This window comes from Gopherus evgoodei, unplaced genomic scaffold (genome assembly GCF_007399415.2).
Source record: "Gopherus evgoodei ecotype Sinaloan lineage unplaced genomic scaffold, rGopEvg1_v1.p scaffold_36_arrow_ctg1, whole genome shotgun sequence".
Lineage (NCBI taxonomy): Eukaryota > Metazoa > Chordata > Testudines > Testudinidae > Gopherus > Gopherus evgoodei.
The window spans coordinates 2,122,850-2,194,771 of NW_022060038.1; the positions used below are offsets into that span (position 1 = coordinate 2,122,850).

The 71,922-nt window shown below is 43.7% G+C and overlaps 4 protein-coding genes and 1 pseudogene across 4 annotated transcripts; all 5 read left to right on the plus strand.

Annotated features, from left to right (window-relative positions):
- The first annotated feature begins 5,905 nt into the window (after positions 1 to 5,905).
- On the plus strand, positions 5,906 to 6,877 carry LOC115641917 (putative olfactory receptor 52P1). Its single transcript, XM_030545272.1, has one exon. It carries the CDS (start codon positions 5,906 to 5,908, stop codon positions 6,875 to 6,877), a length of 972 nt encoding a protein of 323 aa, XP_030401132.1.
- A 1,723-nt stretch (positions 6,878 to 8,600) lies between these two features.
- On the plus strand, positions 8,601 to 25,788 carry LOC115641918 (olfactory receptor 52N4-like). Its single transcript, XM_030545273.1, has 3 exons — positions 8,601 to 8,639; positions 9,922 to 10,005; positions 24,823 to 25,788. Exons 1-3 carry the CDS (start codon positions 8,601 to 8,603, stop codon positions 25,786 to 25,788), a joined length of 1,089 nt encoding a protein of 362 aa, XP_030401133.1.
- A 7,405-nt stretch (positions 25,789 to 33,193) lies between these two features.
- LOC115642005 (putative olfactory receptor 52P1) lies at positions 33,194 to 34,132 on the plus strand. The gene has a single exon (XM_030545332.1). The coding sequence runs from the start codon at positions 33,194 to 33,196 to the stop codon at positions 34,130 to 34,132; it is 939 nt and encodes a 312-aa protein (XP_030401192.1).
- Positions 34,133 to 51,659: 17,527 nt separating this feature from the next.
- LOC115641919 (putative olfactory receptor 52P1) lies at positions 51,660 to 52,610 on the plus strand. Its single transcript, XM_030545274.1, has one exon. The coding sequence runs from the start codon at positions 51,660 to 51,662 to the stop codon at positions 52,608 to 52,610; it is 951 nt and encodes a 316-aa protein (XP_030401134.1).
- Positions 52,611 to 64,432: 11,822 nt separating this feature from the next.
- Positions 64,433 to 65,381, plus strand: LOC115641920 (annotated as a pseudogene).
- Positions 65,382 to 71,922: the final 6,541 nt, after the last annotated feature.

The following is a 71,922-nucleotide window of genomic DNA, read 5'->3' on the forward strand; positions in this document are numbered from 1 at the left end:
TACTAGTTTCTCAAAGCAATCAGCTGGGCACATATCCTGTCAACTACCCCACTGTGATGGGTTCCCTCAAGGGGACCCCCTTGGGACTGACACTTGATATGCTGAGATACAACTGAGCCTAACCTCTCTGCCAGCCTGGGCAGCCTTTGCCTCTGTCTTGCTGAGCCAGACCTTCCAGGTCTCCTCTAGCACAGACACAGAGATAGGGGGGAAGGCTCAGTTAAAAGGGACTTGCATCAGTACCCTACTACGCAGCCCCAAGGGAATCTGAAGCCCAGATAAATTCATCTTACACTGTATAAAGTTTTATACAGTATAAGTTCATATTGTTCGCCCTCTTTCTCGAAGTAGAGAGAAATATACACAGACTGTTTGCCCCCCTATGTAACAATTACTTGCCCTGGGTTTATTAATAAACAAAGAGATTTTATTAAGTATAAAAGATAGGATTTAAGTAATCATAAGTGGTAACAGACAGAACAAAGTAAGTTACTAAGCAAAATAAACAAACATGCAAAGCTAAGCTTAATACACTAAAACTGGTAAGCAGTGGTATTCTCATTGACTCCCTCTTTGTCCTGCTTCACACCCTTATAAGGACTTGCCCCAAAGGTGGGAATCTTTATCTCTTTGTTTAAACTTTCCCCCCAGCTTGTGAAAAAATATAAAATCCAAGATGGATTCCAGCATCAGGTGACACAGACACATGCCTGCACAGGGATCACCAATGTCTCTCCTCCTCACGGGGATCCCACAGACTTACAGGAAAATAAATCCTTACATAGCCAATTGTTTCTTGCATACGAATCATCAAGTTCCTTAATGGCCCTCACTTAGCATAATTACAATAGGACCTTAGATTTATACTTCATATTTCTAACTTCAATATAAGAATGATTAATGCATACAAATAGGAAGAACACATTCAGCAGATAACTTTTTCAATGATACCTTAGATGAGGTATTCTGCCTAAAATATATTCCAGTTATGTCATATTCATATTCATAAGCATATTTCAATAAAGAATATGGAGTGCAACACAACAGGCACACCAACCTAACATACCACCACACTGAAATAACCCCAGGGCATCAGATCCGGGAAACTCCCTGGCTGTTCCCTTGTAAAATGTGGGATATCATGTGAGATGAACTCCAGGTCATTTTGGCCCTGGGACGGGTAAAGGAATCACACAGTGAGTGGAGAAATCCGACTATGTTAGTTCTAACCCAGGATAGCACAACCAGTTTCTGCATCAATTTCTGAAAAGTCAACACAGTATTGAAATTTGATGCCTTATCTGTTGCAGAGAATAGATGAAATATTAGAATAGTTGTGAGCTTCCATACAGATATCCACTTTAGATTTCACAAAGGGATACCAGCAAATAGCTTTGATACCAGAAGCCTGGAAGAAGAAAACTTTTCCACACCCTTCGGTTTGCATCAGTTAAGGACCACTTCACTGGGCCTTTGCAGAGTGGCACTGACTTTTCAGAGGCTAATGCATTGTGTATTACAACTGCCTGGGCAGTATGCAAATTGAAAATGGTTTTTGGCCCTGTATATGGTGGCAGCATTCCCACACATAGTGCAGATGGCAGTACACTACACACAAAACAGAAACCTATTGTCAATTGTTAGGTTGAACAGTCTGCAGGACTCAGTTTGCCCTGACACTCTGAGCTCCTGTTATCAGTGAATATTTTCTTCTGTCCCGCGGGAGGCTCTCAAGCTGTAGTTCTTCAGGGTCTATTTTCTGCTATTCCCGCTGCTCGTGGAGCTGAGGGAATTGTCTGGGAGTCCTGCCAACCTGAGAGTCTGCAGGGACTGTACAGGGAAATCATAAAGGTTCCAGTCCAGCACACTGGGTGTGATTCATACACTGATTCTCAGGGCTCCGCATTCCTGCCATAGTAAGGAGATTTCTTCTCTCTGCTGAGTGGATTTTGATGAGGTGCCTGTTTCTGCATTAAAGTTAGTGCCAAGGGCTCAGGAAGGGGTCCAAAATTTAAGTTAAGAACCATCTAGGCAGGAATTCATCAAAGTGGTGACTTGAACTCTTTAGTGTTCAGTAGTAAAAAGCTAAACAGTTCAAGAGATTTACAATGGGAAATAGAAACTTATTGGAGATAGTTTAGACAAATATTTGTTTTTCAGATCAGTTCCTTGTCTCTTACTGAGTCCTTCTATCTCTAAGTAGCTTCCTTTTTTGGGCTGTGTGGTTTTTCCTCTGGTTCATTCATGTTTTCCAATTCAGGAACTTCACTGCCTTTTAGAAAGTTCACCCAAAACCTCCTCATTGGGTACCAGGGGGTTCACAAGAAGAATGAGTCACACACTGGCCAGATCCTATTGTCACATTCTGCCTTCAGTGGGTCACTCCAAATTGACACTGACCTCCCTGACAGCAAAATTAGGGCCCATGTGTTTTGGAATTCCCATCTTTCATGATTTTCACAGCTGGTAGCCAAAAGATAACCATTAAGGGTGAAATCTTGGTCCTTATTCAGATCAACAGTAAACTCCCAACATGACCAGGAGTTCACCCTAAATCCACTTGTAGGGACTTAAATAAATGTCCTGATTTATACCGACCATGAGCCTCCAGTGATTTTACCTAGAGTCATTCCATGGCCTCTAAGGCCGGGTGAGCTCATTTGGACCAATGATGAACTGACAGGAGAGTTGCTGAAATCTCACACTCACAGGCTTAGAGGTTCAGAACAATCAGGATAACATGTTTTTTTCTGAGGGGACAGAAGGATCAGCTCTCTCTGTGCCCCTGCATCTCTGGAAAGGACGAGAATCACCAAAAGGCAGTAAAAATAACCAGGTGGAGTTGGAAATTCCACTAGGGAGATAACAGCATGCACAATGTGTCTGCTTGCGTATGTGGAAATCTAGCCTTATGTACAGACTAAAGAGGCATATTGAGGCCTCCTGGAGTGGGGTAAGTGTGTTAGACTATTATGTAATTTCTACCATACTGTAGCAGAATGTATCTCACACCTTCTCCCGTCTGGATCATCCCTTCTCCTGTGAGCAACCCCTCAACAGCCTCGAGGTAATGTCAGCAATTGCCAACCAGAAGCATCCTCAGGAAGGGGTGTCTGGGTTTCTAGTGGGCTGCAATATGTTAAAGCTTCATGTCATTTTGAGAAAGAGTTACTCACACTGGCTACTTTTAGTCTCCATGTCCTTTGTCCTTCCCGCCGGGTCTGTCCCTCTCTCCTTCACCGCACAGCCTGAATTTTTGCTGATCTCCCCCTTTTCCCTGGCACAGATAGACTCTGAGTTTAACCTAGTCTGTGGAGATTATGTCATGAGCTGTCACTGTAGGGTCTGACACCTGCTTTTGGTCCTGGGTGAGGGGTATCACTGTGTGGTAGTAGTGTGGGTTCTGGGGTTGGGGGAAAGATAGACAGCGTTCGATATTGTGGGGCAAGCGGAGGGGTATACAGAGAGGTGGGAAGCGTTGGGGGTTAGGGGACAGGCAGGGAGGTATATGGACAGGTGGACAGCACCTGTTCGTGTGGGGACTGGGAACAGTGAGTACATAAACAGGAGAACAAACGCTAGGTGCTGTGAGAGCAGGGAGCGGCATGTACATGGTGATGCAGGCAGAGCTGTTGAAATTGAATTTTCCTTTGTGATTGTTGGTTCAAGGTCAGTGCTGGGACCTTTTCTGGCCTTGAATGCGTGTTGGTGGGTATCAGGGTCTCTCTTCCCTTGCAAGCCACAGAGCTACAGCTTAGGCGTCACAACCTTTACTCTGTTTTGTTTCCAATTGTTGTTGTTGTTACGTAACTTCAGGCATTTCACTGGTGAAAAGAACCATTGATCTTTGCTTCTCTGATGGTTCAATCTCCCATTATACTCTGATCCCCTGTCCATACTCTCCTTCCCCATCCCAGGGTGCCCTGATTCCAACAGTACGCTGGACGCTAGTGTCTGCTTCATGCTCCCCAGTCATTCCTGGCTCCCACACTCTCCAAGCCACCCCACACAGCTCTTCCTCTGCAGGGTGTGAGGTGCCTCTCATCACATCTGCTCCCTTAGCTGGGGAGTAATCAGTGACTGTGTCTCACCAGTGAGAATCTCAAACACTGCCTGAGGGTTCGGGGACTGCTACACAAGAACAACTTACAAGCAGAGAAATTTATGCATTATATATATATATATATATGATCTTGGTTTAAAAATTCTTCCCATGGTTAATTACTATCAGAATTAGAAAAGTGTATTCCTCATTTCCAGTCAGAATGTGTCTAACTTCAACTTCCAGCCATTGTATTGTGTGAGAACTTTCTCTGTTAGACTGAAGAGCTCACATTAAATATTTGTTCCCCATGTAGGTACTTAGAGATTGTGACCAAGTCTCCTATTAACACTAGAAGGTTGGTTTTAATTCTTCACTTATTCTGGTGGCTTGTCTCTCAACCCTCTGTCTCGAATTGTGGATTCCAAGAATGGATATAGAATGTCAGCAGCAGATTCACTAGCTCCAAATACAGAGGTAAAATAACATCTCTGTTCCTACTTGAGATTCCCCCAGTAATCATCCCTGGATCGCATTAGCTATTTTGGCCACATAATAATACTGGGAGTCTCATGTTTAGCTAATTATCCCTTCGTACTCCCAAATCATGTTCAGAGTCATTACGATTCCACAATAGAGATCAGCATCATCTGTCAGACAAAGCTGGGTGCCTGCAAGAAAGTGTCACACCAAAAGAAAAAGGGGAAGTAACAGAGGTGCATGTCTGTAGCCCTAAATACAAAGACCTTTGTGCTCTTCATATCCATTCTCTTGAGTATAAAGTCATAGCCCAGCAGGATATTGTCAGTGTCCATTGGGAAAATTGACTCCTTTTGAATATATGAACTGTACTGTAGATCAGACCTGTGGCCCATCCAGTCCAGTGTCCTCTGTCTGAGAATGACAGCCCCAGGTGCTGCAGTAGGAGGCATAAGAAACCCAGCAGTATGTTGATGGGGAGATGCCTTAACCATTCTGAGTGTGTCATCCTAATGCCTAACAGCTAAAGATTGGCTGGTTCCCTGAAATACATTGGCATATAGGCTTTCCAAAATATTTATTTCTCTGAAAGTACTGTAAATGGATAGTCTTGTGTTGTCAGTCAGGGAGAACACATTCTTTATCTCCTCTCTACCAGTCATCCCCCTGAAAACTCTCTACCAGTCATCCCCCTGAAAACTCTCTACCAGTCAGTAATTTACAGACTTTTCTCATATCCCTCTAATAGATCTCCTTTGTAAGGTAACAGTCCCAGTCTTTTCGACCTCTCTCCTTGATCATTCTCATTGCCCTTCCCTGAACCCCTCCAGCTCTGCAATATCCTGTGTGAGAAGGGTGCACCGTACCACCCAGAGGAGTCTAGAGGAGGGTGAAACATAAACTGACTGATCTCATGGCGTACTTTCTGTATGATTCCCCATCACACTCTTCTTGGACCCAATGTTTTTCTTAGTTCCTGCTTGCACTGTGAGTACGGTTTCACAAAGCTGTGTACTATGTCTTATACTGAATTTATACAATTAAATTAGAATCTTGAAAAGTGTTCAAGGACCTCAAGATTTTCCCTCTAAAAAGCATACATGCTGCAGTTATTTACACTGAAGTTCATCTGCCATCATGCCACCCATTCATCTGGCTTGGATACCTCCCTCTGATGACTTCTCTTTTCTTGAATAGGATCTAAATAATCTGGTGGCATCTGCAAATGTCCCCACCTCACTGCTCACCCCCATTCTAGATTATTAACTATAAAATATTTACCATACTATTTTTATCATGTATGTAACCCCCCCTCCCTCTGCTTCTCTCCCTTCAGGAGGCACTTTGAGTATTTCTGAGCCCGATCAACGCCCCAACCACCTCATGGCAGCTTTCAACCTCACCCCCTCTGATCCTTCACCATTTATCCTAATGGGCAACCCTGGACTGGAAGCTGCTCACATCTGGATTTCCATCCCTTTCTCTATGATCTACATTATCAGTCTGCTTGGAAATATCATGGTTCTGTTTGTTGTAGGCAAAGAGCAGACTCTGCACAAGCCGATGTACCTGCTGCTCTGCATGCTGGCACTCACAGATATCGGCATGTCTACCTCCGTCATTCCAAAGGCACTGTGTATATTTTGGTTTAATTTGAAAGGCATTACTGTGGGTGGCTGCCTCACCCAGATGTTCTTCATTCACATGGTTACTGTAATGCAGTCAGCCATTCTTGTTACAATGGCCTTTGATCGCTATGTTGCCATATGTAATCCTCTGAGATACTCCACCATCCTCACCAATGCACGAATAGCTAAGCTAGGGCTCTTGAGTTTGATAAGAGCTGTTCTCTTCATTCTGCCCCTGCCCCTGCTCCTGAGAAGGCAGTCATTCTATGCCAACCACATTATCCCCCATACGAACTGTGAGAACATGCCTGTGACAAAGATGTTGCATGGGGACTTCACAGTCAACAGGACATATGGCTTGGTGATAGCGCTTGCAGTCATCTGGTTAGACCTGATGCTTATTGCCCTGTCATATGGCCTGATCATCAGGGATGTTCTCAGAATCTCCTCCAAGGAAGCCCACCAGAAAGCCCTCAGCACCTGCACAGCCCACATCTGTGTGATGCTGATGTCTTACATGACCTGCATCTCCTCCTACCTGACACAGAGGTTTGGTCAAGGAATTGCTTCCCATGTACATGTCACCTTCGCTAACTTCTATCTCCTTGTCCCTCCCTTGCTCAACCCTATCATTTATGGGGCCAAAACCAAAGAGTTTCGTGACAAAATGGGCAAATACATCTGCAGAAGTTTATTGCCAGGGGCCACTGACTTTACAGCTGTGTGATAAGAGGGGGAAGGATATCTCCTCATTAATCAAGGATGCTCTGTCCCAGTTTGGCTGAGCTCAACATTGTGGAAGTTCAGAGTCTGAGAAGCTCCTCACACCTAACATCTTATCTGTCCATCACTATGCACTGTTCTCTCTGTTGCTGAGTTCTCTCTCTCTGGCCATCACCTGACCACTTTCATTTTCACCCGCCAGCCCCATTTTCATACACTCAGCCCATCAATCAGCCTTTCTGTGACTACCAGGCGATATTCACTTTTCTGATGTAGGGTGTGCTTGCGTTAGTCCCTCTCTGAACAGAGTTCTTGATCAGTTCAACAAACTGAAGCTACACTGATGAACCAGACTGTTAGAAACACAAAGACAAAGAAAGAAGCTACAATGCTGAATTTTTTAATCATACATAAAGCTATCCAGTGAGCAAAATTTAGCATGAGAATTGAGGACATTCTTCTAGAACTTGTTGGTGAGAGGTGTGAAACTGTGTTTTTGAACTGGACTGATGTGTTAAACTTGATAATGTTTTTGAGTCAAATTACCTACCACTTTGTGCAGCCAATTTTTGATTAGCTTTCAGCTGGACCTTTCAAAATACACACTAGCCATTCCCATTTTCAAAGACATGAAGAGTAGATGTCAAAATTTCATGTTGGAGCTTGTGAAAAAGGTGAAACATGGATTATCACCAAACATCTAGGTGACTGAATTGCTTACGGAACTAAGTCCTTCTGCTGCACTCAGCCCTGCATAAGTTAGAATGGCTAATATTTCACTTTTGCTATTGGTTTGTGAACACCTCGCGTATTTGGAGCAGCAGTGGAGAGTTTTGCCTACAATTCGCTGGCCTCATACTCAGGACAACCAAGTTGAGCAGTTTGGGGCTGAAGTTGTCAAACACATGTTTTTGTCAAGTTCATCTGAGAAAACAGTCTTTCAACTGCAGCGTTACTAAAAGGTAGGGACAGCAATGAAAGAGCAAACAAGCCAAGTTCAATAAAGTCTTTGTCCCCAGTGGCATCCATGTGTTTGACAACTTCAGCCTAAAACTGCTTAACCTGGTTGTTCTGAATATGAGGCCAGGCAAATGCAGAGCTATCATTTCTTTTCAAGACAAACTATGGACATTGACTACGCACACTGAATGCTGTTAGAAATAAATACCATAATCATTTTATTGTTGTTTTTGTACTACATACATTGTGGGCTCCTTTTGGGCTAATGTAATGTTTGAAACATTTATCAGTCCTCAACCAGGGTACAAGTACCAGTAGGGGGCTTTTGACTTTGATTATCGTCTCATAGCATTGTGGCTAGTGTGGACAAACTCCTGCTATGCCTTGTAGGTGTTTTTTTTTAAATAAATATTAAATCTGTACTAGGAATCTAATGAAAGTTTTCATTTGTTACTTATGTGTACACCAATCTATTAATAAAAAACCCAAACCCTTTCTTGAAAGAAGTGGATTGGGCTATTATCAGGTTAGTTTTTAAGTGATATTGGGCTAAGAATGCAGGAGAAATCTGGCAACCCCAGACCAGAGAGTCCAGAAAAACAGCCCAGAAGGCACAGTTGCACCGGAGGCAGAGCAGCAGCACTGAAGAAGAAGGCAGAGGTGGGGAGTGGTAGCAGACGAGAGTCAGGAGTTGGGTCAGCATGGGAGTCAGAGTAAAACTAGAGCAGGGAGTTGTGGGGCCAGAGCCAGGACAGTGGATGCCAGCCATGGCACAAGTAACACGGCAGCCAGTTGTGATGAGCAAGGTGAGGAAGCCACATGCAGAGGCCCCAGCAGTGGGAGATGATGCTCTGCAGGAAGGTTTTGAACACTGGACTCAGAAGCGGGGACATGAATCTGATGGGAGGGCAGATGCTGGGGAGAAGGGTCCTGCCACCTAGAGCCTGAGGGCCCGTACCACTGCCAGAGCAGGTGTCTTAAGAACATAAGAACATAAGAACGGCTGTACTAGGTCAGACCAAAGGTCCATCTAGCCCAGTATCTGTCTACCAACAATGGCCAATGCCAGGTGCCCCAGAGGGAGTGAATCTAACAGGCAATGATCAAGTGATCTCTCTCCAGCCATCCATCTCCATCCTCTGATGAACAGAGGCTAGGGACACCATTCTTTACCCTTCCTGGCTAATAGCCATTTATGGACTTAGCCACCATGAATTTATCCAGTTCCCTTTGAAACATTGTTATAGTCCCAGCCTTCACAACCTCCTCAGGTAAGGAGTAAGACCCCACTGAGATCTATGGCACTCTCCCAACACAGCCACTCTCAGTCCACATGGGAACCTAAATAAATTGCCTGACTTACTCCAGCCACAAGCCGCCAGTGATTTCAACTGGAGTCCTCCTGTGGCCTTTAAGGATGGGTGAGTTCATTTGGACCAAAAATAACAACTAACAAGAGTCTTGCTGAAATCTCACACTCACAGACTTATAGGTTCAGAACAATCAGGGTAATGATTTTGTGTGTAGGGAGAGGGGTCTTCTCTTTATGTGCCCTAGCATCTTCGTTTCTGAATAGGATGAGAATCATGAAAATAAAAGCAAGTTTCTGGCTTAAGGAAACCAGGTGAAGGTCCCAGAACGCACAGTGTGTGGTCGTGGTGGGGAGGATGTGCGGGGGGACATGCTGTATCTAGATCTCTGTGGCATGGGGTCCTGAAAATAGTCGAAATAGGGAACCAACATCCTGCCTAATGCACAGAGCAGCAAGGTGTGTTAAGGCCTCCTGGGGCAGAGGGGTGTCTCGGACAATAATGTAATGTGGACCATACTGTAGCAGATTGTCTCTGACACTGTCCCCCATATGGACCATCCCTGCTGCTGTGAGCACCCCCTCTACAGCCTCCTGGTAATGTCAGCAATTGCCAAGATGGAAAAACAGCCTCAGGAATGAGTGTCTGTGTTTCGAACAGGCTGCAATACAATAAAGCTTTGGGTCTTTTGAGGAAGAGTTATAAGTGCTGGTTCTTTTTAATCTCCATGTCCTCTCTCCCTCTCACCGGGTCAGTCTCTCTCTCTTTCCCTTCACAGGCTGAGCCCCTGCTGTTGGGGTTCCCTTCACCCCTGAGCAGGCAGTTCAGACAGATCTTCCACTTTTGCCCGTGCAGGCAGATGGTGAGTTTAACCGAGCCTGATGAGGTGTTTCTGTGAGCTGTCGCTGTGGGGTCTAGCACCTGGTGTTTGTCCTGGGTTAGTGGTATCACTGTGTGGCAGTAGTGTGAGTTGTGGGGATGGGGGACATAAATGGACAGGCAGGGAGCGTTCAGTGTTGTGGGATAGGTGGGGGGGTGTACAAGGGCAGGTGGGGAGCACTGGGGGTTGTGGGGCAGGCAGGGGCTGTACACAGATAGGCAAGCAAAAGGGGGATGGAAGCAGGGTGTACACAGACAGGCAGGAAGTAATTGGGGTTGTGGGGTAGTCAGAGGGCGTTCCTGTATAGGTGAGCAAATGCTGGGGGTTGTGGGAGTGGGGTGGGCTGTGGGGCAGGCAGAGGTTACATGGCCAGGCGGACAGTACTGCTTCATGTGGGGAAGGGGAGTGTATGTCCATGGGGAGGCAGAAAGCTCTGGTTCGTGTGGGCACTGGGAGCAGGGAGTACATGGACAGGTGAGCAAACGCTGAGTGTTGTGGGGGTGAGGAGCTACATTTTCATGGTCAGGCAGCCAGCACTGTTGAAACTGAATTTTCCTTTGTGATTGCTGGTCCAAGGCCAGCACCGAGACCTTTCTTGGCCTTGAATGCATGTGGGTGGGTCTCAGGGTCTCTCTTCCCTCACAAGCCACAAAGCTACAGCCTGGGTGTCACAACCTTTACACAGTTTTGTTTCCATTGTTGTTGCTACATAACTTCAGGCATCTCACTGGTGAAAAGAACCATCATCTTTTCTTCTCTGATGGTTCAATCTCCTATTATACTCTGACCTCCTGTCCCTACTCTCCTTCCCAATCCCAGGGTGCCCTGATTCCAACAGCATGCTGGGCGCTGGTCTCTGCTTCATGGTCCCCATCATCCCTGACTCCCACAACCTCCGAGCTGCTCTAGGCCCACCACAACTCTTCCTCTGCAGGGGGTGAGGTGCCTCCCATCACACCTGCTTCCTTGGCTGGGGAGTAATCAGTGACTGTGTCTCACCAGTGAGATGCTCACAAACGAGTGGCAAATACCACGCACCTGTGCTGCTTTTCTTATTGCACTCATAGATGTGGCATGAAGCTCGAGGGACTGCTACACAGGAACAACTAGCAAGCCGAGAAGTTTTCACATTATATCCTGAGAGATGGAAACTCTGGGACATGTGAGGGCCGAGATAAATACAGCTGCCATGTGCAGGAGCCACTGGCAGATGCCTGAAACAGTGGGCCACTGGGACCTAGATGCTAAACCCAGGATGCTCTGGGACCATTTCTAAGCAAGCTCCGTTAGCCATTTACAGCGATGCTTGTACATTCATTCCTCAGTACAGAGATTTTATGGACTAAGGTTATACTTTCCAAGGCGCCTCAATCACATGAGAATTTCTCCACATAGGGCAAAATTTACCATGGTCATGAATAGAAAAAAAGCCTTCAGTAAGCTCAGACTTGAGCATGCAGGCAAAATGCCTCCAGCTGCGTCCTGAGAACATGTTTGTAGATTCCAAAACCTGAAGGGACCATTGTGATCATGTAATCTGAGTTCCCACATAGCACAGGCCAGGGACTTGCCTGGAAATAATTTGGGTTTGAACTAGAGAAGGTCTTTTAGAGCAGCGGTTCTCTCCCAGGGTACAGGTACCCCTAGGAGTGCAGAGAGGCTTTCCAGGGGGTATGTCAACCCCTCTAGATAGTTGCATAATTTTACAACAGGCTGAAAAGTAGTAGAGAAGTCAGTACAAATAAAAATTTCATACAGACTTGTTTATACTGCTTTATATACTATACACCAAAATGTAAGTAAAATATTTATATTCCAATTTATTTACTTTAAAAGTACATGGTAAAAATTAGAATAATTTTTCAGTAATAGTGTGCTGTGTCTCTGGGGTATTTTTATGTCTGATTTTGTAAGTGAGTTGTTTTTAAGTGACGTGAAACTTGAGGTGTGCAAAACAAATGAGATTCCTAGAAGGGATCCAGTAGTCTGGAAATGCTGAGACCCATTATTGGAGAGAGACATCCAATCTTGGTTTTAAAATGTTACCTTTGGTTAATTACTCTCAGCATTTGATAAGTGTTACCTCATTTCCAGTCAGAATGTGGCTAACTTCAGCTTCCAGCCATTGGATTTTGTTAGACCTTCCTTTGCTAGACTGAAGAGCTCACATTGAATATTTGTTCCCCATGTAGGTACTGAGAGACTGTGACCAAGTCTCCCCTTCATACTATAAGGCAGGTTTTAATTCTTTACTTATTCTGGTGGCTCGTCTCTCCACCCTTCTTGAATTGTGGATAGCAAAAATGGATACAGGATTCCAGTAGCAGGTGCACTAGCACCAAATACAGAGGTAAAATAACCTCTCTGCTCCTACTTAAGATTCCCCCAGTTAGCATCCCAGGATTGCATAAGCTATATTGGCCAAATGGTAAAAGTGGGAGTCTCATTGGTTAGTTAATTATCGCTTCACACCTCCAAATCTTGTTCAGAGTCATGGCACTTCCTATGATTGAGGGCAGTATCGTTATCTCTCAGGCAAAGCTGGATGCCTGCAAGAAAGTGTCTCATCAAAAGAAAAAGAGGAAGTGACAGAGGTCCAGGCCTGTAGCCTTAAATAGCAAAACCCTTGTGCTCTTCATGCCCCTTCTGATGAGCACAAAGTCATAGCCCAGCAGGATTATGTCTGTTTCCATGAGGGAAACTTGGCTCCTTTCCAATATAGGAATTGCATCATGATACATGGTACATGAGGGGATGAGCTGACCATAATGAGAGTATCCCCATAATGCCCAACAGCTAGAGACTGGCTTGTGCCCTGAAACAAATTGGCGTATGACAGTGTTTCCCAAACTTGGGACACCTCTTTGTAGGGAAAGCCCCTGGTAGGCCAGGCTGGTTTGTTCACCTGCTCCGTCCACAGGTCTGGCTGATCGCGGCTCCCACTGGCTGCAGTTCGCTGCTCCAGGCCAATGGGAGCTTCAGGAAGCAGAGGCCAGTACATCCCTTGGCCCGTGCTGCTTGCAGCAGTGCCCATTGGCCTGGAGAAAGGAACTGCGGCCGCTGGGAGCCATGATTGCCCGGACCTGCGGACGCGGCAGATAAACAAACCAGCCCGGCCCACCAGGGTCTCTTCCTGCACAAGCAGCATCCCAAGTTTGGGAAATACTGTCCTATGGGCTTTCCAAAATATTTTTTTGCTGTAACTATGGTAACTACTTAGTCTCACTATCCATATAAATATCCAAACATTTCCTGATTCTTGTTTAGCTCATGGTCTCAGCTACCTTTTGTGGCAATGGGTTTTGCAGTTTAATTAGGCATCAAGTGAGGAAAGAATTCTTTTTTTAACTGTTTTGAATTTGCCACTCTTCAGTTTAATTGAATGTCCTCTTGATCTTGTGTTATCAGACAGGCAGAACACATTCTTGATCTACGCTTTAGCAGTCAACCCTCTGAAACCTCTCTATCAGTCAGTAATTTAAAAAATTTTCTCATGTCCCCTCTTATTCATCTCCTTTGTAAGGTAACAATCACAGTCTCACCAATCTCTCTCTCTATGAGAGTTTCCCCAGGCAACTGATCATTCTCGTTGGCCTTCCATGAACCCCTCTCATTCTGCAGTACCCTGTGTGAGAAGGGTGCCCGGTACTGCACAGAGGAGTCCAGATGAGGGTGAAACATTGACTTACTGATCTCATTGTATTTTCTGTATGATTCCTCATCCCACTCCTCCTGGATCCCAATATTTCCTTTGTGTCCTCTGTGTTTGCACTGTGTGTAGGACTTCCCAAAGCTGTGTACCCTGATGCTCAGATACCTATACTGAATTCATATAGTTAAATTAGAACCTCCTAAGATGTTTGAGGAATACACATTTTCTCCTCCAATTCACTCCAGTTATTAACATCCAAGTTTATCTGTCATTATGCCACCCATTCACCTGGCTTGGTTAGCTTCTTCTGAGGGCTTCTCTGGATTTGAGTATGATCTAAATAATCTGGTGGCATCTGTAAATGTTCCCACCTCACTGCTCACCCCCCTTTCTAGATTGTTAGTAGCTCTAAAATTGCTATTTCTGATAATCTGTGTAAACCCCTTTGCTTTGCTTCTTTCCCTTCACGGGCACCTTGAACATTTCTGAGCTCGATCGAAGCATCAACTACCTCATGGAAACTTTCAACTTCACCACCTATGACCCTTCAACATTTATCCTAATGGGAATCCCTGGCCTAGAAGAGGCACATCTCTGGATTTCCATCCCTTTCTCTATGTTCTACATTATTGGCCCGTTGGGAAATTTCATGGTTCTGTTTGTTGCAGGCAAAGAGCAGACCCTGCACAAGCCAATGTATCTGCTGCTCTGCATGCTGGCACTCTCATACATCGACATATCTACCTCCGTCATGCCAAAGGCACTGTGTATATTTTGGTTCAATTTGAAAGGCATTACTGTGAGTGGTTGCCTCACCCAGATGTTCTTCCTTCATGCGGTTTCAGGTATGTACTCAGGTGTCCTCGTGATAAAAGCTTTTGATCGCTACGTTGGCATATATAACCCTCAGAGATACGCCACAATTCTCACCAACGTATGAATAGCTAAGTTAGGGCTTGTGGGTTTGATACGAACTGTTCTCTTTATTCTGCCAATGCTCCTACTTGTGTACAGGCTGCCATTCTGTGCCAACCGCATTATCCTTCACACATATTGAGAGCATATGGCTGTGGCAAAGATGTCATGTGGGGACTTCACAGTCAACAGGATGTATGGGTTGGTGGTAGCATTTGTGGTCATTGGGTTAGACCTGACACTCATTGCCCTGTCCTACAGTCTGATCATCAGGGCTGCCCTCAGAATATCCTCCAAGAAAGTCCATCAGAAAGCCCTGAACACCTGCACATCCCACATCTGTGCGATGCTGTTGTCTTCTATAGCCTGCCTCTTCGCCTACCTTACACAGAGATTTGGTCAGGGAATTGCTTCCCATGTGCATATCACCTTCACTAACTTCTTTCTTCTTGTCCCCCCCATGCTCAACCCTATCATTTATGGAGTCAAAACCAAAGAGCTTCGTGATAAAGTGGGCAAATACGTCTGCAGACGGTGATAGCCATGGAGCACGACTTAAGGCTGTGTGAAAAGAGGGGGAAAGAAATTCTCCTCAGTAATGAAGAGGGCTCTGTCCCATTTTCACTGAGCTCAGCATTGTGGAAGTTCAGATTTTGAGAAGCTTCTCACACCTAATGTCTTATCACTCCATCATGAAGCACTGCTCTCTCCTGCAGAGTTCCCTCTCTCTGACCATCACCTGATCTCTTTCAGTGTCACCCATCACCCCTGTGTTAGGATACAGATATTCAGGCCTGTCTGCAAAGGCCTACACTTTAACAATTCAGGTGTATTCTTATCACTTAACTAGTTACAGAGGTATAAAAAGAAGAATCAAAGATCACTGTCTGTGGAATGGCCTTCTCTTACTGTGACAGGCTAAGGCCTTCAGCTAAGATGTAGTTAGGCAGCCATAAGCTGGGAAGTGTATGGTCACATCCTCACATTCCAAACTAGTCACATTGAAATAAGGTGCTATTGGGCTGTTAGGAATACAATCCTGTCCTGATATTCCATCACCTCCAGAGAAAGGGAAAAGCCTAGAAGATGTAAAAGGAAACTTAGTTTGATAGCATCCTGTCTGGCAAGAACTCACTTATCAATAGACACAGCTGGAGAACCTTTATATCTGTATAGATGTAGTTGTGAAATCCTCACTTCTGTATTGTTTTGTATATTTATTTGCATAGTCTCTGTCTGGTTCTGTAATTTTCTGTCTACTGTATAATTAATTTTGTTGAGTGTAAACCAGTTAAGGTGGTGGGATATAATTGGTTAAATAACCATGTTACAATATGTTAGGATTGGTAAGTTAAATTTCAGTAAAATGATTGATTAAGGAATAGCTAAGCAAAACTCAGGTTTTGCTATATAATTTGAAATCATTCAGGAAGTGAGGGAGGGAATGGGAACAGGGACTGGGGATGGGGGAATTGGGATCATGTTTTGCTAAAGGAGGAAATGGGAACAGGGGATGGGAACAGGAACAGGGACAAAGGCAAGGCTCTGCGGTGTCAGAGCTGGAAAGGGGGACACTAAGGAAGGAAACTGAAATTATGCTTGATTGCACTTTTGGACTTTGGGTATTGCTGCTCTCTGTTCATGCGAGAAGGACCAGGGAAGTAAGAGGGTGAACGAATAAGCCCTCTAATACCCTGAATCCCAAACATCCTATCACTCGGCCTTTTTGTGACTACTAGACCACCAGAAAATACTGCACTTTTCTGACAGAAGGTGGGTTTCCATTAGTTCCTGTGTGAACAGGGTTCTTAGTCAGTTTGACAAACTGAAGCTACACTTTTGCATAGTTAAAGATGAAGAAAGAAACTACAGTGCTGAACAGCGATCCAATGAACAAAATTTACCTGATTTTTCCACTTTTCATTCTTCTGTAATCCTGGAGAATAAACCAAATGCTTCAGTAGGAAAGTGCAAAGATAGTAAAGTTGCTGCAGGAATTGAGGCTAGAGGTTGTTGGTTAGAGATGTGAAACTGTGTGTTTTTAAGAACTGGACTGATGTGTTAAACTATGATCTCAACTTTGATTCACGTTACTTACCACTTTGCAAGGCCAATTTTAGACTTTCTTTCAGCCGGACCTTTCAAAACACACCCTAACCATTCCCATTGTTGAAGCTATCAAGAGTAGGTGTCAAAATTTCATGTTGGAGTTTGTGAAACGGGTGAAACAGAGATTATCACCAAACATCCAGGTGGCTGAATCACTTCCATCACCAAGTTCTTCCGCTGCACACAGCCCGGCACGAGCTAGATTGGTTAATATCTCATATTTGCCATTGGATTGTGAACATCTTGGACAATTGGAGCTGAAGTGGAGAGTTTTGCCGATGATTCACTGGCCTCATACTCAGGACAACCAAGTTGAGCAGTTTTGGGTTAAAGTTGTCAGACACATGGATGTCGCTGGGGACAAAGATTTTAGTGAACTTGGCTTGTTCGCTCTTTCGTCGCTGTCCCTACGTTTTTGCAACACTGCAGTTCAAAGACTATTTCTCAGATGAACTTAATAAAAACAAAACTGCACAATAAGATGCAAGAGGAACTTTTAGAAAACGTTCTTCATGTTAGGGTGTATATGCAACGACACAAGTTCTCTTGTGAGCAGTTTGCACCAAGAAAAGAAACGATTGCACTGGTCTCTGCTGATGTAGGACCAGCACCAGAAGCATTCTACTTCCAACAAAGACAGTGAGGATGAAATGTTGCATTTCAGTAACATGGCAATTCCACACAACATATGGAGATTGACTACCATTATTGAATGCCATTAGAATAACTACCATATTAATTTTACTATTGTTTTTGTACTACATCCATTTTGGTTTTCTTTTGGGTTATTTTATCACTGTCACTCTGTGTTTCTGTTTGAAACATTTACCATTCCTCAATCAGGCTACTAAAACCAGTAGGGGGGATTGAATTTGATTTTCCTCTCATAGCTTTGTTCCTAAGGTGGACAAACTCTTGTTATGCCTTGTAGCTTTTTTTTTTAATAATAAAATTCTAATTTGTACTAGGTATCTAATGAAAATTTTCATTTGCTACTCCATGTATACACCAATGTATTGTTAAAAAAAAAGCTTTGTTACGCCCTGTCATAACCTATTCCCAGATTTGGACCTTAGCGTCCAAAATATGGGGGTTAGCATGAAAACCTACAAGCTTAGTTACCGCTTGGACCTGGTAAAGCTGCCACCACCCAAAAAATTAGAGTGTTTTGGGGCACTCTGGTCCCCCCAAAAACCTTCCCTGGGGACCCCAAGACCCAAATTCCTTGAGTCTCACAACAAAGGGGAATAAACCATTTCCCTTCCCTTCTCCCCTCCAGGTGTTCCCTCCCTGGGTTCCTGGAGAGATACACAGAAGCAAGCTCCGTGAATCTAAACAGAGGGATTCCACCCTCTCTATTTCCAGTCCTGGAAAACACAAGCACTTCCCTCTTCACCCAGAGGGTATGCAAAGTCAGGCTAGTAAATCTAACACACAGAGATTTTCCCCCCTGACTCCTTCCTCCCACCAATTCCCTGGTGAGTACAGACTCAATTCCCTGGAGTTCCCCCCCAAAGAAAAACTCCAACAGGTCTTAAAAAGAAAGCTTTATATAAAAAGAAATAAAAAGTACATAAAAATGGTCTCTCTGTATTAAGGTGACAAATACAGGGTCAATTGCTTAAAAGAAATATGAATAAACAGCCTTATCCACAAAGAATACAATTTAACACATTCCAGCAACTACACACATGTAAATACAAAAAAACAAACCTATGAATCACTATCTTATTTTTTGTACTTACAACTGGGAAACAGAAGATTAGAAAACAGGAGATAGAAATCCTCTCATAGCCGAGAGAGAGACAGGCAGAACACAAGAACAAAGGACTCACACACAAACTTCCCTCCACCCAGATTTGAAAAAGTCTTGTTTCCTGATTGATCCTCTGGTCAGGTGTTTCAGGTTACTCCTTTCCAGGTAAAAGAACATTAACCCTTAGCTATCTGTTTATGACATGCCCCCTCAGTCACATCAGCACCCAGCCAGAATGGGGTGGAAAGTCAGGGTTGGCGGTGGCCAATGGCATCCCATCCCCTCTGCATCAGGCACCCACATCAATGTGGCCATGGCCAGATACCACAAGGCCCCCTGGGACTAAGTGTCTGCTGAGCCAGCAGGCCTCAGTTAGTTGGGTCACATCCAGCCCTGAGCAACAGCCTCATTGTGATGTCCACATGCACGCCCTACTCAGGAACTGTGAAAGAGTGTGAACACTTTGAGGAGACATAAGAGATCCTAATGGATCATCAAAGGCCTGCTGACCCCTGTGCTGGGCAATGACCCAGGGCAGGTCAGTTTCTGAGGGGACACATTCCCCACCTCAGTGAGACTGAGGAACTCCCTTGGTGGATACCCAGACAAACTCCCTATTTTAATGTATATTCAAACTTTATTGTATATTCCTATTTTAATAGCAGCAAAGAGTCCTGTGGTACCTTACAGACTAACAGACGTATAGGAGCATGAGCTTTCATGGGTGAATACCCACTTCGTCGGATGCATGTAGTGGAAATTTCCAGGGGCAGGCATATATATGCAAGCAAGAATTAGGCTAGAGATAACGAGGTTAGTTCAACCAGGGAGGATGAGGCCCTGTTCTAGCAGTTGAGGGGTAAAAACCAAGGGAGGAGAAACTGCTTTTGTAGTTGGCTAGCCATTCACAGTCTTTGTTTAATCCTGAGCTAATGGTGTCATCCAATGAAGGGAGTATTCACTCACAAAAGCTCATGCTTCAATACATCTGTTGGTCTATAAGGTGCCACAGGACTCCTTGCTGCTTTTACAGATCCAGACTAACCCGGCTACCCCTCTGATCCTATTTTAATGTATCTTCCAAATTTATTACTAACTCTTGAATACAACAATTGAAACAATTGTAGAAAAATCTAGGTTGCTTTCTGCCACTTTTTTTGCTGTTCACCAAGCTTGGAGTAAATCATCTAACTTTTGGAGACATCCTGCTAGGGCAAAGCCCCGTGAATTTATACTGTTACCCCACTACAACTAGCAAACTAGAAACTGACTTTAACCAGAAGTGAAATTGACACTTTCCCATCACTTTCATGGTATTGCCAAACCAGAGATTTAAAAATCAGGAATCAGGCTCACCAAAGTTCATGAGATTATGTAAAAATAATAGATTTGGTGATCTTTTTATTCGCCATCTGCTTTTTAAGCTTTGAGAGTGCTCTGCGGTCATATTTTGAAGCTTCCTCCACAGCAATGAGGGCTAGAAACTTCATTTTCTTTAAGACTTCCAAAACTTCTGGCCAGTGACAAATGTCCTGTATAAAATGGGGAGTTGACAGGAGTCCGCCCTCCCCACCTCCAAATGTCGCCTCTGGTCTAGACATCAGAGAAGTCACATGGAAGAGTCCCAGAGGACTGTGAGAAGTAACTGTGGGTCCTGCATTTGGAGGTGAAGGGACCTAGGTGAGCTGTGTTTTGTCTGGTTGTGTCACTGAGGGGCGTGTGGCAGGATCTCAAGAAAAGAGCTACGATTTCGGTAACCCATACAGAGCACGTTTTTACTGTTGTGTATGTATGCTTAAGTATCACTCAGTAAATGGTGTGTGTTTTCTGGATAGGGTCTCCTAGTCTCTAAATCAAAGCCCCTTGATGCAGAACCCCACTCTTACCAGCAGGGTAACACCATGAAGTCACAAGACCTCATCAGACTCTCCCTAGCACTGGCCAAAACAGCCATTAATCAACCCAGGAGGATGACATTCCACAGGAAGTTTCCCTGAAAAAAGGGAGGGGGAGTGTGTCTGTTTCTGTTCCTTAGCTGTCTTATACACCTGGGCAGTGTTCCTCTGGCCAGTTTCACTGACTCCTTGAACACTTTTTTAGTATAGACGGATTGATCTAGCAGTCATAAATATACAGCTTAGGGTAGCATAAAATCCCTCCTGAGCAGCTGTACTGAATCCTTACCTATAAGGGATTAAGAAGCTCAAATAACCTAGTTGGCACCAACAAGGAAAGAAGATATTTTTAAATCTCTCTCTGTGTGTGTGCGCGCGCGCTCTCTCTTTGTTGTTCCCTCTCTGGATGGAGAGAGAGGGACCAGGCAGGAAAAAACCATCTCCTGAAAACATACCTAAAATGAGCATCTAAGCTTACAAATATTGTAAGTAAGGGCAAGGAAATGTGTTAGATTATCTTTTGTTTTAGCTAGTGAGTTTTCCCTAGGCCAAGAGGGAATTTTATTCCTGTTTTTTGTAACTTTGAAGCTGAGCCTAGAGGGAAATCCTCTGTGTTTTAAATCTTTTTATTACCCTGTAAAATTACCTTCCATCCTGATTTTGCGGATGTGATTCTTTTTCTTGTTCTTTATGAACCTGATTGATTTTCAGAGTCCTACAGACAAAGAGTCTGGTTGGTACTCACATTATTTTCAAGCCTCCCCAGGAAAGGTGGTGAAGGGACCTGGGGCAATATTTTGGGGAACTATGGACTCCAAGTGACCCTTTTTCTCAATTTTTGTGTAAATCACTTGGTGGTGGCAGCAATACTGTCCAAGGACAAGGAAAGGAACCCTGACAGTCCCCATCCTGCTCCCGAGCTTAAACCTTTCACTCACATGCTACTTTCTGTTTCCCCGTTTTGTCCCTATCAAGGCTGTTTCCTCACTTGGACACTTTGAGTACAGAAGGTGGGGGTCTGCAAAAGACCTTAAAAGCACTTGCCACCTCTGACTTGCATTAAAACTCCCCAAGGTTACAGATTCCCTGGCCTTGGACTGTTATTGCTGCCACCACCCAAAATGCAAAAAACCTCCTTGAGAACCCAGGAAGTCACATTTGGGAATTCCTTCCTGTGAGATCTTGAAAAAAAAAGTGCTCTTGAGACCTACTGAGAAATATGGAACTTTATTTCCTCTCAGTCATTTGGTTTAGCAATATTAGACACGTGCACACAGAACCTCCACCTCAGATCATGTTCTTAAAGGAGTGATTTTTATTAAACAAAGAGAAAACAGATCTGGTAAAACATTGCTTGGTTGCTAGGTGTTATAGCACAATTACAAAAAAAAATTGAAGTACAGAGAGTTGCTTCCTTGGGATTCAGCTCGAAAATTTACAGTACAAGGGGGAAGTTACATGTGCTCAGCACAGAAAATCCAACAAACTCAAAATAAAGAAATAACCTGATAGCAATCCAAATGTAGCAGTTGTTTGATTCCTTTACCACTGTGTTCTCCCCCGAGCAGGGTATAACAAAGTAATACACCACAGTGAGTGGAGAAGTCCCATTGTACTAATTCTGACACAGGATAGCACAACCCCTTTTCTGCATCAATTTTTGAAAGATCAACACAATGTTGAAATTTGATGATTACTGGATGCAGAGAGGAGATGAAATATCAGAACAATTTAAGCCTCCAGATATATAGTGTGAAAAAGTTCCTCCTCTACCTTAGTGGGTCCTGCGCTTATTGGCGGATTTGTTCACCTCAGTGATCTTCCCTTCTTGTGGAACCCACAATGTGGGTCAACTCCTCCTGTGTCTGATCAGGAGTTGGGAGGTTTGGGGGGAACCCGGGCCCGCCCTCTACTCTGGGTTCCAGCCAAGGCCCCGTGGATTGCAGCTGTCTATAGTGCCTCCTGTACCAGCTGCATGACAGCTACAACTCCCTGGGCTACTTCCTCATGGCCTCCTCCAAACACCTTCTTTATCCTCATCACAGGACCTTTCTCCTGGTGTCTGATAATACTTGTCCTCTTCAATCCTCCAGCAGTACACTCTCTCACTCTCAGCTCCTTGTGCCTCTTGCTCCCAGCTCCTCACATGCACTTCCTCTCCTATAGCTCCTCCCTGCCTGACTGGAGTGAGCTCCTTTTTAAACCCAGGTGCCCTGATTAGCCTGCCTTGATTGGATACAGGTGTTCTAATTAAAGTAGCTATCTCTACTGCCCTCTAGAAAGCTCTTAACTGGTCCCAGGTGCCTTGATTAACCTGGAGCAACTGCCATTTGTTTACCAGGGTCCTAGGGATTTGTTTAGCCTGGGGCTAACATACCTGTTTCTCAGTACTTTACTGTAGCCATCTAACCTTGCCCCATCACAATAGCCATTTGAAACCTTACAAAGGTATATTGGCAAATCCCTTGATGTCAGGATCCTGGGAGAAGAAAGCCTTTGCCACACCCTATGGCTTTGATTAATTAAGCATCACTTAATTTGTCCTTCACAGAGTGGCATTGACTTTGCAGAGGCTAATGCAGTATATATTACAACTGCATGGGCAGTACGCAGTAGTACGCTGCTACGATCAATTGAAAATGGTTTTTGGTTCGGTATCTTGTGACAGTATAGCCACATATAATGTGGATGGCAGTACATTAAACACTGGGAAAAAAACAACAAAAAAAATTGTCAATTGCTAGGCTGAACAACAGCATGCAAGTCTCAGTTTGCCCTGACAATCTGAGCCCCTGGTATCAGCAAATCATTTCTCCAGTCCCGGGGGAGTTTCTCAAACAGAAGTTCTCCTGAGTCTATTTACTGCTCATCCCACAGCTCACAGAGCTAAGGGAGTTTTCCAGGAGTCCTGGCCAACCTGAGAGTCTGCAGTGAATGTACAGGGGAATCATAAAGATCGCTGCCCAACAGGTCGAATAGATTTCTTCCCTCTGCTGAGTGGGATTACGGTGAGTTTCCTGTTTCTGCACTAATGTTAGTGCTAAGGGCTGAGGGAGGGTTCCAAGATGCAAGTCGAGAACCATCTGGGCAGGAATTCACCAGCACAGTGATGTGAACTGTTTAGTATTGTTAGAGACATCAAAGGATTTACCTGAGAACATTGAAACTACAAATATATTGGGAATAGTTTAGACAAATATTTGTTTTTAAGAACATCCATTGTCTCTTACTGTGTCCCTCTATCTGTCTCAGTAGTTTCTTTTTTTGGGTCGTCTGATTTTTCTCTGATTCACTCATTTTCTCCAATTCAGCAACTTCACTGACCTATTAGGAAATGCAGCCAAGACCTCTGCAGTGGGTATCTGTGCTACCAGAGGGTTCACAACCAGAATGGGCAGCACATTGGCCAGATTCTGGTCTCTCATTTGACCATCGCTGGGTCACTCCAGATTGACACTGGCCTCTCTGAGAGCCAAATCAGGGCCCGTGTGTTTTGGAATCCCCACCTTTCATGCCTGGTCTCAGAACACCTCATAAACTGGAGTTTCCTTCATGGCAATGTCAGCAATTGCCAGCATGGAAAAGCAGCCTCAGGAAGAGGAATCTGGGTTTCTAAGAGGCTGCAATACGTTAAAGCTTTGTGTCGCTTCGAGGAGGAGTTACTCACTCTGGCTCCTTTTGTCTTCACGTCCTCTGTCCGTAATGTTGAGTCTGTCTTTCTCTCCTTCCCTGCACAGGCTGAGCTGCTGCTGGGTTCCCTTCACCCCCGGAAAGGCAGTTCAGGCTGATCTCCCCCTTTTCCCTAGTGCAGGCAGACACTAAGTTTAACCTCTTCTGAGGAGATATTTCTGTGAGCTGTTACTGTGGGGTCTGGCACCTGAGTGAGGGGTATCGCTGTATGGCAAGGATGGAAGTTGCAGGGACCTGCCCTGGCAAGCCACAGAACTGCAACCAGGGTGTCACAACCTGGACATTCTATAACAGATTTAAAAGTAGCCATACTTGAACAAAAAAACTTCAGAAACAGACTTCAAAGAGAAACTGCATTTCTTTCATTTGCAAATTTAACACCATTAATTCGGGCTTGATAAGGGACTGGGAGTGGCTGGCTCATTACAGAAGCAACATTACAGAAGCAGCTTTTCCTCTCCTGGAACTGACACCTCCTCATCAATTACTGGGAGTGAACTACATCCACCCTGATCGAATTGGCCCAGTCAATACTGGTTCTCCCTTCTCTTCATGTGCCTGCATCTGTAACTTTTACTCCACGCATCTGAAGAAGTGCGATTTTTACTCATGAAAGCTTATGCCCAAATTAATCTGTTAGTCTTTAAAGTGCCACCAGATTCCTTGCTGTTTTTGTGGATACAGATTAACATGGCTACCCCCTGATTTTTATCAAATATAACTATTTGTTATTACTGTTATAAAGTGTGTAACCCCCTTGCTGTGCTTCTCTCTCTTCACAGGATCCTGATCCACTCATCGACCATCTCATGGTAGATTTCAGCCTCACCCCTTCTGATCCTTCAACATTAATCCTAAATGGCATTCCTGGGCTAGAAGCTTCCCACATCTGGATTTCCATCCCTTTCTCTATGTTCTTTGCAATTGGCCTGTTGGGAAATTTCATGCTTCTGTTTGTTGTAAGCAAAGAGCAGACCCTGCACAAGCCGATGTACCTGCTACTCTGGATGATGGCCCTCACAGACATTGCCACATCTACCGCTGTCGTGCCAAAGGAACTGTGTGTATTTTGGTTCAATTTGAAAGGCATTACTGTGGGTGGCTGCCTCACCCAGATGGTCTTCCTTCATGCAGTTTCTATTATGCAGTCAGTCATCCTCGTGGCAATGGCCTTTGATCGCTATGTTGCCATATGTAACCCTCTGAGATATACCACCATCCTCACCAATGCACGAATAGCTAAGCTAGGGCTCTTGAGTTTGATAAGAGCTGTTCTCTTCATTCTTCCCCTGCCCCTGCTCCTGAGAAGGCAGCCATTCTGTGCCAACCTCATTATCCCCCATACGTACTGTGAGCACATGGCTGTGGTGAAGATATCATGTGGGAAAGTCACAGTCAACAGGATGTACAGCTTGTTGATAACATTTGTAGTTTTAGGGTTAGACCTGATGCTCATTGCCCTGTCCTATGGTTTGATCCTCAGGGCTGTCCTCAGAATCTCCTCCAAGAAAGCCCATGAGAAAGCCTTCAACACCTGCACAGCCCTCATCTGTGTGATGATGATGTCTTATCCTCCCTTCTTCTTTTCCACTCTGACACATACGTTTGGTCAGGGCATCGCTCCCCACATTCATATTATCTTGGCCAACCTCTATTTCCTCCTCCCCAAGATGCTCAACCGTATTATTTATGGGGTCAAAAACAAAAAACTTCATGAGAAGGTGGTTAAATGCACTTCCAGAATGTGATCTCTGGGGCCACTGACTTTAAACCTTCCTGACTAGGGGAGGGAAGATATCTCCTTGTTAATCATGGGTGCTCTCTCCTACTTTGGCTGAACTCAGCATTCTGGAAGTTCAGAGTCTGAGAAATTCCTCACACCTAATGTCTTATCACTCCATCACCAAGCTCTGCTCTCTCCTTAGCTGAGTTCCCTCTCTCTGGCCATCACCTGACCTCTTTCAGCATCACCCATCAGCCCCCAACTCCCAGACACCCTACTGATATGCCTTTCCATGACTTCCAGACTATCAAAAGATACTGCAGCTTTCTGGCACAAGGTTGCTTTGTATTAATCCCTGTGTGAACAGAGTTCTTGATCAGTTTGACAAACTAAAGTTGCGCTTTTACATAGCCAAAGACTGAGAAAGAATCAACACTGCTGAACTTCTTTTTCATAGGTGCAGCGATCCGGTGAGTAAAATTTACCTGATTTTGCTAGGTTCAGTAATTCAGGTATCTTGGAGGATAAACCAAGTGTTATGGTTGGAAAATAATAATACAGGAAATCTGCTGCAGATATTAAGGACATTCTTCTAGAGCTTACTGGTGAGAGTTGTGAAACCATGTATTTTTGAGAACGGGACTGTTATATTATACTGTAATCAAAACCATTGAGTCGTTTTCCAGTTGGAACTCTCAAAACAGACACTAACAGTTCACATTGATGAAGATGTCAAAATAGATGTAGAGATTTTATGTTGGAGTTTTTGAAACAGATGAAACAGAGATTGCCACCAAATGTCAAGGTGATCGGATGGCTTGCAGTACTAAATCCTTCTACTGCACTCAGCTCGACATGACCTAGATTGGCTGATATTTCATTTTTGCCATTGGTTTGTGGAGACTTTGGACAGTTGGAGCAGCAGTGTAGATTTTTGCCTTTGATTCACTGGCCTCATGCTCAGGGAAACCAAGTTGAGCAATTTGAAGTTCTTGAACACACAGATTCTGCTGAGAACAAAATCTTTAGTGAATGTGTCTTGTTTGCTCTTTCATTACCATTGCTACCTTTTGGCAATGCTCTAGTTGAATGATTTTCTCAGATGAACTTGATAAAAAACAAAATTGTGTAAGAACATGCAAGAGGAACTTTTAACAGACATTCTTCTTATGACACAAAATCTGTTGTGAACAGTTTGCACCAAAGAAAGAAATGAGGGCAGTGGTCACTGCTGACGTATAAGCAGCAGGAGGAGCATTCTGCTCCCAATGAAGATAGTGAGGATGAAATGTTGCCTTTTAGAAATTAACAGCAAGAAACTAATTCAACTGAAAATATGGGCATTGACTACCATCAGTGAATGCCAGTAGAAAAAAAATAACATAATACTGTGATTGTTGTTTTTACACTACATATGTTTTGGTCTTCTTTTGAGTTATTTTTAATACTGCAATTCTGTGTTGTTGTTGTTTTTTAAACACCTGGCAACCCTCAATTGGGATACAAGTACCGGTACTGGGATTTTGATGTTGAATTTGATTATCATCTCATAGGCTTGTTACTAATGTGCACTAGCTCCTCCTGGGGCTTGCAGCTTTTAAAAAAAATAAAATAAAATCTGTACTAGATATCTAATGAAATCTTCCATTTCTTTCTTGATATATAGGCCAACGAGTTGATTAAAAACCAAAACCAAAGCCATTTTATTCAAGAAATAGATTGAGTTATTTTTGGATTAGTTTTTAAATTTCGGCTAATAGTGCAGTAGAAATCTGGCAATTTTTCGAGCAGAGCTGGAGGCAGAGCAGCAGCAGCCAGAAACAGAAGGGGAAGAGAAGCATCCCAGAAGGCAGAAGGGTTTATGTATACCTGATGCAACAACAGATGCTGGGGAGAAAACTACTGCAACCTGGAGCTGGAGGGAGTGTAACCACCACCAGAACAGGTGCCTTACTTGGGGTATCTGACAGAGCAGCCACAGCCTGGGTTGGAGGCCTGGGAAATGTGAAGAACAAACTGAGAACTTTTCTTACATCCCAGAATCAGTTGTTCGTGGTGTTCCCCTTGCCCACAGAGTGGGGTTCCTTGTTTCTTGAACATTTCTCATGTTTTCATTTTTTTTAACAATTACCGTTCAGTAAATTATATTTGTCTTGAACTTAATGTAGTGATCAATGGGCCACAGAAGCATTTGGTGTGAAGAGTGGGGTCACCCTAGCACCTGTCCTAACTGACCACGATGAGACTGGGGGTTCATCCTGCCAGGAATCCTGGGCCCTGCCTTGTCGCCATTATGAGGACTCTGCCACACAGCAGAGTGGAAGGGGAGTCCTTGAGGTCAGGCAGATCTCTGGGTAAAGGGAGTGGAAGTGGGGACTCAAACCCTTTCACTAGCCAATTCTCCTGGGTGCTGCAGAAGCCACAACAGCAGGACCATTGCCCTGCATACAGTAGGGAAGGGGACAAACTGGATTTTGGGCTGGATTTTAGTGACTTGTGAAATATCATAAAAATGAAAAAAATCTGAAATGTGTAACTTTGGGGAGTGCACTTTCTGAGTAAGGTGACTGTAACATCATTGCACAAGATAACTTCCCAGAGGGTGGTATCGGGTAAAAGTTTTTTCCTTTACTATTTTATTATGGGTTAGAGCAGTAAACCAGATATTGTTTATTTGGCCTCTTGAACATATTTCATAACAAATCAAAGCTTGGTTAAGCAATTAACTAGACAATTGATCAACAACCAGTATGAATCACTCCTTCCTCTCAGATTCAATATTTAGACACAATGAAGGCACCCACAGAAATAATTCTCCTGAGCAAAAGAGCCAATGAAATTTACGAGCCTTCAATATTAAAGAAATTAATTAGAAATGTTAGTTCTGTTTTTCTCATTGTGCACCAAAGAAAGATTCTGGAAACGGTAAATGCTGTTCCAAAATGGCTACAATCCAAAGACACAGACATATACAGTGCAGCAGCATTACTTCCAAAAGTCATTGAACTTGTAACTGCTTTTGAAAATGAGGTTAAAGAAATCAAAGTTTCAGCAAATAAATTATCAGGAAAAAGGGGCAGCTCCTTTTATGGCAGACCAGGGAAGAGAGCAGACCTGCTACTGGCATCTCCAGGGGAGTTGAGCTGAGACCCCTGAACAACTATTTCACTAAGATGGTGGTGAAGCACTGGAATGGATTATCTAGGGAGATGGTGGAATCTCCATCCTTAGAGATTTTTAAGGCCCACCTTGACTAAGCCCTGGCTGGGATGATTTGGTTGGGGTTGGTCCTGCTTTGAACAGGAGGTTGGACTAGATGGCCTCATGAGGTCTCTTCCATTCCTAATCTTCTGTAACTGCCCAATGGTCCCTCCTTCAGGGAATCATAGAATCATAGAATATCATGGGAAGGGAAGGCCTATTGTAGGGACAAGTTGAGAGGGAAGTATTCATCTCTCATATGAATGCTAGGCTTGACTGATCCCCTTTATTTGCTGTTTGGACTATTCTAGCAGGGGAGAGCCCTTGAACTGAGCTGTCCCTGCAAGACGAGGCAGTTGCTGCCTGAGAAGAAAGACCTTGCTACATGCAGCCACCGGAAAGTGCTTTGGGTGAGCAGACTCCATTCATCCTGCCTAACCCTGGATGGAGATCTTGGAACAAGAACAGGGAAGTGGTAGAAAGTGAACCAGGGAGGACCACCTGTTACCCACCCTGACACCTCAATATTCACCACTGTCATGTAATTATTATATGTTTTGTTTAAAGTATGTCTTCTGAGGTGTCATTCTAAAAGTCTTGATCTGCTAGACAGTAATATCACCTTGGATTTTATGTGCTATTATCATATGTGAAGTTATGAAATTTGTCTATGTTTATCTCACTGAAATATGTCCTGAGGTTGAAAACACCCACAAGCAGACTTTTGGGTATAACAGTAAAAAGGCCAAACAATGTTAATGGCTTATTGAGGAAAAACGCAAAAGCACAAAGATTGCCCGACAGGTAGTGCAGATGGCTATACATTATACACAGAAAAAAATCTCATCATCAATTGCTAGGCTAAACAACAGTCAGCAAGACAGTTTACCCTGACAATTCTGAGCTCCTGGTATCAGGAAATTGTTTCTTCACTCCCAGGGGAGGCTCTCAGGCTGAAGTTCTCCAGGGTCTATTTTCTGCTCCTCCTGTTGTTCACGGAGCCAAGAGAATTGTCCAGGAGTCTTGGCCAATCTGAGAGTCTGCAGGGACTGTATAGGGGAATTATAAAAATCGCTGCCCAGTATGGCAAGTCTCAGACACATGAGAGTCATACCTTGATTTTTAGGGCTCTGCCTTCCTGTCACCATAAAGAGATTTCTTCTCTCTGCTGAGCAGGATTTTGGTGAGTTCTCTGTTCCTGCACTAAAGTTAGTGCTGAGGGCTCAGGAAGGGTTCCAGGGTACAAGTCAAGAACTATCTGGGCAGGAATTCACCAACACGGTGACTTGAACTGTTTGTTTAGTATTGTTAGAAACACCAAGGGATTAACCTGGTAAAATTAAAAGTAGATATACACTGGAGATAGTTTAGACAAATATTTGTTTTTAAGATTAGTTCCTTGTCTCTTATTGTGTTCTTCTGTCTGTCTCAATAGCTTCCTTTTTTGGGCGGTGTGGTTTTTCCTCTGGTTCATTCAATTCTTCCAATTCAGTGACTTCACTGCCTTGTTAGGAAGTTCAGCCAAAGCCTGTGTAGTATGTATTTGTTTTACCAAAGGGTTCACAACAAGAATAGGTCTCACATTCGACCTTCACTGGGTCACTCCAGACTGATGCTGGCCTCTCTGAGAGCCAAATCATGTCCCACATGTTTTGGAAACCCCATCTTTCATGCCTGGTCTCAGAACGCCACATAAACTGGGGGTTTCCTTCATACACTTTCAGCATCCTTACAGAAGAAAGCTTTCTGTAGCACGACCCAAACCCGTGATTTATACAGCTTGTAGCCAAAGTAAAAAAACTCAGGGTGAATCATATCCCATTGAGATCAGTGCCAAAGCTCTGAAAACAGCCAGGCTCTCACCCTAAATCCACAGGTAGGGACTTAAATTAATGGCCTGATTTACACCAGCTATGAGCCTACTGTGACTTCAACCGGAGTCACCCTGTGGCCTGTAACAGGTGAGCTCATTTGAATCAAAATGAACTGACAGGAGAGTTACTGGAATCTCAAACTTATTTCCAGACAGAATTTCTGTACCTTCAACTTCTAGCCATTGGATCCTGTTACACCTCTGTATGCTAGCCTGAAAAACCAATTTATAAATATTGGTTCCCTGTGTAGGTACTTACAGACTGTTGTCAAGTCTCTCCCTAACCACCTTTGTTAAACTATACTGATTGAGATCTTTGAGTCTACCACTATAAGGCAGGTTTTCTGCTCTTTTACTAATTATTGTGTTTCTCCTCTTAACCTTCTTCACTGTTTCAACATCCATCTTTAATTATGGACACCAGAACTGGACAGAGGATTCCAGCAGCAGTTGCACTAGTGCCAAATATAAAGGTAAAATATCTTCTCTACCTCTCCTTCAGATTTCCCCGGTAATCATCTCAGGCTCTTTTGGCCACATGGTCACACTGGGAGTTCCTGTTTAGCTAATTACCCCTTCATGCCCCCAAATCTAGGTCAGGATCATTGCACTTCCCATGATATCCTCCCGTTGTGTGAGCATTACCCACATTCTTTGTTCCTAGATGTAGATATTTACATGGCCATATTATAACACATGTTGGTTGCTCCGAGCAAGTTTTCCAGTCAGTCCAGATTGCTCTGAATCAGTGAATTGTTCTCTTCATTATTTACCACCCCCCAAATGTTGCATGATCTGCAAACTTCTTTGATATTCAGGCATGAGAAGGGTTGGGAGCTGAACTGCTGACCTATGTCTCTGCTTACTCTTGTCAGTTAACAGCTGTAACTTATGCCTCAGACAAAGCTGAGTGCCTGCAAGAAAATGTCTCACTAAAAGAAACAAGGGAAGTGATAGAGGTGCCAGCCTGTAGCCCGAAATACCACAACACTTGTGCCCCTAGTGACCATTCTCTTGAGTACAAAGTCATATGCTAGCATGAGAATGTATTTTTCCATGAGGGAAATTTGGTTCCATTCCAATATAGGAACTGCATCGTGGATCAGACCTTTAGCCCATTGTCCTTTCTCTGACTGTGAGAGCCACTGATTCTGCAGTACAAAGTACAAAGTTGATGCAAGAGGATGACCTGACTATCATCAGGGTGTCACCTGAATTCCCAACAGTTACAGATTGGCTTGTGTCCTGAAATACGTGGCCATATAGGCTTTCCAAAATATTTGTTAAGCTGTAACTATTGTAACTGGATAGTGACACTATCCATGTATATGTCCAAACCCTTCCTGATTCTTGCTTAGCACCTGACCTCAACTTCCTTTTGTGGCAACAAGTTCCTCAGTTTAATTAGACATCAAGTGAATATAGCATTCTTTTTTATCTGTTTTGAATTTGCCATGTTTCGGTATAATTGAATGCCCTCTTGATCTTGTGTTATGAAAGAGGGAGAACATATTCTCACTCTACTTTCTACCAGTCAGTATTTTACAGACTTTTTTCATATCCTCTCATATCTATGTCCTTTGTAAGGTAACAATCCCAGTCCTTTCAAGCTTGGGGAGGAGGGATAGCTCAGTGATTTGAGCATTGGCCTGCTAAAACTAGCATTGTGAGTTCAATCCTTGAGGGAGCCATTTGGGGAAACTGGGGTAAAAATCTAGGGATTGGTCCTGCTTTGTGCAAGAGGTTGGACTAGATGACCTCCTGAGGTCTGTTCTAACCTGTCTCATTGATCATTCTAATTGCACTTCCCTGAACCCTTCTAGCTCTGCATCATCCTGTGCAAGAAGGGTGCCCAGTACTGCATAGTCAAGGGTGAAACATTGTCAGAGTGATCTCATGGCATTGCATTTTCTGTATGATTTCTCATCCCACTCCTCCTGGATTTCAACATTTTGCGTAGTTTCTGTCACTCATTACCATGTGAGCAGGGTTTCATAGCTCTGTGCACCCTGACACCCAAGTCCATGTCTTGAGCTCATTTAGTTAAATTATAACATTGTTATGTGTTTGAGGAGTTCAAGCTTTTTCTTCCAATGGTCATACATGTTGCAGTTGTTGACATTGAAGGTCATGTGTCATTCACATGGCTGGGTGAGGACTCTGAGGACTTCTCAGGACTTGACTATGACTATGGTGCCATCTGCAAATGTTGCCACCTCATTGGTCATACCACCCATTGTAGATTGTTAATAATGATCAAATATTTGTTATAAAGTGTGTAACCCCCTACTTGTGCTTTTCTCCCTTCACAGGTACACTGAGCATTTCTGAGCCCGATCGATGCATTGACCATTTCATGGCAGCTTTCAACCTCACCACATCTGACCCTTCAACATTTATCCTATTAGGCATCCCTGGCCTAGAAGCTGCTCACATCTGGATTTCCATCCCATTCTCTATGTTTTACATTATTGGTCTGTTTGGAAATTTCATGCTTTTGTTTGTTGTAGGCAAAGAGAAGACCCTGCACAAGCCAATGTACCTGCTGCTCTGCATGCTGGCACTCACAGACATTGGCACCTCTACATCCGTTGTGCCAAAGGCACTGTTTATATTTTGGTTTAATTTCAAGGGCATTACTGTGGCTGGCTGCCTCACCCAGATGTTCTTCCTTCATGCAGTTTCTATTATGCAGTCAGCAGTCCTCGTGACAATGGCCTTTGATCGCTATGTTGCCATATGTAACCCGCTGAGATACGCCACCATCCTCACCAATGCACGAATAGCAAAGCTAGGGCTTTTGGGTTTGATAAGAGCTGTTTTCTTCATTCTGCCCCTGCCCCTGCTTCTGAGCAGGCAGCCATTCTGTGCCAACTACATTATCCCCCACACATACTGCGAGCATATAGCTGTGGCAAAGATGTCATGTGAGGACACCACTGTCAACAGGACATTCAGCTTAGTGATGGCATTTCTAGTAATTGGGTCAGATCTGACACTGGTTGCCCTGTCCTATGGTCTGATCATCAGAGCTGTCCTCAAAATCTCCTCCAAGAAAGCTTACCTGAAAGCTCTCAACACCTGCACAGCCCACATCTGTGTGATGATGACATCTTTTACTCTCTTCTTTTTCTCCACTCTGACACACCGGTATGGTCAGCGTATCACTCCCCACGTTCACATCATCTTGGCCAACTTCTTCTTCCTCATCCCCCCCATGCTCAACCCGATCATTTATGGTGTCAAAACCAAAGAGCTTCGTGACAAAGTGATCAAATACATCTGCAGAAGGTGACCACCTGGGACCACTGACGTTAATCCTCTGTGACGAGCGGAGGAAAGGATATCTCCTCGTTAATCAAGGGTACTCCGTCCCAGTTTGGCTGAACTCAACATTGTACAAGTTCTCAGTCTGAAAAGTTCTTCACTCCTAGTGTCTTATTACTACATTACCAAGCACTGCTCTTTCTGTTGCATAGTTCCCTTTCTCTAACCATCACCTGATCTCTTTAATCATCACCCATCAGTCCCCAACCCCATACATCCTGTCACTAGGCCTTTCCATGACTTCCAGACTTCCAGAAGATAATGCAGCTTTCTGAAGCAAGGTGGCTTTGCATGAACAGGGTTCTTGGCCAGTTTTACGAACTAAAGCTATGCTTTCAGATAGCCAAAGACAAAGAAAGATGCTACAATACTGAACTTCTTTTTCATTTATGCAGTGATCCAGGGAGAAAAATTTACCTGATTTTGCTATGTCCAATAATTCAGGAAACCTGGAGGATAAACCAAATGTTTTAGTTGGAAAGTGATAATACAGGTAAGCTGCTGCAGGAATTGAGAACGTTCTTTAGAGCTTATTGGTGAGAGTTCTGAAACTAAATATTTTTGAGAATAGGACTATGACAATCACTGTTGAGTCAAATTACTGACCACTTTGCCCAGTCACTTTTCAGCTAGAACTTTCAAAACCGACACTAACCATTCACGTTGTCAAAGATGTCAAAAGTAGATGCCGACATTTCATATTGGTGTTATTGCGACAGATGAAACAGCGATTGCCTCCAAATGTCGAGGTGATTGAATCGCTTGCAGTATTAAGTCCTTTTACTGTGCTCAGTTTGGGATGACTTAGTTCGGCTGATATCTCCTTTTTGCCATTGATTAGTGCAGACCTTGGAAAGCTGGAGCAACAATGGAGAGTTTTGCCTATGGTTCATTGGCCTCATGCTCAAGAAAACCAAATTGAACAGTTTAGGGTTGAAGTTCTCGAGCACATGGATTTGGCTGAGGACAAAGACTTTAGTGAACTTGCCTTGTTTGCTGTTTCATTACTGTTGCAACGCTACAGTTTAATGATTATTTTTTTCAGATAAAAACAAACCTGGGCAACAAGATACTAGAGGAACTTTTAGAAAATATTTTTATTAAGGCGTGTATGCTATGATGAAAATCTGTTGTGAAGAATTTGTGGTAATCAAAGGAATGATTGTTCTGGTCATTGCTGATATATATGAACAGCAGCAGAAGCATTCTTCTCCCAACAAAGACAGCAAGGATGAAATGTTGCCTTTTAGTATCTAGCATTAACAAACTAATTCAACTCAAAATATGGACCTTGACTTCCATCACTGAATGCCATTAGAAATAAATAACATAATAATGTCATTGTTGTTTTTAGATTACACATGTTTGTGGCTACTTTTGGGATATATTTAATACTGTCATTCTCTGCTTTTTGTCTGAAACATCAGCCAAACCTCACTGGGGATACAAGTGCCAGGACTGGGCTTTTGATTTTGAATTTGATTGTCATCTCACAGTTTTGTTGCTAATATGCACCAACTCCTAGAGGAGCTAATCGTTTCTTCTTTTTTTTAAATCAAATATATTCTAGAGATCTAATCAAATCTTCCATTTCTTTCCTGATTATAGGCTAATGTGTTAATTAAAAAAAACCCTTTGTTTCAAGAAATAGATTGAGCTACTCCTAGTTTTGTTTTTAAGTCGCTTTGGGCTAATAGTGCAGTAGAAATCTGGCAATCACTCAAGCTGAGCTGGAGGCAGAGCAACAGTAGCCAGAAAGAGAAGGGCCAGAGAAGCAGACCAGAAGGCAGAACAGGGCTGGATTCAGAGCCAGGGCTGGTGCTTCCATTTAGGCGACCTAGACGGTCGCTTAGGGCACCAGAATTTGGGAGGGCGACATTTTGCCACTCTCAGCAGCAATTCAGTGGCAGGGGGGTCCTTCCGTGCTCCGGGTCTTTGGCGGTAATTCTGCGGCGGGTCCTTCACTAGCTCCAGGACCCACCGCTGATGTGCCCCAAAGACTGGGAGCGTGGAAGGACCCCTGCCTAAGGCGCCAAAAATCCTGGCGCCGCTCCTGATCAGAACAGTGGTGCTGAGGCAGAGCTGGGGATTTGCAACTGGAGCAGACCAAGCCTGGAAGCTGGGTCAGCACAGACCAGCTGTCCTAACGGGGAACCAGGGCTGAGCTACAACTGGGACAGGACAGTGGATGCCAGCCATGCCACTACTAACACAGCAGCTAAGCGCAGTGAGAAGGTCAGGAAAGCAAGGTGGAGCCATGGCCAGAGGGCCCAGGAGAGGGTTACATTACCAGGTGGGACAGGATAGCTCAGTGGTTTGAGTATTGGCCTCCTGAACCCAGCATTGTGAGCTCAATCCTTGAAGGGACCATTTAGGGAACCAGGTTAAAAATCTGTCTGAGGATTAGTCCTGCCTTCACCAGGGGGTTGGCCTAAATGACCTGCTGACCCTGTTATTCTACCATGGATGAAGAAAGGGGTATGTGAGTCTGAACAGAGAGCAGATGTTGGGGAGGATGATCCTATAGCCTGAGGGTACGTGGCCACTGACAGAGCAGATGTCTTACCTGTGGTATCATTGCAGCTTACAGCCAAGGCCTGGGGTGTATGAAGAACAAACTGGAAAAGTTTCTTACATCCCGGAGATGGCTGTTTGTTTTGTTCCACATGCCCGTAGAGCGAGGTTCCTTGGTTCCTTGAACATTTCTCAGTTTTTCATTTTTTAAAAAAATTGCTGTTAAATAAATTACATTTGGGTTGAATTTAGTGAAATGATCGGTGAGTCAGGGAAGCATCCAGTGTGAAGCGAGTACCCCGGAGTGAGGACACTCTAGTCCCTGTCCTAAGTGACTATAACGAGAATGGATCTTCAGCCTGCCAGGAATCCTGGGCCCAGCTGTGTCACCTTTTTCACACAGGATGAGGAAGGGGAGTCCTTGAGGTGAGGCAGGTCTCTGGAGAAAGGGAGTGGGAGTGGGACCCAGACCCTTTCTCTAGCCATTTCCCCTGGGGTAATGCAGAAGCCAGGAAAGTTCCCCACAATGGTTCCCAACTTATGATAGGGACTTGGGGCAAACTGCTGGGTTGGATTTTAGTGACGTGTAACAAGATGTGTAGTTTGTGACTTCTTCATATAAATGATAAAAGCTGAAATGTATGACTTTGGGAAGCACACTTTCTGCGTAAGGTGAAAGTAAAATGACTGCATGAGATGGCTTCCCAGAGACTGATATCATACAAAACCTTTTTCCTGTATTATTTTATTAATGGGTTAGAGTAGTAAACCTGACATTTGGCCTCTTGAACATATTTCATAACAAATCAAACTTGGTCAAGGAATTGACTACACAACTGATCAATAACCAGTATGAATCTCTCCTTCCTCTCAGTTTCAGTATTTAGACACAATAAAGGTACCCACAGAAATAATTCTCCTGAGTAAAAGGGCCGATGACATTTACGAGTCTTCAGCATTAAAGCAGGGGTTGGACTGGATCACCTCCTGACATCTCTTCCAATCCCAGTTCTGTACCCAAAGGTATCTTTCTGATGGAAAAGAGGGTCTTCTTCAGGGACAGCTTGAGAGTGAAACATCCATCTCCAATATGAGGTCTAGGCTTGATTGATCCTATATATTTGCTGTTTAGACTACCCCAGCAGGGGAGATCCCTTGGACTGAACTGGCCCCGCAAGAGGACGCAGTTGCCCCCATGAAGAGAGGAGAACAAGCTTGCTACATAAAGCCAGCAGAAGGTGCCTTGGGGTGAGCAGATACCCTTCATACTACTTTACCCCAGACGGAGACCTTGGGACATTTTCAGGGAGGTGGTAAGAAGTGACCCAAGGAAGATCGCCTGTTACACCTTGAGACACCAATATTCACCACTGCCATGTAATTAGGGTATGTTCTGCTTAAAGTCTGCCTTGTGAGGTCTCATTCTAAAAGTCTTGATCTCTTATATGGTAATATCTCATATGTGCCATCATTATGTGTGAAATTTTGAAGTGTGGCTATGAATGTGCTGCTGAAACAGGTCCTGATGTCGAAAACACCCACCAGCAGCCTTTCAGGTATGACAGTAAAGAAGTCAAACAATGTTAATTGCTTACTGAGGAAATACGCACAAGCACAAGGAAATGTGTAAGATAGAAACCTGTCAGAGATCACACGACCCAATGGGAAACACCTGAGGAAAAAAGACCGAAGTATAGGAAGTGATAGTCCCTGCCAATAAGGATTTTCAGCCTGCAAATGAAAACCTAGGAAAGCCAAGGCAACTTGTGCCTTAGGAATCTGCCAGGCTGTTAATCACTCAACATGAGAATTTGCTAATTTATGTCTCACCTATCCAATGTGTTAAGTTCAGCTTGCTTTTTTTTTATTTACTAAGGTAATCTGCTTTGATCTGTTTGCTATCCCTCATAATCACTTAAAACTTACCTTTTGTATTTAATAAACTTATTCCTTGCTTATAACATAACCCAGTGTGTGAAATTCGTATCTGAGAGGTGCCCGAAGCTGTGGATATCTCTCTCCACACTGAGGGAGAGGGTGATATTTATGAGCTTGGGCTGTGCAGAACATTCTATACAGTTGAAAACAGTATTATTGTGGGAGTATCCCCCAAAAGGGGTGGGCACATGAGTGCTGGATGAGTCCTCTCACACAGACCTGACTTCAGTCTGTGTCTACAGCTAAGGTTTTCCCTACCTGTGTGAGTGTGTGCGCAGCAAGAGGCCAGAGAGCCTAATTCAGCAAAACAGGGAGAAGGAATCCAGGCTGGTGCAGCAGGAATGGTTTTGTGAAACCCCGTAAATCAGGTGACATATAGGATGGGGGGGGTCCAGCTCTTCACACTACCTTTGCTGTCAGAGGATAGATAATCTCCAAAGGGCCCTGAGTCAAACCCCAATGGAGTGGGAGGGCCCAGGCTCCCCTATCAACAATCCCCTGTACATCACAGGCCTGAGCCCTGACTACTAGGCATCACTCCCGTGCCAACCAGCCCTGAGAAATGGCTGTCACAAGGAGAAAGACTTGCCAACTCAGAAAATTATTTCAAAGTGAACGTGTTTTACAGGTGTCTCAATATAATAAATGCACAGCTTTCCAACCACTTTCAAAGCTTACAGGGGATCGATTCTGTGTCATTCAGCCAAATACCCGTAGTTCTGCAAGTGACAATGATCTGTATGAAGGAGCAATCATTCTAACGGACATTTCTCATGCTTTTGTGTGGATAGTTGTTTTCATTCAGATCTGTTTAGAGCAGCAGCTAAACTATGGGAGACGTGGAAATGTGTAAAGGGAGTTGCAAAGTGTGCGGCTCTTTTTTTAAGAGCTCCAGCTCTCTGCCCTCAGAGGGTGTAAAGGGACGAAGGGGACAGCTGGAGCCCAAGGCAAGGCAGGGAGACAGCAGGAAACCTGGGTGACAGTGGAAGCCACAGCCATATGGAGCTCTGGAAGGCTTTACACTAGTCCTGGGAAGGGCTCTCTTAGCAACTGTGACACATCAGACATCAGTTGTGTTGTTTTTCCTCCAGGTATTTAAATAGAAACTTAAACCCATTATCAGCAGCCCACTTACAGCGAGAAACAGCTTTCATGAGAATTGGATCGTTTTGTGACAAAGGGAGAGAAGTGTACAATACAAGCCCAATTGAGGGCAGCAGCGATGTTTCCAGCAAAATATAGAAGCTGAAAATATTCCAAGTGCCCTGAGTCGATCTCACACTGGAAACTGAAGCCCCACAAGGTGGTAGCAAATGGGCTGCTGACATGACTTCTCCTGGGACACGCAGTGACCAAGAAACCCTGCCATGGGATCATGACCTTCTGTGCACTATGGGCCTGGATACAATGTAGAAGAAGTGGTGTTGGGCACCAGAGGAGGTGAGAGGTGTAAAGACCAGAGCTGTGTGGCCGCGGGGGATGGCATCTCACCAAAATGATCCCATCACAGTGGAGCTCCATTCCCACCACAGCCAACCTGATGGCCACTGTGGTGGGGAGAACTTGTGGTGGAGAATTGGCTTATCTCAGTACTCAGGGCCATTGGTAACAGCTCACTCCAGCGGCTCTACAGCCATGGTAAGCCATGACTGCGTAGCCATATTTTCCAGGCCAGAGACCAAGGTTTGCAGCAGGTGCTGGTGCTCAAACACACAGCCAATCAGTGTCCCACAGATCCATGAGGCACCAGATGGAGGTGAGAGATGGCTCTGGGCCAGAGAATGCAGCAGGGTGTCCTGAGGGGTTGTCTAAGTAGCCAATCTGGGAGTTTCTCAGTGTCACTGAGGTGAGGAAGGTGTCCCCTCAGAACTGACCTGCCCTGGGTCATTGTCCAATGCAGGAGTTAGGTGGGTTTTTGATGATCCAATAAGATCTCTTGTGTCTTCTCAGTGACACATCCACAATTCCTGAGTAGGAAGCACATGTGGTCATAACACAGGGGCTGTTTCCCAGCGCTGGATGTGACCCAGCCACTGAGGCCAGCTGACTCAGCAGACTCCAGTCCCAGGGGCCACGTAGCATCAGGCCATGGCCACATCGATGTGAGTGCTGGATGTGGAGGGGATGGGATGTCATTGGCCATTGCCGCCCGTGGGCCTTTTCACCTCATCCTAGCTGGGACGCTGCTCCCATTTCTGAATAGTCTGTGCCATGGCTGACACTTACTGTAGCTGCTTCACTACCCTGGGCTGTGGGGCTTTCAGCCTTCCTGACATCCACATAGTCCTTCCCCACCTGCCACAGTGGCAGCACAGCCAGGACTCATCCCTCTACCACAGGTCTCCCCTGTCGGATGATGCACAGTTGGGCTGTCTACCCTTAGATGCTTCCACCCCAGTGCTGGGAGTGATAGCTCAGTGATTTGTGCATTGGCCTGCTAAACCCAGTGTTGTGAGTTCAATCCTTAAAATGGCCACTTAGGGAGCTGGGGCAAAATCAGTACTTGGTTCTGCTAGTGAAGGCAGGGGGCTGGACTTGATGATGTTTCAAGGTCCCTTCCAGTTTTAGGAGATAGGTATGTCTCCTGTTACTATTTTTATTATTGCCATCTCTGTTTCCCTGGCACTCTTCCTATGCAGCACTTCCCCTGAATTCCCTTCATAGAGCAACCTCTCCCCAAGGTCTGTTCTGCTTGCACAGACTGGGTCCCTGCTCAGCTGTTTTCCCAATATCTGAGCAGAGAGCTTGGCCTAGTCTCTGCAGACTGCTACTGGGCAGCTCACTCCGCTTTTTGGTGTCTCTTCTTCGATACTGACTGAGCCACAGTCATATATACTATAGCCCTGGGCTGTCCGTTCCATCACCTCCTTTAGATGTCAGGTCTGGCTTGACAGAGTGCAGATCACACCAGGCTGTGATCAGAAAGCACCCGAGGTGGGTCCAGGGTAGCTGCGACTGACATTGCTCTGACACACGCTTTCCCAAGCCAGCTGCTATCCGCGTGGGTCTGATGTCATTTCATTGTTGGATGATGTATGAGAAACAGCTCCTATTCAGTAACAAAAGAAGCGAGGTCTGCAGCTGCGGGAACTTGCGACTGAGCCTGTCTCCTATCAGGTTTTGTGCCCCATCGATAGTGGGATGTTGTGAGAAATGTCCCAGATTAATAATTTTAGTGCTTCTGTGCAGAGGGAGGGTAACCTGGCTCTTTCCTGTTGAATTATGTAACACATACATAATGTGTTGTCTGCTAAGACTCTCTTGTGAGTTCCCTTGAGCAGTGGGTGGAAAAGGGAGCAGTTATTCCTGGCTGCCCTGAGTTACCATAGCCATGACTCAGAGGCAGTTCTCAGCATCCTCAGGAAGGCTTTCCAGGCAGGCTTCTCAGTGGGAGATTAGCATTTTCTAAGACATATTGTTCCCCTTAATAGGTAACCAGCTCTCTAGCCTGAGTGCATTCTGTCTAGTGGGCTTTCTCAAGGTGTAAATATATTTGTAACATTTACACACACAATGTCTCTAACTTCAGAGATAGAAATGATACATTCATACAAATAGGATAATCATATTCACTAAATCATAACCTTTCTAATGATACATCACGACCTATCTTGTCTAAAATGCATTAGAGTTATGCCATAATCATATATCATAACAAAATCTCTGTGAAGAATATGAGAGTGTAGTGCAACAGTCAGCCCCTATGAATGCTAAAGTCTGTACAGCGGTTCATTTTTGGATGTTGGTCTGCAGAACCAGTTCCATGAGCACGTCTATCAGCGTAACCCAGCAGGGCATATTGAAGGAGTGGACGCTGAGGATACAATTATCCAAGAACACGTAGATTGTTATTCTCTGGGAGCATAGGTGAGCACCCACTACTTAGCTTCCTCTGGAAAAAAACTCTCCAGGTTTATCTGCTAAGGTAGGATGTCTTGCTTTGGCTTGCAGGGCTGTGTACTTTTGTTTACCAGTACATTGCTAGATACAACACAATGAATCTTCAGTTTATCTCTGGATCCTTTCCCTCTAAAGCCCAGTTTGAAATAAGTTTCATTATATTCCCTCCCATCACTTGCCCTGTTTGTTGACCCCTTCAAAGAATTCTACTAGATTAGTAAGACACGATTTCCTTTTACAGAAACCATGTTGACTTTTGCCCAACAATTTATTTTATTCTATGTGTCTGACAATTGTATTCTTTACAATTGTTTCAGCTAATTTGCCCGTTAATGGCATTAGAGTTACCTGTCTGTAATTGCCGGGATCACCTCTAGAGCCCTTTTTTAATATTGGTGTTACATTAGCTATGTTACAGTCATTGGGTACAGAAGCTGATTTAAAGGACAGGTTACAGACCATAGTTAATAGTTCCGCAGTTTCACATTTGAGTTCTTTTAGAACTCTTGGGTGAATGCCAACTGGTCCCAGTGACTTGTTACTGTTAAGTTTATCAATTAATTTCAAAACCTGCTCTAGTGACACTTCAATTTGTGACAGTTCCTCAGATCTGTCACCTACAAAAGCCGGCTCAGGTTTGGGAATCTCTCTAAAATCCTCAGCCGTGAGGACTAAAGCGAAGAATTCATTTAGTTTCTCCACAATGACTTTATCATCTTTAAGTGCTCCTTTTGTATCTTGACTGTCCAGGGGCCCTGCTGGTGGTTTAGCAGCTTTCCTGCTTCTGATGTACTTAAAAAACATTTTGTTATTACCTTTGGAGTTTTTGGCTAGCCGTTCTTCAAACTCCTTTTTGACTTTTCTTATTACATTTTTCATTTAATTTGGCAGAGTTTATGCTCCTTTCTTTTTATCTCTGTTTAGATTTTTTTCCCCCAGACTTTGATCTCCTGGGACAGAATGAAAAAAAAAATCATGGCAGTATTGGGCCCTTTTTAGGCTGAGTTGCAGGTAAATCATTGTCATATTAGTAAAGTTGTCCTACAATTCCAAAATAGGAATGCTACCAAGAGGAGCTCGGCCCACAGTCACCCCCACCAATTGTCTCTGGCAGAAGTCTCTCAATAACCATTTCTGTGCAGGAAGGGCAAAATCCCAAATGCTCAAAAGGGACATGCAAACATTAGTAGACTCTATCCCACATGGAGTTTGATCTTCTTCTTTCATATTGCTTCGGTAGGTAGCAATGACTACAAATTTATATCCAAATTTGAAAGCCAACTTACTGCCCCATCCCCATCTCCCTACCCTGCTGGCAGAGGGCCCCTCACCAGAGGTCAGTCCCAGCTGGTGTCAGTCTGAGACCTTCTGGACAATGGGTACCAGGACTGGAGAACACAACAGTGCTTCTCCCATATCCGTGGCCCCATTGTAGAGTAAGGTAACTGTACCCTTGGACCATGGGCAGAGATCATAGCTAGCGATACAGCGCAGCCCTGCCATGCACAGAGTTCAAAATTACCGAAACTGAGTGTGGCTCTCGAGTGGCAAAGCAACAGGCTTCCATTGGCCAAACTTCTGTCTACCAGTGGGGACCCCAAGATGCGTCCAGATTATGAGTTCCTGAAGAGACCATTATGAAGGGTCCAACTCATTCAAACTTTTCAAGCAGTTTGTATACATGCCCTTTCTGTGGCACCCAAAAACCCCTCCCCTTCTGCCTTGGTTAAGCTATATCTGTGTATGGCTAATTTAATGGCCTGCTGACTTGGCTGCTTTAACAATAAACAATAGTGGTTTATGGCAGTTTACTAGTTTGCCAAAATCTCCCCATACAATAGGGGGTCTGTTTCCATTCCTTAGCTATCTTACACACCTGGGCAGCATTTCTCTGGGCAGGCTCACTGACTCCTTGGACTCCTTTTTTGGTGCAACTGGCATGATCCAGGAGTGTCCCCATCCTACTCCTGAGCTTAAACCTTTCAAACACAAGCCCATTCCTCTTTGTACCTCTTTTGTCGTAAATAGTAGATTCCCAGCCCTGGGCATTTAGCACCTAGATGGCTCTACCCATCTCTTGGCTTTGAAATTGCCCAGACGATCACCTCACGAGAAGTTTTTGGATTCAGAGGTTTCCATATTGAAACGCCCAACTTGATACAAAAAGCCCCAAAGATGGGAGGCCAAAGCAAACTGACATGTGACAAGGCCTGGAAATGTTGCTAGTAACAGTCTTCACAGCAAGTACATTTAAAGACTTCAGGGATATGTTTCTGAGAAAGCAATCCACCTGCAGGGTTGTTAGGGGGCTTATTCTTTCACTCACTTACTTCCTTGGTCTTTCTCACTTGAACAGAGAACAATAATACCCAAAGTCCGAAGGTGCAAACGATTTGATTTTTATTGGGGTGAACTTCCAGCAAGCAATGATTCCAGTTTCCTTCCTCAGTGTCCCCCTTCCCAGCTCTGATGCCACAGAGCCTTGCCTGTGTCCCTGTTCCCATTTCCCCCCCAAGTGAAACATGATTCCAATTCCCCCACCCCCATTCCCTGTTCCCTTCCCCCACTTACTTGCTGATTGACTGCAGACTATATAGTAACTTAGTAACTAGCTAAGTGATAAGAATACACCTACATTCTTAAAGTATAGGCCTTTGCAGACAGAGCTATCCCCTCCACACCTCAGTTTGAGTGTGTGGAGGGATAGCTCTGTGGTTTGAGCATTCATGGACTAATCCTTGTAGTAAGAGGAGGCCCTAAGATATAAACCTTGGTATCAGAGACCCAGTATGAGGCCTGAGGCCTGAACTAAAGTCATGGTTAAGACTTTGCTAACATAAAGCAAGGTGAAGCTGTGAGCCAGAGGCAGGCCCTGCTCACAGAAGCTGGCAAGGAAAGGGCTGATGCTGCAAGAAGATACGTACCTAAAAGGTACTGAACACTAGAGATCAGAACATTCACATTCTTGCACATTCCACACGGATAACAAGGAACAGGCTGACCCATCCCAATGACAGGGGCAAAAGGGTAATATGATGGATAGCATTGTTTTGTTCAAAGCAACATGTACAAGGTGAGAGGCGGCACCTTACTACATAGAGGGGTTGTACCTTGCTACGTAGAAGGTTTGCACCTCATAAGTCAGGAGTGATGTGCAACTTGTTTGGACCTGTGTATAAGAATGCATCCCTGGGGCTGTGTCTTTGTCCGGCCGAGGGGGCAGTGGAAAGTCCCGCTACTGACTGAGCCGAGTCCATTGACCAGGGGCACATATTAGTTATATGCCCTATAGAGTAACAATCTAGGGGGAACTATAGTTGTGTCCAATACGGCAATAAACCTGGCCGATGTGCCTCCATACCTTACTTGAGTCTGTGGTCATTGGGGGTTCTCTTTGGGCCTGCTGTGTCAGCTATCTGCGCAGAGCTGGGGCAGCACTCAGAGGGAACACATGCACGCAGCCGAGTGATATCAACATTGAAGAGAGCAGAGCACCACACCGGTAGAGTCTGACAACAATCTCAAGTTTGTGAATTCAATCCTTGTGGGGGGCCACCTAAGTGTCCAGTTTAAAATCAGTACTTGGTCCTCCAGCTCTGTGAGATAGGTGTATATATTATTATATCTGCTGTCATGTTGAGTGATAACAGGGCCATGAGAGGCTGAATCACCAGCAAAGCAGTGTGGGAAAGGGCCAGCCCCGCAGAGTTTAGAGGAGCACTGCAGTTTCCATGGCTCCCAGACTCAACTCTGAAGCTGATAACCCATCACACTCATACCTTCGGGATCCAAAAAGAGGCCTGCAGGAACTTGTGATGTAAGCATGCGGCAAGGAATGTATCCAGTACAAAACACCCAGATGTAGAAGCTGTTTGATTCCTTTACCACTGTGTTCTCACCCCAGCAGGGCAGAACATGGTACTAGTTCTCACACAGCATAGCATAACCCCTTTTCTGCATCAGTTTCTGAAAGATCAACACAATATTGAAATGTGATGATTACCTGATGCTGAGAGGAGATGGAATTTTAGAACATTTTGTGCTTCCAGATATATAGCCATTTTCGACCTCACAAAGGAATACTGGCAAATATTTTTGATGCCAGAATCCTGCGAGAAGAAAGCCTTTTTCACCACTTATATAAATTAATGGTCATTTAATTTGGCCATCATAGAGTGGAATTGACTCTTTCACTTTGCAGGATGCAGCAGTACACTGCTACGATCAATTGAAAATGGTTTTGATCCCGTATCTTGTGCCAGTATCCTCACACGTAGAGCAGCTGGCAGCACTTTACACACAGAAAAGAAAAGACATTGTCAATTGCTAGGCTGAACAAGAGGGTGCAAGACTCAGTTTGCCCTGACAATCTGGAGCCTCTGGTATCAGCAAATAATTTCTTCACTCCCAGGGGAGGCTCTCAAGCTGGAGTTCTCCAGGCTCTATTTTCTGCTCATCCCACTGCTCACAGAGCCAAGGGAATTGTCTGGAAGTCCTGGCCAATCTGAGAGTCTGCAGGGACTGTACTGGGGATTCATAAAGGTCACTGCCCAGTGTGGAGAGTATCAGACATGTGAGATTCATACCTTGACTCTTAGGGCTCTGCCTTTCTGTCACCGTGAGGAGAATTCATCGCTCTGCTGAGCAGGATTTTGGTGAGTTGACTGTTTGTGCACTGTAGTTAGTGGCAAGGGCTCAAGAAGGATTCCAGGGTAAAATTCAAGCACCATCTGGGGAGAAATTCCACAGCACAGTGACTTGAACTGTTTGGTATTGTCAGAACATGAAGGGATTTCCTGGTAAAACTGAAACTACAAATGTACTGGAAATAGTTTAGCCAAATATTTGTTTTTAAGATCAGTTCTTTGTCTCTTACTGTGTCTCTCTACCTGTCTCAATAGCTTCCTTTTTGGCGTGGTGTGGTATTTTTTCTGAGTCTCTCAATTTTTCCAATTCAGTGACTTCACTGTCCTATTAGGAAGTGCATCCGAAACCTCTGCAGTGAGTATGTGCGTTACCAGAGGGTTCACAACAAGAATGAGTCACACACTGGCCAGATTCTACTCGCACATTCTGCCTTCAGTGGGTCACTCTGGATCGAAACTGGCCTCCTTGAGAGGAAAATCAGCGCCCACATGTTTTGGAATCCCCATCTTTCATACCCTCAGAATACCATATAAACTGTGGGTTTACTTCAGACTCTTTCAGCATCCTAACAGAAACACGTTCTCTGTAGCAGGACCCGAATCTGTGATTTTTGCAGCTTGTAGCCGAAAGTTAAAAACGTCAGGTGAATCTGGTCCCATTGAGATCGATGGCAAGGCTCTGAAATCAGCCTGGAGTTCACCCTAAATCCACATATAGAGACTGAAATAAATAGCCTGATTTACACTGGCCATGAGCCTCCAGTGTCTTCAAGTGCAGTTGTCCTGTGACTGTAAGAACGGGTGAGCTTGTTTGAACCAAAATGAACTTCCAGGAGAGTTGGTGAAATCTTAAACTCACAGGCTTAGTTATTCAGAACTCTTAGGATAATGATTTTTTCTAGAAGGGAGGGAAGTCTGCTCTTTCTCTCCCCCAGTATCTCAGGTTCTGGAGTGGTTGAGAAGCACTAAAAGGCAGTAAAAATTAAAGCATGTTTCTGGAATAGAGGAAACCACTTGGGGTTGGAAATCTGAGTGGGGGAGGTCCAGGAACACACAGTGCATGTATGTTGGGATGGGGCGGAGGGGGAATGTTGTATCCAGATCACAGTGGTGCGGAGCTGAAACTGAGCAAAATATGGTCCTGCCTAATGCACAGCCTGAACTGCTGCTGGGGTTCCCTTCACCCCCAGAAAGACAGTTCAGGCCGATCTCCGCCTTTTCCCTGGTGCAGGCAGACACTGAGTTTAACCTCATCTGAGGAGGTATTTCTGTGAGCTGTCGCTGTGGCGTCTGGCACCTGAGTGAGGGGTATCACTGTGTGGCAGGGATGGAAGTTGTGCAGGGTGGGCACCTGCCCTGGCAAGCCACAGAACTGCAGCATGGGTGTCACAACCCTTACTCAGTTTTCAATCCGACTGTTGTTATGTAACTTGAGGCATTTTGCCGGTGAAAAGAACCACTGATCTTTGTGTGACACTGCACCCCATACTCTTCATTGTGATATTATGATATGATCTTGGGTTCTGTGGGGGTTTACTTTTGGCTGAGAAAGCTGTTTGGGAAAGGCCTAGTCAAGGCAATGAGCCATAAGGGGAAACGGGTTCTTCACTCCCCACGTAAGAGGAGTCCTGGGAACAACTGAGGAAAAAAGAGTGAACTGGAAGACATGCTAGACCCAGACTAAAAGTATTTCTAGCCTCTGTATGGAAACCTGAGAAACCCAGGCTGTAAAGCAGATGCAGCTTGTGCCTTGAGATTCTTCCACACTGCTTGTATCATCAATCAGGATGAGAAAACTGCTAAAGCATAGTCAATCGAACTAGTGTACTAAGCTTAGTTTGTGTTTTTGTTTATTTGCTAGTTCATCTGCTTTGATCTGGTTGTTATACCTTGTAATCACTTTAAATCTATTTGTTGTAGTTAATAAATTAGTTTTTATATTTTAACCTAAACCCAGTAAGCCTTGAAATGAAGTGTCAGGGGGTGGGCGAGGGGGGAGAATCTCAGCTTGCTTACTGCAAGTGTGCATTGTCCTCCCCATCTTCAGGGAGGGACGAAGAGGGTAACTAATTCATACTGGTCAGAGTTTGGACCAGGGCAGGATGGTCTAGCTCTGGGGTCCTCGACTGTGTATCAATCGTGAGAAATTTTACGCAAGAGTGGCAAATTTCTAAGCATGCTCTAAGTGAGGCTACTCTTGCTACACCCATACACACCACATGATGCTTCAATGACAGCTATACAGAAACAACTCATAATCTGAGAAGTATGCACGCTACATAATGAGAGCGGGGAACTCTGGGACATGCCTAAAACAATGGGCCACTGGGTCACGGATGTTAAACCCAGGATGCTCTGGGACCATTAGATAGCAGCTCTGTTAGTCAATGACAAGAGTTGACCATTTCCCAGTACAGAGATTTTATGGGTAAAGTCATTATTTTTTTCACCTAAAACGTTCATCCGTGCAGTGCCTGATGGGACCCATCAGAGTTTTGAAATACATGCCCAGTTTAATATTTCCAAGGTGTCACAGTCAAATAAGAATTTCTCCACATATGACTAAATTCAACATCATCATGAATTGAAAAAATACCTTCAGTAAGCTCAGGCACGAGCTTGCAGGGAAAATGCCTCAACCTGACTCTGGACTGGACCAGTACATTCCAAGGCAAGATGGGATCATAGTGATCATCTAGTCTGTATAACACAGGCTTTTATAACACAGGCCTCAGAATTTTCTTAAAATAATTCCTGGACCAACTTCTTTCAGAGAAACATCCATTCTTTCAGAGAAACATCCAATCTTGGTTTAAAAATTCTTAATGATGAAGAATCTGCCAAGATGATTGGTAAATTATTCCAATGCTTAATTATTCTTACCATTTCAAACCTTATGCCTTATTTCCAGACAGTATTTCAATAACTTCAATTTCTAGTCATTGAATCCTGTTATACCTCTGTATGCTAGCCTGAAAAGCCAATTATTAAATATTGGTTCCTTTTGTATGTACTTACAAACTGTTATCAAGTGACCCCTTAACCATCTTTGCTAAACAACACAGTGTAAGGAAAGTTTTCTAATCTTGTGATAATTCTCTGAACCCTCTTCAGTGTATCAACATTCATCTTTAATCATGGACACCAGAACTGGACACAGGATTCCAGCAGCGGTCACACCAGAGCCAAATATACAGGTAAAATAACATCTCTACGTCTCCTTCAGATTTCCCTGGTAATCATCGCAGGCTCTTGGCCACAAGGTCACACTGGGAGCTCATGCTTAGCTAATTACTCCTTCATGCCCCCAAATCTAGTTCACAGTCAGTGTGCTTCCCATGATAACCCCCACCCCATCGTACGAGCATTGCCTACATTTTTGTTTCCAGATGTAGATATTTAAATGGCTATATTAGAACATATGTTGGTTGCTTCGACCCAGTTTGCCAGTCAATCCAGATTGCCCTGAATCAGTGACCTGTCCTCTTCATTATTTACGATCCCCCAATTTTTGTGTCATCTATAAACTTCATCAATATTCAGTCAAGAGATGGGTTAGCATGTGTGCTTCTGACACATCTCTCCTTACACCTGTCAGATAGCACCTGTTACTTATGTTTCAGACAACGCTGGGTTCCAGCAAGAAAGTGTCTCACCAAAAGAAACAAGGGAAGTAACTGGGGTGCCGTCTGTAGCCCAAAATACCACAACATTTGTGCTGCCAGTGCGCATTCTCTTGAGTACAAAGTCATAGATCTGTATGAGAATGTCTTTTTCATAAGGGAAACTTGGCTCTTTTACAACATAGGAACTGCATCGTGGATCAGACGTATGGTCCAGAGTCCTCTCTCCAATAGTGACAGCCCCAGATGCTGCAGTACAAGGTGTAAGAAATCCTGCAGTAGATTGATTCTGTGGGGTGGTGTGACCATCATGAGAGTGTCACCCTAATGTCTATCACCTAGAGGTTGGCTTGTGCCCTGAAACACGTGGGCATATAAAATTTCCAAAATATTTATTTAGCTGTACTATTGTAACTGGATAGTCTCACAATCCATGAAAATGTCCAAACTCTTCCTGATTCTTGCTTAGCTCATGGCCTCAGCTACCTTTCGTGGCAAGGAGTTCCGCAGTTTAATTAGGCATCAAGTGAAGAAAGCATTCTTTTTTAATCCGCTTTGAATTTGCAATATTTCGGTTTTATTGAATGTCCTCTTGGTCTTGTTTTAGAGAGTAGATCGAGCATGTGTTCCCTCTGTCTTCTGCAATTCACCTGGCTTGGCTAGCTCCCTCTGAGAACTTCTCTAGACTTGATTATCACTTAAATAATTTGGTGACATCTGCAAATGTTGCCACCTCATTGCTCAACCTCTTTCTAAATTGTTAATAGCTACAAAATATTTACCGTACTATTTGCTATAAAGTGTGTAATCCCCTTCACTGTGCTTCTCCCCCTTCACAGGGACCTTGAGCATTGATCAACATGTTAACCACCTCATGGCAGATTTCAACCTCACTAACTTTGACCCATCAACATTCATCCTAATGGGCATCCCTGGCCTAGAAGCTGCTCACATTTGGATTTCCATCCCTTTCTCTATGCTGTACATAATCGGCCTGTTGGGAAATTTCATGGTTCTGTTTGTTGTAGGGAAAGAGCAGACCCTGCACAAGCCGATGTACCTGCTACTCTGCATGCTGGCGCTCACAGACATTTGCTCGTCTACCTCCGTCATGCTGATGGCACTATGTATATTTTGGTTCAATTTGAAAGGCATTACTGTGGGTGGCTGCTTCACCCAGATGTTCTTCATTCACATGTTTCCTGTTATGCAGTCAGCCGTCTTCGTGGCAATGGCCTTTGATCGCTATGTTGCCATATGTAACCCTCTGAGATACGCCACCGTCCTCACCAAAGCACGAATAGCAAAGCTGGGGCTTGTAGGTTTGATAAGAGCTGTTCTCATCGTACTGCCCATGCCCCTTCTCCTGAGCAGGCAGCCATTCTGTGCCAACCACATTATCCCCCACACGTACTGTGAGCATATAACTGTGGTGAAGATGGCATGTGTGGACGCCACTGTCAACAGGACATATGGCTTGGTGATGGCATTTGTAGTCTCTGGGTTAGATCTGACACTGGTTGTCCTGTCCTACAGTCTGATCATCAGGGCCATCCTCAGAATCTCCTCCAAGAAAGCTTATGAGAAAGCCCTGAACACCTGCACAGCCCACCTCTGTGTGATGCTGACATCTTTTACTCTCTTCTTTTTCTCTGCTCTGACACACCGGTTTGGTCAGCATATCAGTCTCCATGTTCGCATCATCTTGGCCAATCTCTTCTTCCTCCTCCCCCCCATATTCAACTCATTTATTTATGGGGTCAAAATCCAAGAGCTTCGTGACAAAGTGGTCAAATACACCTGCAGAAAGGGCCTCAGACTTTAATCCTCTGTAACAAGGAGGGGAAAGAATATTTCCTCATTAATCAAGAGTACTTTGTCCCAGTTTGTCTGAGCGCAATGTTGTACAAATTCACAGTCTCAGAACTTCCTCACACCAAATGTCTTATCATCCCATCACCAAGCACTGCTCTCTCCATAGCTGAGTTCCCTCTCTCCGATCATTACCTGACCTCTTTCAGCATCACTCATCCCCACACACCCTGTCACTTGGCCTTTCCATGAATTCCAGACTACCAGAAGATTCTGCAGCTTTCTGAAGCAAGGGGCTTTGCATTAACCCTTTGTGAACAGGGTTCTTGATCAGTTTGAGAAACTCAAGCTCCGCTTTCAGAAAGCCAAAGACAAGGAGAAAAGCTACAATGCTGAACTTCTTTTTCATATATGCAATGATCCAGGAGTAAAATTTATTTGATTTTGCTATGTCCAGTAATTCAGGAAGCCTGGAGGATAAACCAAATGTTTTATTTGGAAAGTGATAATATAGGAAAGCTGCTGCAGGAATTGAGAGCATTCTTGCTGGTGAGAGTTGTGAAACTATGTATTTTTGAGACCGTGACTGCTGTATTAAAGTATGACCACAACCATTGAGTCAAATTACTCAGCAGATTGCATAGATGCTTTCCACCTGGAGCTGTCAAAACAGACACTGACTGTTCATATTGTTGAAGAAGTCAAAAAAGGTGTCGGGATTTCATGTTGGAGTTTTTGAAACAGATGAAACAGAGACAGCCACCAAATGTCGGGATGATTGAATTGCTTGCAGTACTATGTCCTTCTACTGCTCTCAGCTTGGCATGACTTAGATTGTCTGATATTTCATTTTTGCCATTGATTTGTGGATGCTTTGGACAGTTGAAGCAGCAGCAGAAGCAGCAGAGTTTTGCCTTTGATTCACTGGCCTTATGTTCAGGAAAACCAAGTTGAGCACTTTGAGGTTTAAGCTCTCGAACACACGGATTCTGCTGAGGACAAAGACTTTAGTGAACTTGGCTTGTTTGTTCTTTCATTACTCTCACTACTTTTTAGCAACACTGCAGTTGAATGATTGTTTTCTCAAATCAACTTAATAAAAACAAAATTGCGCAAGAAAATACTAGAGGAACTTATAGAAAATACTCTTATTAAGGAGTTTATGTAACAACAACAAAATCTGTTGTGAACTGTTTGCACCAAAGAAAGGAATGATTGCACTGGTCACTGATGATATGCAGGACCAGCAGCAGTAGTATTCTACTCCCAACAAAGACAGTGAGGATGAAATGTTGACTTTTAGAGACTAACAGTAACAAACAAATTCAACTCAAAATATGAACATTTTCTACTAGCTTCCAACCCTCAATAGGGATACAAGTACCATTACTGGGGTTTTGATTCTGAATTTCACTATCATCTCACAGCTTTGTGGTTAAAGTGGACCAACTCCTGCTGGTGATTATAGATTTTTTTTTTAAATCTTATCTGTACAAGGTATGTAATGAAATCTTCCATTTCTTTCTTGATGTATAGACCAATGTGTTAATTAAAAAAACCTTCTTCATTTCAAGAAATAGATGGGGTTACTTTTAGGTTAGTTTTTAAGTCACTTTGGACTATTATTGCAGTAGAAATCTGGCAACCCCAAAACCAGAGGGGCCCAGGAAGCAGCCCAGAAGGCAGAGCTGGGCTGATGCCAGAGAAGTGGCACTGAGCCAGACGATGCAGGGCTGGGCTGGAGGCAAAGCAGCATTGAGGCAGAGCTGGGGAGCTCCAGCTGGAGCAGACCAGAGCTGGGAGCTGGGTTGACACAGACCAGCTGAGCTACAGGGGAGAGCAGTGAGGCCAAAGCCAGGATAGTGGACGCCGGCCATGCCACAAGTAACACGGCAGCCAAAAAGAATGAACAGCTGGGGAGAGCAAGGTGGGGCCTTGGCAGAGGGCCCAGAACAAGGAGAAGTCACCAGACAAGCAGGCCTCAAAGGATGGATTCAGAAGGGAGGATGTGAATCTGCTGGAAGGACAGATGTTAGGGAGGAGGGTCCTGCCACCTGCAGCCCAAGAGTGTGTGGCCATTGCCAGAGCAAGTGTTGGACTCGCAGTATCACCGCAGCATAACCAGCACCTGGGCAGGAGGCCTGGGAGGTGTGAGGAACAAACTGGAAACATTTTTCACATCCCAGAGACAGTTGTTTGTGGGGTTTCCCATGCTCATGGAGTGTGGTTCCATGTTTCCTTGAACTTTTCTCATTTTTTTTTTTACAATTGCTGTTTAATAATTTATATTTGGATTGAATTTAGTGTAGTGATCAGTGGGTCAGGGAAGCGTCCAGTGTGAAGAGAGGACCCAGGAGTGGGGACACCCTAGCCCTTATCCTAAGTGACCATGATGAGACTGGGTCTTCAGCCTGCCAGGAATCCTCAGCTGTGTCTCCATTTTGATACAGGAAAGTGGAAGGGGAATCCTTGAGATGAGGTAAGCTTCTGGGTATAGGGAGTGGGAGGGGGGACTCAGACCCTTTCACTAGCCAATTCCCCTGGGGTTATGCAGAAGCCAGAAAAGTTCCCCACGGTAAAGTAGGGAACTGGGACAAACTGAGGGTTGGGTATTAGTAGTGGCTCTGGAATGATTTTTAGAGTGGGGGTGTGATGTTGCACTCTATATGATTTTATGACAATATGCTGATGATTGTGAATATAATATAACTAAAATATGCTTCATGCAAAATGTCTCTTGTAAGGTATCATTACAAAGTTTATAATCTACTGAGTGTAGTCATCCTATTTGTATAAATGTATCATTCTTATATCTGAAACTGGAAATATGAAACATAACTTTAATGTCCTATTGTAATTATGCAACGTGTGGGCCATTAATGGTGGTTTGGAATCTTGATGGCTCCCATCAACTAGGACCATTGACTGTGGATGGCTCTGTTTGCCTGCAGGCCTTCCTGTGAGTCAGGCTGGGAGGAATGAAGGCTTGGGGTCTCACAGGACATGTGACCATGTCACCTGGTACTGAAATCCATATGAAACCTGGTACTTTTCCCTGTAGAAGAAGGGGTGGGGACCCAGAGAGACAAAAGATTCCTGCCTTGTGCCAAAGCTATATAAGGAGGTGAAACAGAACAAAGGAGCTGCAGTCATGAGAAATCCCCTAGTTACCATCTGAGCTGGAACAAGGGCCCAGGGGAAAGAATTGTGCCCAGACTAGGAAGGCGTCCAGTCTGTGATAGAAGCTTGTTAAAACATCTCTGAGGGAGAGATTTATCTGTATTCAGTTTCTTATTGTATTAGGCATAGACTTGTGTGTTTTACTTTATTTTGCTTGGTAATTCACTTTGTTCTGTTTGTTACTACTTGGAACCACTTAAATCCTACTTGTTGTATTTAATAAAATAACTTTTTACTTATTAATTAATCCAGAATTTGTATTAATACCTGGGGGGAGGGGCAAACAGCTTTGCCTATCTCTCTATCAGTGTTATAGTGGGTGAACAATTTATGAATTTATCTTGTATAAGCTTCATACAGGGTAAAACGGATTTCTTTGAGGTTTGAATCCCATTGGGAGCTGGGCATCTGAGTGGTAGAGACAGGAACACTTCTTAAGATGTTTTCAGTTAAGTCTGCAGCTGTTGGGGGATGTGGTTCAGACCTGGGTCTGAGTTAGCAGCAGACTAGAGTGTCTGGCTCAAACCAGGGAGGTCACTGAAGTCCCAAGGTGCCAGGGGAAACAGGCTTGGGGTAGTCTCAGCACATCAGGTGGCAGTCCCAAGGGGTTTTCTGTGATCCAACCTATCACAGGGGGTGATGAGCTGCACCTCCCATTACCCATGTTCACGCAGTGCCCCTCATTGCTCCAGGCTGCAGCCAGAGCTCGGGGCAGCTGTGAAGACCTGGGCCATCGTGGGACCCTGGGCAGAAGAGCCCACAGGTTCAGCAGGTGGCAGGACACCAGGAGCAGTGGGTCTCTGGGGCTCGGAAGAGCCTATGAGGGTGGTGGGACACTGGGAGCAGCAGAACATGCTGGGTACATCAACTGGACTGGCACTGGCAGAGTCGGCGGGGACCTGGGGCCAGCACTGGGCACGGGAACACCAGGTGCAAAACCTGGGGAAGTTGCAGTATCCCCCACACTCCTACTTCCCATGCCTAAGGATATTAGTCATGGGTGAAAAGATGTGTAACTTGTGAAATCTTCATATAAATGATAAAAGTTGAAATGTATAACTTTGGGAAGTGACCAAAGCCCACAGGTAAGTCAAAAACATGGAGACCTGATAGAAGGATAAGAATTTTGGGAAAGCATGTGGACATGGAGACATTTTTTTTTAATCCAGAAGGTGGAGAAAGCTACTAGGGGAGAGGCTATTTTTGATTTGATTTTCGAAAATGTAGAGGAACTGGTTGAAAATTTGAAAGTGGAAGGAAGCTTGGGTGAAACTGATCATGAAATGGTAAAATTCATGACTCTAAGGAATGGTAGGAGGAAAAACAGCAAAATAAAGACAATGGATTTCAAGAAGGCAGACTTCATCAAATTCTGGGAGTTGGTAGGCAAGATCCCATGGGAAGCAAGGCTAAGGGGAAGAACAACTGAAGACATTTGGCAGTTTTCCAGAGACATTACTATGGGCACAAGAGCAAACTATCCCACTCCACAGAAAAGAAATAGGAAGTATGGCAAGAGACCATCCTGGAGATATTCAATGAACTATACATAAAAAAAAAAGTCCTACAAAAAGTGGAAACTAGGTCAAATTACAAAGGATGAATATAAACAAATAACACAAATATATTAGAAGCAAGAGGAAGACCAAGGACATGGTAGACCTGTTACTCAATGAGGAAGGAAAACAATAACAAAAAATGTGGACATTGCAGAAATGCTTACTGACTTGTTTTGGTTTTCACCAAGAATGTTGGTGGTGATTGGATGTTTAACATAGTGAATTCCAGTGGAAAATGATGTAGGATCAGAGGCTAAAATAGGGAAAGAACAAATTTAAAATTACTTAGACAAATTAGTTGTCTTCAAGTCACCATGGCCTAATGAAATGCATTCTAGAATATTCAAGCAACTGATTGAGGAGATATCTGGACATTAGTGTTGGGGAAAAGACCACCACCTTGTCAATTGATCAGACAGCCTGAGGCTCCTTTTATTGATATATCATCAATACATGTGTGCATACACGGAGAGACAACATATTCCCTAGCAAGGGTTAAGCCGCTCTCCCGAACTGATTTTCGCCAGTGCTTATAAAGCTTAAAACCGCAAATTATCATATCTCGCTTACACATAAATCACAACCTTATTTGGCAATCATATGGCATACATTGCAGAAGCACAATTAATATTATCCTTATATGGTATAACATATGTAAAATTGCAAGCCTTATCTTTTCACTTCCTCATGGATGTTTACGTGATTGTCAGAAGACCCTAACAGTACAGTTACCCTACTTGCGGTCAGGCTGACCAGCCTTGCAAGGCCCCTTGGTATTCAGTGTCTGGTGTCCAGTTCCCAATTCTGGCCAGCTGTTTCTATGCTGATACTTGGATTATTTATGCTAACGCAAGCTTTTTAATATGTTACTTTAGGGCAGTGATGAGCTGGTTATTAGGGGACTTTTTTTTTTTTTTTTGAGTTTTCCCCTTATGCTAGCAGCATGATCATGGTTTGTGTATAATGAAACTGCCTTCTGGGAGTGCAGTTCCACAGTGGTTAATATAGCAACTTATTCCTTGTGTGTTAGTAATCTTAAGGCCTAGGGCCTATACTTATGATTTATTATAAGCAATGTATCTTAGATTTATGTTTGAGGGGGGGCTGATGTTCCCTATCATTAGCAATTATCTTTGAAAAGTCATGGAAGACAGGAGAGATTCAGGAAGACTGGAAAGAGGCAAATATAAATTTAAAAAGTGAAATAAGGGCAACTCAGGGAATTACACACCAGTCAGCTTAATTTCTGTACCGTGAAAGATAATGAAGCAAATAATTGAGGAATCCATTTGCAAACATCTGGAAGATAATAAGACAATAAGTAATAGTGTGGATTTGTCAAGAACAAACTATGTCAAATCAAATCTATGTCAATAGCTTCCTCTGACAGGTGAACAAGCCTTGTGGATGGGGGGAAGTAGACACGGTATATCTTGACTTAAGTAAAGCTTTTGACACTGTCTCGCATGACCTTCTCATAAACAAATTAGGGAAATAAAACCTGGATGGTGCTACTATAATATGGTTGCACAACTGTTGGAAATCAGTTTCCAGAGAGTAGTTATCAATGGTTCACAGTGATGCTGGAAGGGCCCTACAGAGATCACTTCTGGGTACAGTTCTGTTCAATATCTTTATCAGTGATTTAGATAATGGCATAGAGCAGGGGTCCTCAACGCTGTGCCGACAGGTGTCATGGTGCCCACCGGGGCGTCTAAGTGTGCCAGTGTACTGTCCAGCAGATGAGCATCTGCTGAAATGCCGCTGACAAGCTGTGTCATCCAGAGGCATCACCAACAAAATGCCGCCGATTTTCGGCGGCATTTCGGTGATGACACTGCTTGTTGGCAGAATTTCAGCGGCAACACCTATTGACATTGTCCATTATCGGTGGAATTTCGGTGGATGCTTGTCTGCCACCACGGTCCTCCATGGCTCGTTATCTGGCGCCTGCCAGATGAAAAAGGTTGGGGACAACTGGTACAGAGAGTATGCTTATGAAGTTTGTGGACAATACCAATCTGTGAGGGGTTGCAAATGCTTTGCAGGATAGGATTAAAATTCAAAATGATCTGGACAACCTGGAGAAATGGTCTGAAGTAAATAGGATGAAATTCAATAAGGACAAATGCAAAGTACTCCACTTAGGAAGGAACAATCAGTTCCACACATTAAAATGGAAAATGACTATCTTGGAGAAAGGGATCTGGGGGATATAATGGACCACAATCTAAATATGAGTCAACAATGTAACATTGCTGTAAAAAAAAAGTGAACATCCTTCCGGAATGCATTAGCAAGAGTGTTGTAAGCAAGACATGAGAAGTAATTCTTCCACTCTATTCCCTATTGATTAGACCTCAACTAGAGTATTGTGCTCAGTTGTGGGTGCCACATTTCAGGAAAGATGTGGACAAAGGTCTAGAAAACATGACCTATGAGGGAAGATTGAAAGAACTGGATTTATGTAATCTGGAAAAGCGAAGACTGAGAGGGGATATGATAACAGTTTTCAAGTACCTCAAAGGTTGTTACAAGGAGGAAGGAGAAGAATTATTCTCCTTACCCTCTGATGGTAGGACAAGAAGCAATGGGCTTAAATTGCAGCAAAGGAGGTTTAGGTTAGACATTAGGAAAAACTTGAGAATCCAGTGGGAGCCGCGATTGGCCAAACCTCTGAACGGGGCGGGTAAACAAACCAGCCAGGCCCACCAGGGGCTTTACCTGAACAAGTGGCAGCCCTAATTTGAGAACCACTCTTCTAGATAGTGCTGGTCCTGCCATGAGAGCAAGGGACTGGACTTAATGGCTTCTCAAGGTCACTTCTAGTCCTACCATTCTATGATTCTAAGGAATCCTGCAGGACTGTGAAGTTTCAGGACTACTAACTGCCATCTATAACATATCATTTAAATCAGCTTCTGTACCAAATGACTGGAGGATAGCTCAGGTCACATCAATTTTTAAAAAGGAATCCAGAGGTGAGCTCAGCAATTACAGTCCAGTAAGCTTGACTTCAGTCATGGACAAACTTGTTGAAACTAAAGTAAAGCAAAAAATTTCAGACACATAGATGAATATAATTTGTAGGGGAAGAGTCAACATGTTTTTTGTAAAGGGAAATCATGCCTCATCAATCTACTAGAATTCTTTGATGGGGTCAAAAAGCATGTAGACAAGGGGAATCCAGAGGATTTTGCATACTTAGATTTTCAGAAAACCTTTGACAAGGTCCCTCACCAAAGGCTCTTAAGCAAAGTGAGCAATCATGGGATAAGAGGAAAGGTCCTCTCATGGATTGGTAACTGGCTTAAAGGTAGGAAACAAATGGTAGGAATAAATGGTCAGTTTTCAGAATGGAAAGAGGTAAATTGTGGTGTCCACCAGGGGTCTTTACAGGGCCCAGTCCTATTCAACATGTACATAAACAATCTGGAAAAAGGAGTAAACAGTGAGGTGGCAAAATTTGCAGAAGACACAAAACTATTCAAGCTAGGTTAGCCCCAGGCAGCCTGAAAACAGCTACAAAAGGATCTCTCAAAAGTGAGTGACTAGGCAGCAAAATGGCAGATGGAATTCAATGTCGATAAATGCAAAGTAATGCACATTGGAAAATATAATTCAAATTATACATACACAATGATGGGATCTAAATTAGCTGTTACTACCCAGGAAAGAGATCTTGGGGTCATTGTGGATAGTTATCTGAAAAATATCCGCTCAATGTGCAGCGGCAGTTAAAGAAGTGAGCAAAACAGGAATCATTTGAAAGGGACAGATAATAAGACAGAAAATATCATATTACCTCTGTATAAATCTCTGGTGCTCCCACATCTTGAATACTGCATGCAGATGTGGTCTTCCCATCTCAAAAAAATATATATTGGAATTTGAAAAGGTTCAGAAAAAGGCAAGAAAAAATATTAGGGGCATGCAGCAGATTCTGTATGAGAAGACATTAATAAGACTGGGACTTTTCAGCTTGGAAAAGAGATAACTTAGGGGGGATATAATAGAGGTCTATAAAACCAAGACTGGTGTGGAGAAAGTAAATAAGAAGTGTTATTTACTCCTTCTTATAACACAAGAACTAGGGGCCAACAAATTAATAGGCAATAGGTTAAAAACAAATAAAAGAAAGTATTATTTTCACACAACACACTGTCAACCTGTGGAATTCCTTGCCAGAGGATGTTGTGAAGGCCAAGACTATAACACGGTTTAAAAAGAACTAGATAAATTCATGGAGGACAGGTCCATCAGTGGCTATTAGCCAGGCTGGGCAGGGATGCTGTCCCTAGACTCTGTTTGCCAGAATCTGGGAATGGGTGACATGGGATGGATCATTTGATCGTTACCTGTTATGTTCATTTCCTCTGGGGCACCTGGTATTGGCCACTGTCAGAAAACAGGATACTGGACTACATGGACCTTTGGTTTGACCTAGTATGGCCATTTTTATGTTCTTAATACTGAGAGGGGACAAGATAACTGTTTTCAAGTAAATAAAAGGCTGTTACAAGGAGCAGGTAGAAAAATTGTTCTCCTTAACCTCTGACAATAGAACAAGAGGCAATGGGCTTAAATTGCAGCAAGGGAGGTTTAGACTGGACATCAGGAAAAAACCACCCAACTGTCAGGGTAGTTAAGCACTGGAATAAATTTCCTAGGGAGGTTGTAGATTCTCTATGATTGGAGATTTTTCAGAGCAGGTTAGATAACTACCTGTCAGGAATGGTCTAGATAATACATAGTTCTGCCATGAGTGCAGGGAACTGGCCTAGATGACTTCTCAAGGTCCCTTCTAGTTTTGTGATTCCATACTAGTATGCATGACATATGGCCTCATAAAGCACAGACATCTCCAGGTCTGTCAGTTTGGCACCTTTCACAAGAACTAACTTCTCTCTGAGAAAAAAAATGCCCACTCAAATCCTGATCAAGAACAGGTCAGTGACATTCCTCTTACTCAAACAGTTACACCACTTAAATCAGCTCTGAGATGGATGATTGCTAAATATTCCAAACTATTTTGTGAATTGGGTTAGCCCTTCTTCCTGGAAGCTGCACCAGTGAAAAACTGAGTCAGTGCAGAAATACTTCAAATCATTTACCTTTTAGGTATTTTCCGTTTGTGCTGGTTGAGCTAAAATGTGTAACAATGTGATCAATGGTGATTCCCAATTGATTCACTCATCCTCAAGAGCTTTTACCTGCCGCGCTATAAATGTCTCCGCACTGCATGCCTGACGGAACGAGGGAAGGTTTCTGCACAGTGCGTTCACGCTTTACTTCCCCAGCAGTAGATGATGAACCCTCTCCAGCTTCTATTTTAGTGGCTTGGTAAGTGTGCTGTTCATATTGCATCAATTTCAGTTATATTTATAGCAATCTCAACTGGTCTCAACTGCTTGAAACGTTTAACCAAGGAGAGCTGCACATTTTTATTATCAGCATCATTATTTGTTATTTTATTCAGGACTCAACCCCCTAGGAAGACAGGTCCCTGCTTCTGGCACCTGCAATCTAAGGCGCAAACATTACCTTTGTGGGGTGGAATTGTCAGGAGTGAGGAACCCAAACCCCACTGAAAGTGAGCTTGTGCTTTTAATTCTCTGCGGCACTTTTTCGTGAGTGCCATTGGCTTGCCTGCAGCTGTGTATGGTGACAAGGCATGTAGGAATGGCCATACCACATCCAAACAGTGGTCCATCTAAACTCATAACCTGACTGACAGTGGCTAGCACCAGACCCTTAACAGGAAGGCATGCAAGTAGCCCAAGACTGGCAAATACTGAATAATCTGACCATAGTTTCTAGCCTATGGGAGGCTGTGCTGTGACCTCTGAAAGAGAGATATACACTCCCTTTGCTTCCTACAGCTTCCAGAGGCATGGCACTTGCTTGGCATATACCTCTCAGAGTGTCTACTGGGAAATCCTATGTGGGATAATCAAGCTCTTTATATTTGTTCCATCAGAACTTAATCTCAGTGAGGGTTTTGCCTGGGTGAGGGATAGTTTGGCCAGTTGATGACCCTAGGAGTATGCACACACCTGAGGACAGGGGTTTTTTTCACAGTAAACGGGGGCACATGGCAAAATTCCAGGTTGAGGAATGTAAGTGGTGCATAGGTCACATGTCGACTCTCTGCACAGGGGTCGATTTCACCCAACGTGAGCAAAGGGGGCATCTTGAATGAAGATAGCATATGGGCAACAGTCACAGTTTTCAGTGGCTCCCTTCCCCTCCAACAATAACATCGTGTAGAACAGGCTGGTGTTTATAGCTAAAACACAGCAGAGCTGGGTTTTGGACCCTGTTCTGCCACAGCCTCCCTTGGGTCACTCTCAGTCATAACTGAGTAGTTTGTACAAATGCTTCTCAACCCATGCACCATTCACAATGCACATAATTGTTTTCCTCTCAGAAGATTTTAAAATAGCTAAACCATTTACTCTTTTAAGATGGATCCAAGCTAAAGGGTTGAGATTTGGATCCAGACTGAAACCTTGTTCCAGAGTGCAGGGGTATTTTGACCCAGTGTTTTGGTTCAGGTCAGCTCTGCTTTTCTTATGTTCCATTTAACAACTTGAGTTCATACAACTATTCATATTCTCTTCATATTCTTCAACTCTTCCAGTTTAGTGAGGGGGCACTCAGCTGAGAGCTGGGAGACCTGAGTTCTGTCACTGATCTCCTGCGTGGCCTTGCACAAGTTCCTTACCTGTTCTGTGCTTTAGTCTCCCCCTCAGTTAAATGAGGATCTACATCCTCCTTCCCATGAGCGTCAATGGGCTTTGAATCAGACCCATGGACACTTGTGCTCTTTTGTAAAGAACTTTGAGATTTATGAATGCAAAACTCTATGTAAGCATGGGATATTATTAGTAATGGAGTTTTATAACTGATCTGGGAAACGGTGAGTACCGTGAGGGTTTTTAATCAAGGTACTGACTCCAACCTGTCTGTAGAGCAGTGGCAGGAAGAGCCAGATTTTCTGTCAGGGTCTCACATATTTTTTAAAATGTTGTTTTTAATTGTAGGGAATGTGGTATAGTAAACTGACCAGAACTGCCCTTCACCCCCGCACATCATGCCAACCTGCAACAAAACCGACATCAGTCCTGCAATGTTCCTCCTGACAGGAATTCCAGGGCTGGAAGCTGATGGCCCCTGGATCTCCACCCCTTTCTGTTCTCTGTACCTCATTGCAATTTTAGGAAATAGTCTGATTCTGTTTGTGATCAAGACACAGCATAATCTCCATCAGCCCATGTAATTGTTCCTGTCTATGTTGTCTGTCACCGACCTTAGTTTATCTGTTTCCACCTTGCCAACAATGCTCAGCGTCTTCGTGTTTAACACCAGAGAAATTGGCATTGAAGTCTGTCTGACCCAGCTTTTCTTTATTCACACTTTTCTCCTCATGGCATCTTCTGTACTACTAGCCATGGCATTTGACCGCTTTGTTACAGTACACCACCCGCTGAGATACATTTCAACTTTAACCAGTGCTAGGATAGGAAAGATAGGGCTGGCGATAATAATCAGGGGTAGTGGTCTGCATATCCCAGCTGTCATTCTTCTCAAGAGGTTGCCCTACAGAAGGCTCCAACCTCTCTCTTATTCATATTGTTTGCATCCAGATGTTATGAAGATGGCCTGTGCAGATACTACGTCCATCAGTTTCTATGGTTTGTTTATTGTCCTTTCATCTCTGGGATTAGACTCAGTGCTCATTGCCTTGTCTTACATCATGATCCTTCAGATAGTACTGAGCATCCTGGCAAGAGCGTCTCAAGGCGCTGAACACCTGTGTCTCCCACATCTGTGCCACCCTGCTATTCTACACTGCGCTGATCAATTTGTCTATGATTCACAGGTTCAAGAAAAAGACTAAACCTCAGAGTCAAATTGTTCTGTCTTATCTCCATCTCCTCCTCCCCCCGGTGCTCAATCCCATTGTGTACAGCATAAAAACCAAGGAGCTTCATAAACGGATCATGAAGATCTTTCAAAACTATTCCACTAACAGGTTCTAATGAGGGCACTGAGTTGGTTCTGTCACACTGAGCCAGAGACGGCTAAGCAACCAGCAGGCTGATTGAACTAAAAGCAACTTTTAAGGATATCTTAGAAAAGTATTGAAATGGTAAACAGGGCTATTCCTTGTAGATATTTAGCAAAGCCATGGTAAATAGACTAGAATTCTTGAAATGTAGTCCTGTATTGTGAGAGAATCAGAAGTAGATACTAATCTTATTCATCTTGATTAACTATATCTTAGTAGAAGTTCAGTGATATGATTTAATTAGCTTGCAGATGCTAAATTTCAGTACCTGTCTTTAATGTTTCATTACTATATTCTATTGATTCAGAGATGAAAAGGGGACATTAACATTTAAATGAAACTTGTAGTGTGTAACATAGTCTTTATTTCTTTTTGAAATTTGTAGTAAATTGCCTCAGAAACGTTTAAATCGTTAATTGCCTTATGCTAATCAATGCAACTAGTTATCGGTGTATGCCTAGGAAATAGAGATTTGCTTCAAAGCAACCATGGACGTTACCTATTTTTCATCCAAGGAACAGATCTGCTTAAACTTTGTCAGGGGAAGTTCAAGTCACAAGACTGAGGAATTCTGGATTAGCTGTAAAATTCTTATGGAAGAACTTGAACTAATGCTGCACATGGACTGCCTACTGGACTATGACTTTTTCTATAAATTCCAGAAGGATTTCTACAAATCAGCCGCCCCACCATGTCTGCTATGAAACTGACCATAGAACTTGATTCATATCTCATGTATAATGATTTTATGCCACAATAACTCTCTTTCATTTCCTTTTAAATAAATACATTAGTTAATAAGAATTGGCTGTAAGTGTGTATTTGGGTAAGATCTGAAATATTCATTTATCTGGTGTGTAATGTATCCAATCTCCTGGTAGCAGTAGAACTTCTCTTGGGAGTGATAGAACTTCATAGATGATGAATAAGATTTTAAATAACCCTCAATATATAGACTTGGTTGTCTGGGTGGGAGCCAAAGGCTGGATTGCTTAAAGAGAACTGTATTTTGGCTTCTTGGTAACCAGTAAGGTATTATAGAAGCTGTTGTTTTTTTTACTGGTTCAGTGAATCTAATTATAAGAATAAGCCACCAGTTTTGGAGATTGTCTACCCTATTCTTTACAGTTTTCCCTGATTGAGTATTCTCAGTATAGCCCCTCCAACAACTCTGGTTACAGAGTCCCTGTCTGGGTTCCCTCCCCACTCTGAACTGTGGGGTATAGATGTGGGGAACCGCATGAAAGCCCTCCTAAGTTTGTATTCCACTAGCTTAGGTTGAAACTTCCCCAAGGTACAATTACTTTCCTTGTCCTTGGATGGTATTGCTGCCACCACCAAGTGATTTAGACAAAATTTCAGGAAAAGGGCCACTTGGAGTCTCTGTTCCCCAAAAATATTCCCTCAGGCCCCATCACCCTCTTTCCTGGGGGGGACTGAGAATAATGTGAGTATCAACCAGACCTTTGTCTCTAGGACACTGAAAATTAATCAAGTTCTTAAAAGAAGAACTTTACTTAAAGAAAAAAGAATCACACCTGCAAAAATCAGGATGGAAGGTAGCTTTACAGGGTAATAAAAAGATTTAAAACACAAGGATTCCCCTCTAGGCTCAGCTTCAAAGTTATAAAAAAAAAAAAAAGGAATAAAAATCCCTCTTTGAGAAAGGAAAATTCACAAGCTAAAACAAAAGATAATCTAACACATTTCCTTGCCCTACTTACAATTTTTGTAATCTTAGATGTTCATTTCAGATATGTTTTCAGGAGATGTTTTTACTTCCCGGTCTCTCTCTCCACCCAGAGAGGGAAGAACAAAGAGAGCACAAACAAAACCTTCCGGTCAAGATTTGAAAGTATCTTATTTTTTTACTGGTCCTTTGGTCAGGTGCTAACCAGGTTATTTGAGCTTCTTAACCCCTTACAGTACAGCTGCTCAGGAAGGATTTTATGCTACCCTTAGCTCTTTGTTTATGACACTCTCAAAAGGAAAGATCGTAGTGTTCACCCCGCAGAATTCCAGTCAGCAACACTTATGCCCTTAGAGCTTCTCCTTCATGAATAAGGTATCCTGTTTCATACAGGGACTTGGGGGTGTTCAGTGTAATACATATGAGGAGTTTTAAGGGTGAAAGATTACATGCATTCATTCCTAAACTAATTAGCAGGTTGACTTGTAAATTCTCTGGAAACTCATTCAGCACTCAGAGAATAAGTGTTGGCTGAGGCTACACTGTGTTTTTCATACATACGAAAGTTGTATCCCTGTTCTAAGGACAAAACTTGACTAATCTTTAACTATGGCTTTGCTACTGATGCCTCCATAATACAATGGAATTTTTCAGCATTGTTACCTTGCTCTTTATTGTAAATAATTATTAATATTTACTTATTTGTTGAAATCCTTCCTTAATATGCCATTCTTTAATAACATTTGCATACCATGAAGCCTTCTGTTAAACTGTTCCCCACCATCTACCATATGCATCTTTATAAATTATAAATCTAGAAGGGACATAATGATCTAATCTAACTTCCTGTATAATAGATCATTGAATTACACCTAGCAATTCCTGCCTCAAGCCCAATAACGTGTGGTTGAAATATAAGAGATTTGTTGGAAAGACCCACTCAGTTCACCACTGTTGTGTATGTCCATTGCAATGGTTTTTTCTAGCCTTTCCCGGTCACCCAAAGAATGTTAGATCTGTATTTCGTCTTTCCACTGACAGCCCATTCCTGCCAGGTGAAGTGAGTTCCTAGTTCCAAACACTTCTCAGGCAGAGTGAACCCTTTTGTTTGTTTGGAAACCAACCTACAGATGCATTTGTTAGCCAAAAAGATTTGGTGAACGATTGGTCATATAAGCCCACGTGGCATAGCTTCTAATCATTGATTGGTTGACTATCAAAATGACCTATAATGCCCCCTGCTCTCTCCTGAGTGCAGATTAGGCCCATGTATTTTACAGTTTGGGTGCCCGTCTAGGAACGAGACCAATCTCCAAGGTTTGGAGGCAGTGGGCCAGGTACCCACCCAAAAGATGATGGGCAGCTAGAGCAGATCTCAGATCACTGATGTTAGTTGCTCAACACCATATATGCTTCTTAGCAAACAGGTCGCTTGCACTGTTGTGATGGGTTCCCTGGGGTGCAAACTCAGGCTGGGGTACTGTTGAGCCCTCTGTTTTACCAATCCCTCTCACACTGTGATGCTGTGACAAGCTTTAAACCTCTCCAGGTCCTGCACTCACACAGCCATCCACAGGCAGGGACACACCCAGCTGAGTTACATGAATGCTTTTGTCAGCAGCTCATGAGCCAACATTACAGAGACTCCAGCCAATTCCCCCAGTTCCCCAGCCTAGGACATGAGAGCTGTACATCTTGCCATGGTCAGAAGCCTGACCATTGTAAATTTATTATCTAATCTGCCTGTCTCTCAATATGGAGAGGACATGCATCAGCTCTTGTTCCTGAGCAGGTTTCCCCAAGCTCTTCATGCAAAATTCATTGTCTTAGATAAAATATAAAACAGATTTATTAACTACAAAAAGATAGATTTTAAGTGATTATAAGTAGTAACTGTACAGATCACAGCTGATTACCTAAGAAAGAAAGTAAAAACATAATCTGAGTTCTATAAACTAGACAGGATTCGAATTAAGCAGTATCTAACCCTGATAAATAATACAAGCAGATCACGGATTTTCCATGCTCAGGCTGAGACCAATTCCCCATTTCAATCTTTTTTCTTGGGACATGTTTCCAAGTGTTGAATTGTGAGGGGAGTGAGGGACAAGGGATGATTCACTATCCACATTGATGGACCTATCCTCCATGACTTTATCTAGCTTCTTTTTTGAACCCTGTTACAGTCTTGGCCTTCACAATATCCTCTGGCAAGGAGTTCCACAGGCTGACTGTGTGTTGTGTGAAAAAATACTTCCTTTTATTTGTTTTAAACCTGCTGCCTATTAGTTTCAGTTGGTTAGCCCTAGTTCAAGTGTTAGAAGAAGGAGTAAATAACACTTCCTTATTTACTTTCTCCACACTAGTCATGATTTTATATACCTCAATCATATCCCCCCTTAGCTATCTCTTTTCCAAGCTGAAAACTCCCAGATATGATAACAGTTTTCAAGTACATAAATGGCTGTTACAAGAAGGACGGTGATTTTTTTTCTCTCTCTTTAACCTCTGAGGATAGGACAAGAAGCAATGGGCTTAAATTGCAGCAAGGGTGGTTTAAGTTGGACATTAGGAAAAACTTCCTAACTGTCAGGGTGGTTAAACAGTAGAACAAATAGTTAGGGAGATGCTGGAATCTCTATTACTAGAGAGTTTTAAGAACAGATTAGATCACAAAAGGTCTAGTTATTGCTTAGTCCTGCCTTGAGTGCAGGAGGCTGGACTAGATGACCTGCTGAGGTCCCTTCCAGTCCCACACTTTGATGATTCTATAAATAGGAGTTAGAAAGCAATAGTCAAACATAAATGATTCCCATTAGAATATAAGACAGGCAGGCAAGCAACTGCATATTGGCAAAATGTACAAATGCTTATATACAAGAGCTAAAAGTCTAAATGCTAAGATGGGTAAACTAAAGTGCCTAGTATTAAACAAGGATATTGATATAATAGGCAACACAGAAACTTGGCAGGACAATAATAATCAATGGGACACAGTAAGACTAGAGTACAAGATATATAGGAATGACAGAATAGATTGTGCTGCTGTGGAAGTGGTACTATACGTGAAGGAATGTGTAGGATCAAATAAAGTAAAACTCTAAACTGTACCATAGAATCTGTATGGATAGAAATTCCATGCTAGACAAATCAGAGTATAGGTAGGTTTTCCATTCCTCTGATCATTCTCATAGCCCTTCTCTGCACCTGTTCCAGTTTGAATTCATCTTTCTTATACATGATGTATCCGAACTGCACACAGTATTCCAGCTGAGGTCTCACCAATGCCTTCTACAACGGCAATAACACTTCCCTATCTCTGTTGGAAATACCTCGCCTGATGCATCCCGGGATTGCAATAGCCTTTTCCAGAGCTGCAGCACTTTGGCGGCTCATAGTCATCCTGTAATTGACGAACATACCCTGGAACTTCTTCTTTCTGTTTGTACAAGGGTGAAGGGGATGAGTTCTGCAGCAACCTTAATGGACTATAAACATCGTTTTTGTCTGACAACAAAAAATTCTCTTACTGGAAGATAGCAGTGTATCCCTGCTTTGTTTCTTAGAATTCTGTCCTCACACAGAAGAACCCCAAAGCAGAGAGATACAAAACAGCCTGCTCCCTAAGGCAGACATGCCCAACTTACCTCACCTTACACTAGTCACTCAGATCTCTCACTTCTCTACAGAGCTCCTTTAGGACAAGCAGGACCAGTAAACCCCTTTGAAATTAAAGTGACAGTCCCCAATTCCAAGACAGTTTTCAAGCATATCACAGATTTATACCTGAGCTGGATCCTGGGCAGGTGAGCAGAGGACAGGCCATGGAGGAAGCTTTCATTTGGTTCTCAGAGGCTGCTGCAACCCCATGGCTGGGCCAGGTGGTGCAGCCTCCTTCTGGGGCAAGATGAGCTGATTTATAGCCTTTAATCCCTTGGCCTAACCCTTCCCCCAGCCCACCCATGCCTCACCTGCACACAGCCTCCGTGTGTAGGAACAGCCATGGATTGGAGTTCATCAGTGAAGTTATCTCTCATTATTGTCAACCCAAAGCATTCAAAATCCATGGGACAGATACCCCCGCCCTGCACAGGCACAAAGAGATCATGAGATTGACAGAAAAACCATGTGATTCTAGCAGTAATTATTAATTTTTTATTATTATTACTGTTGCGGGACTTTTCAACTGCCTTTTGTTTTGTGTGTGCAGTGTCCTTGTAGCTGTATGGACTGTAGGATATTAGAGAGACAAGGTAATATTCTGTTTTTTTAACATTTAGAGGGCAATTGCCATACCCAATTCATATGTGAACATGTCAGGTTTCAATACCAACCTTAAAAGCACCAACAGACATGCTGGTCTTCCTGTGTCTGCTTGGCAGGGATACCCTATTGCCTTATGTCATGTTTGCCATCTGAGAAGTTCCACAAGCCTCCACAGGTTTCTCTCCATTCGAACTACTATATGGGCGCCACCCCCGAGGCATATTGGGTATAGCCAGAGAAGCCTGGGAAGAGGACCCAAATCCTGGAAAGAACATAGTCGAGCATGTACTACAGAGGAGGGATCGGATAACCCGAGTTACACTCATTGTACGGGAACACTTGGAGAAAGCACAGGAGACCCAACGGACCCATTATAACCACCAAGCAAAGCTTCGACGGTTCCAATCAGGGAATCTAGTAATGGTCCTGGTGCCCACAGCAGAAAGTAAGCTGTTGGCCCAGTGGCAGGGACCCTATGAAGTGATTGAAGCCGTGGGAGAGGTAAGCTATAAGGTGCGGCAGCCAGGCCGCAGGAAACCAGAGCAAATTTACCACA

Excerpts from the sequence above, each read along its gene's own strand:
- LOC115641919 (XM_030545274.1), top strand. The coding sequence starts at position 51,660 with ATGGCAGATTTCAACCTCACTAACTTTGACCCATCAACATTCATCCTA.
- LOC115642005 (XM_030545332.1), top strand. The coding sequence starts at position 33,194 with ATGGCAGCTTTCAACCTCACCACATCTGACCCTTCAACATTTATCCTA.
- LOC115641918 (XM_030545273.1), top strand. The coding sequence starts at position 8,601 with ATGGCACAAGTAACACGGCAGCCAGTTGTGATGAGCAAG. Across the intron at positions 8,640-9,921 it reads AGCCAGTTGTGATGAGCAAG|GCTGAGCCCCTGCTGTTGGG; the intron begins GTGAGGAAGCCA and ends TTCCCTTCACAG. Across the intron at positions 10,006-24,822 it reads TTTGCCCGTGCAGGCAGATG|GATCCTGATCCACTCATCGA; the intron begins GTGAGTTTAACC and ends CTCTCTTCACAG.
- LOC115641917 (XM_030545272.1), top strand. The coding sequence starts at position 5,906 with ATGGCAGCTTTCAACCTCACCCCCTCTGATCCTTCACCATTTATCCTA.